General features: G+C 43.3%; 1 protein-coding gene across 3 annotated transcripts; it reads right to left on the bottom strand.

Moving 5' to 3' along the window:
- Nucleotides 1–11,393: 11,393 nt before the first annotated feature.
- LOC310780164 (NLR family CARD domain-containing protein 3-like) lies at nt 11,394–69,067 on the bottom strand. 3 transcript variants are annotated; one of them, XM_083640731.1, is made up of 9 exons: nt 69,028–69,067; nt 67,307–67,367; nt 40,120–40,179; nt 38,553–38,808; nt 36,083–37,880; nt 35,802–35,975; nt 34,286–34,459; nt 33,081–33,127; nt 11,394–13,372 (listed from the first exon to the last, which is right to left on the bottom strand). In XM_083640731.1, exons 4-9 carry the CDS (start codon nt 38,797–38,799, stop codon nt 12,762–12,764), a joined length of 3,051 nt encoding a protein of 1,016 aa, XP_083496857.1. In that variant the 5' UTR covers nt 38,800–38,808; nt 40,120–40,179; nt 67,307–67,367; nt 69,028–69,067; the 3' UTR covers nt 11,394–12,761. The 3 variants fall into 3 exon arrangements, with proteins under 3 accessions (XP_083496857.1, XP_083496858.1, XP_083496856.1); XM_083640732.1 differs by lacking the exon at nt 67,307–67,367 and having other exon boundaries at nt 69,028–69,060; XM_083640730.1 differs by lacking the exons at nt 67,307–67,367; nt 69,028–69,067 and adding an exon at nt 52,313–52,445.
- Nucleotides 69,068–72,089: the final 3,022 nt, after the last annotated feature.

Raw genomic sequence — 72,089 nt, 5'->3', positions numbered from 1 at the left:
TTTTAAAAATGTACTAGAAGTTGAAATACTATTTCAAATCCTTTACTCAAGTCAAAGAATCAAAGTATGTTAATGATCCTCCTGATATGTAAATGTATGTTTGAATGCTGGTGTCTTCTCTGCAGTGCATCCTCTCTGTGTTCTTTATGCTGGTGTCTTCTCTGCAGTGCATCCTCTCTGTGTCCTTTATGCTGGTGTCTTCTTCTCTGCAGTGCATCCTCTCTGTGTCCTTTATGCTGGTGTCTTCTCTGCAGTGCATCCTCTCTGTGTCCTTTATGCTGGTGTCTTCTTCTCTGCAGTGCATCCTCTCTGTGTCCTTTATGCTGGTGTCTTCTCTGCAGTGCATCCTCTCTGTGTTCTTTATGCTGGTGTCTTCTTCTCTGCAATGCATCCTCTCTGTGTCCTTTATGCTGGTGTCTTCTTCTCTGCAGTGCATCCTCTCTGTGTCCTTTATGCTGGTGTCTTCTCTGCAGTGCATCCTCTCTGTGTCCTTTATGCTGGTGTCTTCTCTGTAGTGCATCCTCTATGTGTCCTTTATGCTGGTGTCTTCTCTGCAGTGCATCCCCTCTGTGTCCTTTATGCTGGTGTCTTCTCTGTAGTGCATCCTCTCTGTGTCCTTTATGCTGGTGTCTTCTTTGCTGTAGTGCATCCTCTCCATGTCATTTATGCTGGTGTCTTCTCTGCAGTGCATCCTCTCTGTGTCCTTTATGCTGGTGTCTTCTTCTCTGCAGTGCATCCTCTCTGTGTCCTTTATGCTGGTGTCTTCTCTGCAGTGCATCCTCTCTGTGTCCTTTATGCTGGTGTCTTCTTCTCTGCAGTGCATCCTCTTTGTGTCCTTTATGCTGGTGTCTTCTTCTCTGCAGTGCATCCTCTCTGTGTCCTTCGTGGATGAGCAACAGATCCGGCTGGTGAAGAGATCACAGAAGAAAAGTTTACAAGATGTGGAGCCACTGTCCGTACAGCCCAGCAAGGTCAGCTGCTGGCATTACAGAGGTTTCTTACATGTGCTACATCTCGACATGGTGACAATGTCTGGTGAAAATGTTAAGACTCACTATAGAGGCTTGTTTTGCTGTTTTTAACATATTTACCTAAAGAAAAAAGTAACAAGGATTGAAGCATTTACAGTTTTGAATGTGCAATGAATTTAGGCCTGAACACACAGGTTCACAGACAGACACAGACTTATAATGTATAAAATGTTTTACGTAAAACTTGGATTAATAACCTGGGCTTTTAGTTGCTTCAATCACTGAACTCAACCGGCCTATATTTGAGACAGGCTTTGAATTCCTTTGGCATAAATCTCTTGCTCAGAAAAGATGTGAAATACTATCAAATTGTTTCTTTAAACCAGTAGTAATATTATTATTCAAATTAAAGTTAATTGAAGTTTGACGGTATTTTTATTTTAGTTTGGGAAAACTAAACGTCACAGATGAGGACTGTGTATTCTTGCTGTCGGACACAGGACACCTGGGAGCCATGGTGTGTGTGCTACAGGAGGACATGGACCAGCAAGCCCAGAGTGTCCCCGAACCTAAGACCAGCCCCAACCCCGACCCGGCCCCCAGCTCGGTCCGTCCAGCCTGGTGCCGGTGCTCCTGCTGCACCTCCTCCGCTCTCCCCCAGGAGGCGCTGTGCTGCAGGTGGCGGGCCGGCCCCTGCATCACCTCCTCTCCTCTGTTTGAGCATCTGGTGCTGTGGCGCCCCCTGCTGGAGGCTGTGCTCCTGTACCGGGACCCTCTGTCTCCCCCGGCCGGGGAGCTCCGTGGCCGGGCAGCTGCCCTGCGTCACTGCGCCTACATCCAGTACACAGCCTGGAGGTTTGGGGTCCCGCCCACCAACACCACGCCAGCCCTCCCCAGCTGCTGCATGCAGAGGATCAGGGAGGAGTACCCTGACCCAGACGGGCAGTACAGCGGCTTCAGGCCGGAGAGGACCACCGGCCAGTTTCAAGCAATTGACAAAAATTGAACGGCCCCAAGAATTTGAGAAGCAGATGTTTTTTTTCTCAGAATGTGATTGGTTTTGGCCCTGCAACCGTCATGGCCTTTTGCAAAATATTGCACTTTTTCACCTTTTTGTCAAAGCATCATGGGAATTGTTCGTGTCACCACCTATCCATCATGCTGTGCCTGCAGCGTTCCTTGCTTCTCATAGACAGTGAATGGAGGCAAACAGTTTGCTTCGTTAAATCATAATCTGCTGTTAGAGATTCAGGGTCGGGGATATTAGGCTACAGACAAAGACAGCTTGAGAAAGCTGCGGCTGAGTGGAGAGAGCAGCTTCTGGTCCAAAATAAGTACATCTCATGATGCTTTTAGAACTCAAGTTGGGTGGTCGTCTCTGTCTGAGACAAACATGTTTTTTAACTCCCTAGAGTTAGTATTACTGAGCTTAACTGCTTTTTGTTTTTATGCCCCGCCCACCTGGAACTCTATACAGAGCACCCTGAAAATCAATACTTTGGTATCCCTTGGGCATTTAAAATAAATTACTTCTAAATATTTCTATTTGCACTAATTTAATTTGACAATTTTTCAATGGATTTCCTATAATTTTTATACTTTTAAGTGACTTTTATCTTTTATTAACTGTACTTATATATTTGTTATTTGATTGTTTCTTTGATCTTGTATCTTTTACTATAATTTGTATCTTGTTTTAGTCGACATTGTAAATAAAAGGTAATGTGTTTCTTTGATTATGCACCTCATCCTATTGGTATTTTTGTAAAGATTCAAAGCCATGATGTTTGTACATGAATACTTTGCAATAATAATAATACTAATGATAATAATGATAATAATAAAGATGATGATGATGATGATGATGATGATGATGATGATGATGATGATGATAATAATAATAATTAAAGCTGCCAGGACCGCTGCTTCTCAGCGGTTGTCGGTTGTCGACTTCCTGTTTAATTTATTTTCACTAGCAAGGACGTGCGCGCCGCTGTCAAAGAGTGGGAACGTATGGCTCATTTTACCCGAAATGGCTAAAAATAGTAACGTTGTGTGGTTGCATAGCGGCAATATTTTACAAAAACGAGGTGAATGTCAATTCACTCGTACTGTATCAGCCGATCTACTATGAATCACCTCATTCAATGGAAAGGAATTGCTTCAAAATGTCCCCATTCGATGGGGTGGAGTTGTACAATCTCTACAACCCAGTTTCTCTGGGTTGTAGAGATTACTTGCAAAACCCCATTCAATGGACAGCTCTACAACCCAGTTTCTCTGGGTTGTAGAGATTACTTGCAAAACCCCATTCAATGGATAAACCTGGGGTCTCCGAGGCCTGGGTGGGCCGCAGGACCCTGTGGAGGTCCTGGGGTCGCTTCGGGGGGTCTGCGGGCCGAATGGAAGGTCTGGGGGCCGAACGGAGGGTTCGAGACCCTCGGGGGTCGTCTCTGGAGACCCCTCCAAGCCTCTCCCATGCCCCATGCCTAATCCTAACCCAGACCCTAACCTCTCCCACCCCCATGCCTAAACCTAACCTCTCCCACCCCCATGCCTAAACCTAACCTCTCCCACCCCTAACCCTGAACCTAACCTCTCCCACCCCCCATGCCTAACCCTAACCCTAACCCACCCCCCATGCCTAAACCTAACCTCTCCCACCCCATGCCTAAACCTAACCTCTCCCACCCCTAACCCTAACCCACCCCCCATGCCTAAACCTAATCTCTCCCACCCCTAACCCTAAACCTAACCTCTCCCACCCCCCATGCCTAAACCTAACCTCTCCCACCCCCATGCCTAAACCTAACCTCTCCCACCCCTAACCCTAACCTCTCCCATCCCCCATGCCTAAACCTAAGGACACAGGGGTCCAAGCAGACCCTCCCCATGCCTGCAGAGGTGGGCAGGGTGGTTGAGAGAAGAGCCAATGGAGAATCCTATCCATTAAATGAGGTTTTGCAAGTAATCTGTACAACCCCTGAATCCTACCCATTAAATGGGGTTTTGCAAGTAATCTCTACAACCCCAGGGAAACTGGGTTGTAGAGATTGTACAACTCCTCTCCATTCGATGGGGGCATTTGAATGCAATTCCTTTCCATTGAATGAGGTGATTCATAGTAGATCGGGTGACTGTATGGGCTTATTTGAGCCGAAATTGCTAAAAATAGTATGTGGTTGCATAGCGGCCGCTTTTGTTTTGAAGGCTAAACGTCCAAACCGGAACTCTTATTATTTGGTCATTGAACGTAGCTTTAGCGGTCTCTCTCCTTCAAGATTCAATATATTGTCACTTCGTTGTACAATTATGCACGTATGAAATGATTGTGCTGGGGGGCTCCATTACAAGACATACTGTAGGTAGGTACAAAGTCACAACAATTATTATGATCATTTTCAGTCTCTTTCGCTATGAACGGTCCTGGGCGGAAACAGGCAACCGGCAGCTGGAAACAGGGAGGGAGGGGTCTCATCAGGAAACTCGTGAATAAGGGAATATTGGCATGTAGATGTCTTCAAGCCATGGGTCTCATCAAACATGTGAAGTTTGGGGCAGATTTGACCATGTACAGCAGGTACGTGCAGAGAATGTTAGAAGGGCAGGGGCTGAGAGACCCCTAAAGGCACGGCATGATACTTGCCATGGAAAAAGAACTCCACAAACTGAATAATATTCATACAAAAATTTTATTTGCTGTTACAATACTGTTGTGATATCATTATTCAGTCTTAAGCATCAATATTTGCTCCTTTTCTCACTCACTTTCATGCCACCTGCTCTCCCTTTAGGTTGTTTTACACTACAACAGACATAGCAACACAGGCAGAAACACTGAACTAATTATTATTATTATTATGACTGACATGGGAGTCATGGCTTCTGTCCAGATATTAAACACATGGCAGGTTTGTGCATTCCGATCATCATAAAAGTTAGTCAGACCTTTCTAGTAGAACAATATAATGCTGAAGTAGAACCATTAGTCCTACATCATTACATGTTCATCTGAACAAAACATGACTTAACATTACAATAAGAGCACATGACTTAACATTACAATAAGAGCACAGTTAACAACACTTGAGTTTTGTGCAAAGATGCACTGTTGCATTAATATGGGTAGTACAGTATTATCATAGTATGGCTAAGTAGGCTATTTGGCCATTGTTGGTTCATATGCTTATGCTGGAAGAGGGGGTGACTTTGGCCCTCATCAATCATTGCACGTTGTTCAAAGGGTGGACATGGTTTCATGCAGTGAAGGGCTGTATGGCTGTTAAAAGTTAATGTGCGTATAGTTGCACCGCTCATGGGCAGGCAATGCAAGCAGAAGACTGTTTTGATGCCCTTTAATGTAACGTTAGTGCGGGGAGAATGGCTGAATATAGCGGGATGTGTAGTGATCGGGGGCTGGCTGGTATTGTCGGTCTTTAACACACGGTCACACAAACAGCCCTATACTCTCCAGTCCTCACTGACTCACAGTAGATGCGACTGTGCTTGTCCCATGCTTGCTTCTCAGTCACTCACAAAAGCTGCTTCGAAAAAGACTAGGGGCGTTTTCTCTCTCTCTCTCTCTCTCTCTCTCTCTCTCTCTCTCTCTCGCTCTCTCTCTCTCTCTCCCTCTCTCTCTCTCTCTCTCCAGCTCTCTCTCTCTCTCTCTCTCTCTCTCTCTCTCTCTCTCTCTCTCTCTCTCTCTCTCTCTCTCTCTCTCTCTCCACTGCCGTGTATATGTGCTGTGGGGGTGGCTTGGGCACACGCCCGACAGTGCATCTTTGAAATGCTGCCTTCAGGTGCAGCGTGGAAGGAAGTAATTTCTGGACGGAGAGCTATTCTTTCACCTAGAAATTCTGCGTTCAAGTCCAGGGTCCTTTTCTCAGAGACGACAAAAGGGCCTGATGTACAGGTGAAATACAAACCACTTTCTGTTTTGCCAGTAGGTAAAACAAAGGTAATATAAATTCAACTTCCTCATCTTCATGTGGTGTGTAGAGGCGGTCACATGCTGCCCCCTGCTGGCTGCTTACTGTCACTGCTCAGCTTTGTGGCCCCTGATAGGAAACTGGGTAGCAGCAGAACAAACTGTAAAAAGGCTTTAAAACATGAATAGAAACACAATGAAGAATAGAAATGAACAGTAAAAACACAATACAGATGAGAGTTTAGCACCTTAGAGCCACACTGCTGAGAAACTAAACTGCTGTCAAATCCAGATTCCGGCACAATCCAGAGAACCTGAAGGCCTCTTCAGTTGTTTCATGTATAGTGTGTGGTGATGCAAATGAACAGCAAATTATTTGGTACAGGGGCGTAGGCAGAAATCAGATTTTGGATGGGCCAGCACAAACAAAGCGACTTACAATATCACATTTTCTCAACAGTAGAGAAATCAACTATGCAACACAATCTATGCCAGCTACAACTTGTTAACATGGAAGAAATGATCAGTAAACTAGTGAAAGAAAGAACATTGAAACACTCTTGCCATGATGTTCAGGAATGGATTACAAACCAATTCTGATCTGAATGGCAATGATTACATCAAGAAACATTGATTCATCTCTTGTACTACTGTACACATCATCTCACCACTAGAGGGTGCTGTAAGTATAAAAAAGGACAGACAAACTGACTAAACAGTGACAATTTCAGCTTTCAACATTCTGCATTCCAAAGGCAATACAATAACAGCAAAACACTGCCAGTACAACATAGACTAACCAACATAGTCTATAAAGGTTGTATCCGGCTAAAATATAGGCAGAATCTACAGTGCACTGCACTATGTAATGAACCATTTTACACAACATGGAAACTTAACATAAACCCAGACAGCAGAGGTGTTACCATACTGCATGAAACAGCATATATCATCAGACAGAAATCGCATAATATCCATGGCATGAGTAACACACACACACACACACACACACACACACACACACACACACGCATCTTGCTTCAGTGCCATGGTCAGCTCCTGAGTAGTCTCAACACCAGACCCATGAGAGTTCTTACGCTGATACACTACGTTACTGCATGCTGCAGATCTCTCTCTGGGTCTGGGACACTTTCCCTCAGAGGGCTGGTTATGGGAGGGAACCGTTCACTTGGCCGGTCATATGCCAGTGATGGCTTCAGTTCTCTCCAATCAGTAACGACTTTGCAATCAGACAACACGAGAGGCGCAGCCCATTTTTTTTAACCGCTCTCTCATCGGTGCTACGACCTGTCACTCATTCAATTTCACCCCGCCTTCAAAACCAGCAGTGGCTGTGAACTGGCACAGACTCACTTAATATGTAGTATGCGGAGCGCAGCGATTCAACGTAATATTTGAGTGTGGGGAGAGACTATCTCCTGAGTAACAACAGCAGTGTATTCATGACACTACACTGAGTGGGGAGAGACTATCTCCTGAGTAACAACAGCAGTGTATTCATGACACTACACTGTGTGGGGAGAGACTATCTCCTGAGTAACAACAGCAGTGTATTCATGACACTACACTGTGTGGGGAGAGACTATCTCCTGAGTAACAACAGCAGTGTATTCATGACACTACACTGTGTGTGGAGAGACTATCTCCTGAGTAACAACAGCAGTGTATTCATGACACACTGTGTGGGGAGAGACTATCTCCTGAGTAACAACAGCAGTGTATTCATGACACTACACTGAGTGGGGAGAGACTATCTCCTGAGTAACAACAGCAGTGTATTCATGACACTACACTGTGTGGGGACAGATTATCTCCTGAGTAACAACAGCAGTGTATTCATGACACTACACTGAGTGGGGAGAGACTATCTCCTGAGTAACAACAGCAGTGTATTCATGACACTACACTGTGTGGGGAGAGACTATCTCCTGAGTAACAACAGCAGTGTATTCATGACACTACACTGTGTGGGGAGAGACTATCTCCTGAGTAACAACAGCAGTGTATTCATGACACTACACTGTGTGTGGAGAGACTATCTCCTGAGTAACAACAGCAGTGTATTCATGACACACTGTGTGGGGAGAGACTATCTCCTGAGTAACAACAGCAGTGTATTCATGAGACCAGAGGTGTAGTGCTATCTTGAGAAGTGAGGGAACGCACCTATTTGCGGAACACCCCCCTCCCCCAGCACACGCACAGGTCCCCCCGCACGCACACACACTACACTGACACACACACATAATTTATTGTGTCCTCTAGACACTGCAGAAGTAGCCCATGACAGAATCAGTTATCACAAACAGCTAAGCTAAACAAGTCTCAAGCATCACGCAAGTTGCACAAGGCTGCATAATTGATCATTTGGCACGGCGGCTGGCATTTTTAGCAAGTAACTTACCATTTTGTGGCGAATTCTGGCGTTGCAAATTGCAATCTGGTGATTAACGCTAACTTTTGATTAGCGTTAATTGAAAATAAATCTCGGTAATGTAACGTGCACTCCATAGTAAAATGTACACCGCTTGCGCATGTGCAGAAACTGAGAAACCGGACCGGTGTGACAGCCTAACTGGTCGCTCCACTATCCTGTCTCCATGCGCGTGCATGTGATTGTTGTTTACTTCCTGCAGCAGCTGTTGTGCACTTCTGCCCGCAGATTCACCACAACTCCACAATGAAACAATGAAGTCTCCGGCGGATGAGAACTACTCTTCTTTGCTTTTTACCATCTTTTAATCTCCACTGTGCCTGTCCACGATTATTACAGCTTTTCAGAGCAGCGATGACTGCTAAAAAGATTAATGCAAAAAAAGCGATTCCCTGCGGGTTTCGATCAGCATATACAAAAGGTTCCAACACTGTAACCCACGCACCTAACCCTCTTCGCCACCAGTCCACTCCAGTTTACCGAAGTCAACTCACCTTATAATGAATGACTACGCAACATCCGTGGCTAGTTGAACTGAAGTGTTTCACATTAACTTGTTGCTCATTAAAACGTTGAACTATTCGCTGCTACTGATAGTTGAGACTGCAGGTTTACAAGAACTGGCAAGAGCATTGATCTCGGCTCCACATACACACACACGTTGACACACACAAAACACTGCTTGGAGAAGTATGGGAACGCCGTTCCCACGCGTTCTGCCGGGACTACACCACTGCATGAGACTACACTGTGTGGGGACAGACTATCTCCTGAGTAACAACAGCAGTGTATTCATGACACTACACTGTGTGTGGAGAGACTATCTCCTGAGTAACAACACCAGTGTATTCATGACACTACACTATGTGGGGAGAGACTATCTCCTGAGTAACAACAGCAGTGTATTCATGACACACTGTGTGTGGAGAGACTATCTCCTGAGTAACAACAGCAGTGTATTCATGACACTACACTGTGTGGGGAGAGACTATCTCCTGAGTAACAACAGCAGTGTATTCATGACACTACACTGTGTGGGGAGAGACTATTTCCTGAGTAACAACAGCAGTGTATTCATGACTCTACACTGTGTGGGGAGAGACTATCTCCTGAGTAACAACAGCAGTGTATTCATGACACTACACTGTGTGGGGAGAGACGATCTCCTGAGTAACAACAGCAGTGTATTCATGACACTACACTGTGTGTGGAGAGACTATCTCCTGAGTAACAACAGCAGTGTATTCATGACACTATTGTGTGGGGATTCAAGATTCAAGATTCAAGATTTTTATTGTCACTCCATGGTACAAGTATCACATGTGAAATTCTTGTGCTGTGTACTCCGTTTACAACATAGTACAAATATAACAGGGCATATGAGTGCAAAAACAACAAGAGACACAACAAGCAATAAGGCAGTATAGTGATAAGACAGTCAGAGACAGTGGCATATTCACTGCACATAGGTGCACATGTCATGTGCATACTTTAGACGTGCTTAAACATTTTAAATTCGGCGTATTTGACATACAGGTGCAAATAGCATATTCCTTATTAACACATTGAGTGCCAAGGACGTCTGTGCACGTCCTAAAAAAAAGTAACGTTCAGTGCCAAGGACGTCTGTGCACGTCCTAAAATCATAATTCATATTATTCCATAATTCTGCTGTTTAAGGTCGTACCCAGCCAGTGAGCATGAATCCCTTCAAGGGATCACACGGCGCCACCTTAAACATCGTCACAGGAGCTGCTCCACCCACCTCAGATCCTTTACTTTGTACAGGAGACAGCGGAGAAAGCCGTGATCAAAGTGGAAACCGATGCATGCTTTCTGCCAGAGCCGTATATATTGCTCTGTCTACAGCGGACAGTGGGCTCGGCTGCATCCGCGCTCACAACTGAGCTCTTATGCTTCTATCTATCTCCACACGATTTCCTAGAAAGCCAGCATCCGAAGCCGAACGGCCAAGCCTTTTCGTTCAGTCGCGTTTGCCAGCGCGCATCATTTCCTTGATGGGCGCTGGGATCTGTCCGGGGCAAAAACGGAGTCGAGAAAACAAACTCTGTGCGTGTGTGGGGAGGAGCCCGCAGCTCAGAGGTGGAGAGAGAGGGGGGGGGGGGGGGGGGGGGGGGGGGGGGGGGGGGGGGGGGAGAGGGGTGTGTGGCACACAGGCTGCACAGAAACCACACCACACGCCACCACATCAGAAAACACCAGCCAGAGTCAGTGAATGTGCTCGAAATTAGAGTGCAAAAGGTATTCATAAAAGGGACTATATCTTGGAAAGTAAAAAAAAAACGACAGAAAACCCTTGAAAGTGCACTTTTTTGAGAGGCTGTCATTTCATAATGGAACTGTCTAGAAACAAAATTTCTTCTTTGGAAGAAGCAGGAGTGTTCAATGTTTCATTAAAGTCCAGCCCCGTTAATATAGCCATAATAGAAAAAATTCTATAGCTGTTTTCAACTGAATGGAAGTGAATCTGGCACAGGCTCCAGACAATTTTACTGAAGCGCTGTGGCACTCAATGTGTTAAACATACAATTAAACTCTGTGTTTTAAATTCGGATAAACTATCTCCTGAGTAACAACAGCAGTGTATTCATGACACGACACTGTGTGGGGAGAGACTATCTCCTGAGTAACAACAGCAGTGTATTCATGACACTACACTGTGTGGGGAGAGACTATCTCCTGAGTAACAACAGCAGTGTATTCATGACACTACACTGTGTGGGGAGAGACTATCTCCTGAGTAACAACAGCAGTGTATTCATGACACTACACTGTGTGTCAGCTGTTGCTTCACTATGCTCAGCTCATGCATAACAGCAAATCTGCAAGCAGCCGTTGACACAAATCAACACTAAAACTAATCAAAGAATGAAAACATGCAGCCGAGCATGAATTAAGAAACAACACACTCCTTCATTTCTATTAAATCAACCACAAATCTGATTGAAATGTTGCTTCTGTGTGGGGGAAATGAGCAACTCTTAAAATGAGATGATGATGATGATGAGATATACTTTATTGTCCCGAGGGAAATTTGTCTTGGGCAAAGTGCAATAGTTCACATAGCGTTTTTAAAACAGATACAGACGACACATAATAGCAGCTTTGTACATTCAAATTGAAGCAACAGTCAACTCACACTGTAGGTATAGCTGACCTAGAGTCAGCTTAACCATAGTAGGAAGCAATAAATAAATTAGAAAATAGATACAAGTAGAAGCATATTCATGAGTACAATCACAGGTCACACCAAGTAACAGTACCATAGTGCATCGTAAGACCAGAATATAAGTGCACAATCACCAGTATGGTAATAAAGTATCACAATTAAGACAATGCAGAGGTCAAAACCATCATAAAAGTCTAACTCCGCTAAGTGCTATGAACAATGTGATGATTGTTCAGTAGACCTATAGAAGTGGGAAGAAAAGAAAACTTAAACCTGTTGCTCTTGCAACGAATCGCCCTATAGCGTCTGCCTGAAGGTAGCAACTCGTACTCTGAAGTCAGAATGTGTGAAGGATCAGACAGCACCCTCTTTGCCAGGCTGAGCACTGCTTTCTCAAAAATTACCTGAAGAGAAGGTGAGTCTTTTCTACCAATTACCTTCATGGCAGTTTTTTCCATTTTTATTATTTTGGATTTGAGCTGGACAGAGAGTGTCCCGAACCAGGCGGCCATGCCATATCTGATAATGCTACCTAGCACTGCATCATAGAAAGTGGACATGACTTTCTTGCTCACACCAGCCAAATAAATAAAAACAAGTGATCAGTGATCCCTGAATCAGATTTGTGATTTGAGATGAAATGACTCACAACTTCTAAAACAACAGGACATTTTTGGTTTATTTTAGGACATTTATTACATTACATGATGTCATTTAGCAGATGCTTCTGTCCAAAGCAACGTTCAATATGTACATTTTGTCAACAATAAGTATTGTTCATCATTTAGAGAAAACTTTCATTCTGAGAAACAAACAAAAGTATAGATCAACTGCAAAATAAAACAAAGTTGCAAAATAAAGATATTTTAACCTCAACAAGACTTAAGACTAACAAGAAGACCTTGATTCTGTCTCATTAATTCATTTTCACAATAAAATCATCATGTTCTTACACCTGTGTGTTGTTAAAACTCTGTTCAGTTTCCCAACACAAACACTGACTGATGGATCATGTTTGTTGTTTACAGTAAAATGAGTAAAAACACATGAAAATACAAACATTGTTATTGTTACATTAAGGTGTGTGTGTGTGTGTGTGTGTGTGTGTGTGTGTGTGTGTGTGTGTGTGTGTGTGTGTGTGTGTGTGTGTGTGTGATCCTGTACAGAGTGCAGCATCATCTCAGCAGCTGTGTTTAGTCAGCAGTGTGTGTTTCTCTCTCACTCTATCTGACACAGAGACACTGAGCCACCAAACCCAATCCCTAACTTATGTACATTAGCTGAATACCTAAACTTGTTCAGAAACCCAAACCTAGTTTTAAGCCCAGAACCAAGCCCAAACCCAGGGTACACTGGTTCAGTGAACGTGTTGTTGAAGGTGTAGAGGTGGATCAGTGTGTCAGAGGAAACTGTATAGAAAGACAAAGAGCCAGCAGGCCAGTCCAGATAAACTGCGACTCTGTTAGACACAGAGGAGGAGGGAAGATGTAGGTCTGTTCTTATGTTATTGTGATAGACAGAGTAACCTGTAACATCAGAGCAGCCCAGCCTCCAGGACTTTTCATTACCTCCAAGCACACAGTCAGCACCCTCTCCTCTCCTGCTGATTCCTCTGTAAGTCACTCCTATAGCAACCTCTCCTTTCCTCTCCAGCTCCCAATAACAGCGACCAGTGAGACCATCTCTACACAGCAGCTGATTCCAGTAGTCAAATCTCTCTGGATGATCAGGATATGACTGATACTCTCCCATCGTCACCTTTCTGTTGTCTTCAGACAGGAGGAGGCCTCTCTGTGCTGTGTTTGGATCCAGTGTGAGTTCACATCCATCTGATGAGACAACAAGACTTCATTTTAGCTCAAGTTTGACCTGTCAACTATTGTCACAGCTGTGTGTGTGTGTGTGTGTGTGTGTGTGTGCGTGCGTGCGTGCGTGCGTGCGTGCGTGTGTCGTGTGTGTGTGTGTGTGTGTGTGTGTGTGTGTGTGTGTGTTTCTAGAGCTGCCAAGTCCCCCCCCCCTCTCTCTCGTTCCTGCAGGCATGCGCTGCATTGCCTTTCTCTCTCTCTCTCTCTCTCTCTCTCTCTCTCTTTCTCTCTCTCTTTCTCTCTCCCTCTCACGTTCCTGCAGGCGCGCGCTGCATTGCCTCTCTCTCTCTCTCTCTCTCTCTCTCTCTCTCTCTCTCTCTCACGTTCCTGCAGCACGCGCAGTATGCAAGTTACATACATAGGAATACACACTGCCAACATGAATTTGTCTTAGTGTCTGTATGCAGCGTAGCGGTTACATCAATATACAGAGATAAGAAGTAGGAAGATAACTAAAGACAATCACAAAGTTGCAAGTGCAATCTAATCAAATCAAGTAAATATATACAATATGTACATGAGTGGTGAAGTGTTCTGTGGATGATAAATATGAATTTATGTTGGATTTACGTGAGATTTGCAGACTGAGTTAAATAGATGTTAAATAGGCAGTGGATTTCCATGAATTTACAGTCAGAGTTAGATAAGAGTTTACATTGAATGTACATGAAATTTACAGGCTAAATAGGCTCTCTCTCTCTCTCGTTCCTGCAGGCCACACTGAATTGCACCTCTCTCTCTCTCTCTCTCTCTCTCTCTCTCTCTCTCTCTCTCTCTCTCTCTCTCTCTCAGATGGCAATGTATAAATACTGTGTAAGCTCTAAACAAAACCTTGCTGAGTGGGAGAACAGACAGTGTGTGGAGAGAGAGAGAGAGACTGAATGTGCAGGATGACTGTAAACATGTGGAGGGTGTTTTATAAAGCACCATTAAACCTCTTCTAAAGCCACCTATTTCTGAAGAAAATGTTGAAAACGACATACCCAAACTAAAATGCTTACTGTGGCTGAACCGCTAGGGTTACAGACAACTGCCTGACCTTTTCTGAAAGGTAAGACTTTGAAGTTTCTGTTCCACGTGTCAGAATGACTCTATGTGTTACTGACCCTGACTAGAAAAAGAAAAGGAAATCCGCACACTGTTTTTTAAGCTCCCACGGTGAGTTTTTTAATTACAAAAAAGCAACGTTTCGACCCTCACGGGTCTTCATCAGGCAGTACAGAGAACCAGCTCTCTGTGCATGGGCATATAACCTCACATGGGATGGTGGTGCCCCAATCAGGTGATGACAGACACCTGTGATCATTACAAAATACATAATTGTTGAAATAGTAGGTCTTTCAACAAGAATACAACTTTTTTAAAGATCATATAATAACAGAGGTAAACAAATTCTAAAATACCCGATACAAAAGAAATACAAGAAGTAAAACATGCAGGTGAATATTATTATCCCTATCTATACCAATAAGAAAACCAAAGAAATGTAGAAGTATAGTACGGAAGGCCAAGGTAGGTTCAGGCAAGGTTTGAACCCAGGACTCCCAGGTGAGAGTCATACGTGCTACCCACATGACCAAAGAGCCAGGCACATGTCTACAATGGCCAAGGTGTATACGTATAACAACAGAATATAATAAAGTTAAGACAGAATATAATCAAGTTAAAACATCACAGGAATGGCTTGACGTCTAGTTCTTCATTGAGGCCATACGGAGCCAACGTGTTGAGTGTATATGTGAAAAGCCTCACGTTGTAAAAGTCGTTGTTCGTGGTCACCTCCTCTAGGGGGCTTTTCAACCTTCTCTATCCCCATGTACCGGAGTGAGGAGATGCTGTGTCCTGCTTCTTTGAAGTGGACTGCAACAGGGTTACGTTCATCACCGCATCTGATGTTGCTGCGATGCTCGCTAATCCTAGTGCGGAGGGCTCTAGACGTTTTCCCCACATAAGCTAATCCACAAGGACATTTGAGAAGGTACACCACAAACGAGGTGCTACAAGTGATGGTACCATGTATTTTGATCAGTTTTCCACTATGTGGATGTGTGTAAGTTTTACACCTGTGAGTGAAACCACATTGGGCACAGTTGCCACACTTGTAGTTACCAGGGGGAATGTCACTCAAAAACGTATGTCTGTTGTCAGGAGTGTACGACCGCACCAACTGGTCCCTTAAATTAGGGGGACGTCTGAAAACCAGAAGAGGCGGTTCTTTAAAAACCTTCTGTAGTTTCAGGTCTGTTCCAACAATATGCCAATGTTTGCGAATAATGTACCTCAATTCAAAACCCAGTGGGGAGTACTTGGTAATACAAAATGTCGTATTGGCTTGTTTAATGTTTTTCCTACTCTGTTTCAGACAAGCCTCCTGTGTGACTGAACTAAAACGTGGAGCAGCAGCTTCAATCGATTCCTGTTTGTGTCCCCTTTCCAAAAACCTCTTAGTCAAATCAGCTGCCTGTTTCTCATAAGCAGCATCTGAGCTACAAACCCTTCTGGCACGGTGAAATTGACTGATAGGTAGACTCCTAATCAGATGTTGTGGGTGAAAACTATCACCACGAAGAAGGGTATTCCTATCTGTGGGTTTGCGGTAAAGGTCAGTCTCTAGGGTGCGTCCCTCCTTTTTAACCAACACATCAAGAAAGCTGATACATGTATCACTAGCCTCAAGAGTAAACTTCAGATGTGGGTGAAACTGATCAAGAGTCTCCCGTGAACCAGTCCAAATAATAAATAGATCATCTATGTAGCGTTGATACAAGAGAATGTGAGACTGGTATGGATTGACCTCTGAATTCAAAATGTAATTACTTTCAAAAAGACCCATGTACAAATTAGCATAATTAGGGGCCATGGTGCTACCCATGGCTGTACCATTAGTTTGCAAAAAAAAAAAGTTATGGTTATACAGGAAGTAATTAGTAGTCAATACCAATTCAGTCAAGTCACACATACATGGTGTGCTGGGTTTGCTAGAAGGCTCTCTTTGACCAAGGAAGAAATGGATTGCCTCCACACGTGGGATGTTGGTGTAGAGGCTGGAAACATCCAAGGTAACCAGTAGAGATTCATTTGGCAGGGACACAGATTTGAGTTTATTAATAAAATCAATCGAATCTCTGGTATAGGAAGGTAAAGAGGTGACCCAAGGTTTAAAATGATAATCTAAGAATGAGGAAATCTTGTTTGTCAGTGATCCAATGCCACTGACAATTGGACGTCCTATTAACACATTGAGTGCCAGCCACTTTTGGAGAACGGACGCTCCCAGTGCCAGAGTTTCAAAGCGTTTTCAGTGATTTCTCGAGGCCCACAGAATATTGTGTGATATTACTATGTAAACACCGAACACGCACAAAGAACGAGGAGACTCTCTTCTATCATCTGCAAAAAAAAGTTTATTGATCCCATTTTCCGTTCTTTAGTTATGAGCCGGAGAAGATAGCTTGATTTAGCCAAAAACAGCAATTTTTTTCTTGAAGCTGAGATAATGAGCCTTTTGTGAAATTAAACATTTCAAGCACATCATTGACTCTGAAGCTAATATTTTCTGATATAATGACACCTCAAAAATAATTTCCTTCAATAAAAGAGTGAAAACAAAGGAATTTTGTTTGGCCAAATAATATGTTTTAGCTGCAACCAGCAGCGCTGGCCCCTGCGTGCGCAGACCCTACACCTTCTTGCTGGTCTTGATTTACTGCTGGTGGGCATCAGATAGCCTATTCTAGCTTGTTTGCTCTCTATGCATCGAGCCTGCTGCTGCCTGGGTGTGTGTGTACTGTCAATGGTTGTATGCTGTTAGTGCCCTGCGTGCCCCACCCCCCTCCTCCTCCTCCTCCGTGGTGGGAGGAGTCGTGTCTCTGCTGCGGTTTGCTCTGAGTTTGATCTGCACTGAAAAGTCCGCTGCCTGCATCCCCCCGCTTTTTTACAGCGTTTTCAGAAAGACGCTGGTGTCGCCGTGTCGGCAACTAAATCATATGGATGGACTATCGCAGCGGACACGGATGGGGCTCAATTGTGGCAGCAGATGACTGCTGTTCACAGGCACAGCTAACGTTATGCTTCAAGCATATCGATGCGATTTCCATATTCCGTTTCCTCATGACTTCTTCTCTCTTTTCTCCTGGCCTTTGTCTAATCGGGAGGGCACTGTCGCCACCTAAGGGTTCTGTAAAATAGGTTAGACACATTCAATAGCTCCCATATTGTAAGAGGCGATGTAAGAGGCTTAGATCGACATCCCCCCGTCAAAATATGAATTTGGAGTTATTGACGCCATTTGGCGTCGCTGGCACTCAATGAGTTAAAGGAATAGTTTGTGACTTATGCACCTTCGGCAAAGTATAGAGAGCAGGAACAACTGGATGGTTGATTTTCATAAACTCAAACTCATTTTTACTTATTTCCTCATTCTCAAACCATAACTTCAACTTGTCATGTACCATATTTTTCAATGAAGAGGTAGGATCAGAAGGAAGTTTACGGTAAAACTTTTCATCATTTAATTGTCTTTTAATCTCAGCATCATAATCAGAAAGATTTTGAAGAACAATGGCTCCACCTTTATCTGCAGAACGAACAATCACAGTGCTATCATTATGCAATTCAACAACTGACCCTGACTAACACCAGCTCAAACACAGTGGTTGATTCTCGCCTATAAAAAACACTTTTAGAGTGTAAACAGTTACCTGTGGTTGTTGTATTTATGGCTAGAAACCCAATGGAGACATAGCCACAGGCCTTACCATCCGGTTTAATCTCTTTTGATCTCGCGAGGTTATCCATCTTGCAAGCAAGGTTAATAACTTCCGCTGTGTTGATCTGATCCGAAAAAGGAAGACATGGTTCGATGCGCAAGATTCAGACGATTAATTTGGTTAGCATGAACAGCATTGTTCAGAATTAACCTAATTCATCACGTTAATGACAGATGAACAGCAAAAAATCAGAAACGTAACGCCTGTGTTACGGTGCCAACAAGAGGTCAGGTGACCTGCAGTGGCGAATATTGAAGGGAGCAGTGGCAGTCAATAGTTTTGTCTCCAAGTTAAATCCAACATGTCTAACAACTGTCCTTTTTGTCAAGAACCAGTCTGTTTTTCACTGTTTTTTGGAGTGTAAAAGACTTGAAGTAGGCTACCGTTTGGAATTGTATAATAGGGGGGGGGAGGGATGGTGGTCTTTGGGGGGGGAAGGAAGGGTGGTGGGGGGACGGAGAGGGGGGGGGATGGTGAGGGGGGAGGGGTGGCAGGGGGGGGAGGGGAGGAGGGGGGGGGGGGTGAGGGGAGGGAGGGAGGTGATGGGGGGGGGGGAGTGGGAGAGGGGTGGGAGAGGGGAGGGGGGGGTGGATGGGAGGCGCTCTGGCAGAGGGGTCGAATCTAGCGTAGAACGCGTTGAGTTCATCCGGTAGGGTGGGTGACGTGCTGGGGTTCTGTCGTTTCACCTCTTTGAAGTCTGTAGCAGCATGGAGGCCTTTCCACAGGTGTCTGGGGTTGTTGGTGTCCAGTTTTGACTCCAGCTGCCTTCCGTAGTCTCTCTGTGCTTTTTTAATAGCGGTCCGGAGGGCATATTGTGCCTGCTTGTATTGATCTGGTGTGCCTGAACTGTAGGCGGTGGTCCTGGCGTGCAGGGCTGCCTTGACCTCGCTGTTGATCCAGGGTTTCTGGTTGGGCATTATTTTGACTTTCTTTGTCGGGACTATGTCGTCGGTACACTTCTTAATGAAGCATGACACAGTCTCTGCGTACGCGCCCAGGTCTCCTGCCACTCTGAACTCCTCCCATGCTACTTGGTCAAAACAGTCCCTCAGGATGTCGTCTGATTGGTCTGACCAGCAGTGGGCGGTTCGGAATGCTGGGGGCTGTTTTTTCAGTTTGTGTTGATACCTGGGCAACAGCAGAATGGAGGCGTGATCTGATTTGCCAAAGGGTGAACGGGGTACGGCCTTGTAGCTGTGGCGGATATTTGTATAACATTTATCCAGTGTGTTATTGCCTCGAGTGGGGAAGTGAACATGCTGGTGCAGCGTTGGCATTCTTCCTTTCAGGTTTGCTTTGTTAAAATCCCCGGTCACTACCAGGGCCATTTCAGGTTGTTTTGTCTCATGTGCGCTGATCGCTCGTTGCAGCTCTTTCAGCGCAGCCGTGGTGTTTGCCTGTGGGGGGATGTATACACCCATCACGGTTACTGTACTGAATTCTCGAGGACTCCAGAACGGCACGCATTGGAGCATTACATATTCTAGGTCCTCCGAGCAGTATCTTCCTATGACTGTGTTGTTCACGCACCAGTTTTCATTAATCATAAGACATACGCCCCCTCCCTTCTTCTTACCGGATTGTTCGTTTCTGTCTCCTCTGAATACACTGAATCCTGGTAGCGCGATAGAGTGGTCCGTTGTGTCAGGAGTAAGCCAGGTTTCCGTTAGGCACAGAACATTGCATCGCGCTATGTCTTTTCGGTATTGTGCACGCGCTCTTAGTTCACAAAGTTTGTTTTCCAACGATTGAACATTTGCCAGCAATATGCTGGGGAGAGGTGGTTTATCCGCGCGCTTCCTCAAGCGGGCGAGAAGCCCCCCTCTCTTCCCCCTCCTCCAGCGTTGTTTTTTGAGTTCAGGAAAATCCGTAAGATCTGGAGCTTGCCAGTTGCTGTTGGGATATATCCGTTCTTTCCTGATTTTGATCAGCGCGTCCCTGTTGTATTTTATTCCGACGCTGATTTCCGTGTTATATCCGCTGGTGTCCGTGCCTCCGTTCTCTGCCTCCATGGCGGGGGCGCGGGGCTGTTGTTTGTTGTTGTTTTTTGCGTGCGAGCGGACAAAGCGGGTCCCCGCCGTCGCAGTTTCTTGCAAAGAAAAGTGCGAAGACGCCACTATCTACACTATTCAGTTACACTGTTATATACAATAGGTATTTACAAAGCGAGTCGAAGCGAAGAAATCAAAACAAAACGCGTATACACTGGAATACAAGCCTATTTGTCTATGAAGTCACTAGAGCTCCCTAGCGAGTCGCCTTCTCCCGGCGCCATCTTCTTCTCCTCCAAAAACACGCACAAATCGCTTGAGGAACAGTTTCTTTCCGCAGGCCACGAGACTCCTTAATATGCACAAATAGTGCAGTAGTCGTACCGTACCGTACTGCAGCTGCTACTATTACGGATGCCTAACGTTTAATTGTAAATTTAAGTGTATGTTTAATAAGGTGCCTAACGTTTAATTGTAAATTTAAGTGTATGTTTAATAAGGTACATGCTATTTGCACATGTATGTATAAAACGTCGAATTTGGAATGTCTGAACACGTCTAACGTATGCACATGACATGTGCACCTATGTGCAATGAATATGCCACTGTCGTATAAGCCACCGACTTGTCTTATTGCTTATAGATGCCTATTTCGTATTGCCTTATTGCTGTCTTATTGCTTATTGATGCCTATTTCTTATTGCCTATTACTTATTGCTTGTTGCCTATTTGTACTATGTCGTAAACGGAGTCCACTGCACAAGAATTTCACACGTGGTACTTGTACCATGGAGTGACAATAAAAATCTTGAATCTTGAATCTTGAATCTTGAATATGTGTTTGTCAATATGTGTTTGTTGGAGTGAAACTGATTTTATTTTTGGTGCTGGTTATAAAAGGGCAAATGCAATCAAGTGGGAGCTGTTGAACTTAGTAGTGGGACAGGCCAAATTGTCAATTTACAAAAGCCGGAAAAATCAATTAGAAAAATGTTGGTGGGGAGTTGCTGCCATTGTTTAAGGCTTTGGTACGCGCTCGAATCACAGTGGATTTTAGGTTTTATTCACTCATGAATGATGTTGCTGTTTTTTTTGTCTCGTTGGTGCTTCACTGATGCTTTGTGTTTGTTTGTTGACGGGCAGCTCTGTTTTAACCCTGTGTTTCTGTGAGCATTTACATGCTTTCTATGTGTCAATATGTTTCATTGATTTATGATCTAGTCAGGTATGTTATGCTAAAAATGGAAGGGGTGCAGATGCCCGGCCGAATTTGACATGTTATTTTACTAAAAATAATGCATTTTACCATAATTTCAAGTAGAATGATACCACCCAAGCAAGAATATTTCAAGTGTTTCAAGTGATTTACTGAAATATTTGGACCATATAATGATAATACAATTATCTCAACCTTAAAAGGTTACATGTAGGTGCCAAAAAGCCATAAATTCACATCAAAGAACAAAGAAAAACAACAATTATAATTCAAGTTTAAACAGTAAGTGTGCAGCTGCCGCATGTATAAAAAAGAGAAAAAAAAATTACCACTCTTTTCAACTGAGCATGCAGACAATTAAAATAAGGGTGCAATGCGTGCTCTTGCACCCCCGTAGAACCGGGCCTGTAATCAGTAGGAAACAGTCATGTGATCTCTGTTATATTTGAGTTCCTCACAGAAGGAAATATGACGCGCGAGAGCAGAGCGGAGCTGTGCACGCGGCGCAGGGGAGCACGAGACGGCTTGCAGCTGCTTCATACTGAGAGGAAATGAATGAGTGTCATTAGAATAGGAACGTCGCTGTAGGACTGGAAGTCAGTCAGTGTAGAAAACCTCTTGTTTATTCATCATTATTTGGCAGTGAAGACTCAGTTTTGGCGCATTGAACCAGCTGACAGATAATAACCAACATGATAGATAACCTACTGTTTTATTTTGACATGATTTAAACAATAAACCTGTGTGTGACACTTGTAATAATACAAACTGTCACAGGTGGAAACCTCAAAGGAGGCAAACAGGCTATTAACTTATAGCCTCATTAAAAGACATCCAACATTGAAACCCTGACGTCATGGCTGTTAGATTGTGAATCATGATTCTATCTGAATAGATCTTAGTCACATATTCTTCTTGTTGGTTGTTTAAATAAATCATGTTATTGTGTAGATGGACCTCCGGGGGCGCTGGTGCATGTTTGTCCAGGGGGGCTAAACCAAAAGTAGGGCTGGTCATGTGTTTGAAATCAATGATAATCATAAGGAAGTCATAAGGAAATGAGTAAATATTGATGGTTAAGATCAATAATGAATCACAACAGTGTCCTGTTAATTTAAAATGAAATTCTTTGCTAAATCTACCTTCAAACCTCCACATTCTTTGTGGCTGGTGAAGGTCCCTTCCCCCCAAGTCTCACTCCAAACTGTTGGTGAAACTTGGCAGCTCTGGTGTGTGTGTGTGTGTGTGTGTGTGTGTGTGTGTGTGTGTGTGTGTGTGTGAGAGAGAGAGTGTGTGTGTGTGTGTGCGTGTGTGTGAGAGAGAGAGAGAGAGTGTGTGTGTGTGCGTGCATGTGCGTGCGTGTGTGTGTGTGTGTGTGTGTGTGTGTGAATAAACAGACACATCTTTGGCAGCATAAAGATTTAAAGTAATTTAAACCAGTGGTTCTCAACCTGGAGGTCTGGACCCCCCAGGGGGTCGCAAGATTATTTTCAAGCCAGGATTATTATTTGGGGGTTACGGGATGACTGTCTAAAGAGAAATAAGAAAATAAAAGAAATTATTTTCTCCCATGCATGATGATTACACAATGGTTTAATGTATTATAAAGCTAGGCTATATAGACAACACTGAGGGCCCTATCTTATCAAAAAGTGGTAATTTAGCGTTTGCGCTCGTTTAACGCTGGTGCAATGCAAATTGGGGGCGGGCACAAGCGCATGCCTGTTACAATTGTACTGGGCATAGGCGTGCTACATGCCAAAGCAGGCGTTTCAGCACGAAAATGTGGGGATAGATGGCATTATCCTATCGTCAGCAGCGCACAATCACTTTAATATAGCTATTGAAATAGGCTAGAATTAAATTCTCACACATCCCTACGCTATTAAAGAAACACATATTTTTTTACATGTGTATGTTATAGCCTATATCAGACCAGGGCAACTGGCATCAAATATTGGTCGTTAAGACTGAATAATGACATCACACTACTGTTAATTTAAAATTAGTTATTCCTCTAAACCTGGCTTCAAATTCCCCAAATTTTTCCCCCCGCCGCCGTTCGGCCCCCAGCCCTCAGCAAAATCTGGCCCTCTGGTAGCGAGGATATTTTTTTGTGGTCCTCTCTATCATCAAAGTTGTCCATCCCATGGGTTACGGCATGACAATATTTGTTCGCCCCCCCGGCAACAATCTGGGTTTCTCATGTGGCCCCCCATTAAAAATAATTGCCCACCCCTGGCCTACAGTGGTCTGCAGAACTGGGAGGGCCCAACGCTGCGGCGTTGCAGCGGCCTCCCGTGGCCTCCCGTGGCCTGCCGCGGCTTCCCGGAGTATTTTTCTTCACCAGCAGCTGCAGTGCGCAAAAGAGCCGCCAGGTGGCACGTGTGAGCAGTCTCTACAGGCGGAAGTCACCTGTGCGTTCGTTCCAAACATTTCCATCTTTGAAGCACCTCAAAGACAGAGTGACTTGTAACGTTACAATAATTCAAGGTGAGTGAGTTTCAATTCATGTTAAGGTTAATGTTCAAACACCAGCTGTTTGCATATTTCCCAGAAAGCTATAACTTTTTACACATACAGCCATGGGGTGTATATAAACCCCTCGCAAATACTGCATGATATAGTGAAGTGGGGGAAGTTTGACCATAACAACATTGCACGCGGTTTCTTTACCAAAATGCTTTGCATTGCAGATTGAATAATAAAAAAGGCAAACTGGTCAACGTGACGCGAGGGGGACGTGCGGGCGGCATTAAACGAACGCACCCAAGTATGTTAGAGAAGCAGTATAGCGGAGGGGAGGCGGACCTCTGAGCCTTCCTCATCGGACCATCGTGATTAATTACCTGTTTGAATTACAAATTTGCAGATTTAATCGTAAAAAAGGCCAATTCCACTCAACGTAACGCTCGTGGGAGGTGCAAGCGTTGTTGAACAAGCGCGCCCTAAGTAGCCTACAGTGTCAGTGCAGTTCAGACTGGGGAGGCGGACTAGCAGATTCAGCAGAAGTAATTTGTGTTGTGGAAAATGTTTTTCACATTCTTTCCTGTTTTAAACCCAATGTGAGTAATGAACAGGTCTTCAACTGTGAATTCAACTCGCCTATTTGCATGAAGTCGCTTCCATTACATCCATGCTGCTGCTGTGTTTATCTCTCTCCAATAGCGTTAGGTTCAAAGCCACACGATAACTAACGTTATCCGCCAGTAATTCTCCCTGTTTTCTGCCAGCAACACACACGTTGTTGGTCAGGATCTGTATCGTTAACGTTATTTGTTTTGGCCTATCAATATTACTGGGAGTGATATAGTGCTTAGTTCAGCCGCTTGACTGTACTTATTAGTAGCCTATCCAGTGGTGTCTCTCATGCAGAGATCAGCTGTCAGTTTGTGAACGTGCAGCGTCGCAGCCAAACAGTAGCCTATCGCAGCTACTTCATAAACCAATTAATGAATTCATAAATACCACCGCAATGGCTATTTGGTTGACATCGCACCCTCGCAACCCTAATCACATATATTATTTTGTTGTTGTTTTTCAGGACAACCCTCCCTTGCTGACGAGCCTTCAGTGAGACAAAGTGCTCCACCCTCCAAGCTACTGTACTGTAGCCTACTTGCCGTGCTGGGACCAGACGAGAGCATTTTCAAGAATAAAAGTTGAAACAAACAATACTCATTGACAGAACAGAAGGCAATCATTTGATCTGAAACACTGCAATATCATATCACTGAGCTTAAAGAAAGGCTCAACAGTGTGAATGAATGAAATATAAAACAGGTACTGCTGCTAAATTAAATTGCAGCCACTGTACATTACACATAACCTCTGTTAATATGTATGCTGTTAATTAACAGTCTATTCTTGCTGAAACGCGTACGTTGTTGCAGTGTTTGAAACAGGAATAAAACCCTCAAAGGACATTTTTTGAGTGCTAGATCCTTCTCTCTGCTGCCGATAGCTGATAGCTGCCGATAGCTGATAGCTGCTGATAGCTGCTTTGAACATTGTGAATAGCAATGCCCTTCCCCCCAGTCCTTTGTTTTGCTAATTCACCCTGCCACCCTGCAGACACTGAGAAGGTTTTTGTTTTAGAACAGGTTTTCAACGTGACGCGTTTTCTATACACAAACTGGATTTCCCCTGTTTCCCATATAAGTAAAATAGCCTAACAATAAGATATATAGGCCGCTACAGTAGGACAATTTGAACAAACGGTGACTAATCTGCATGGCATTCCATCAGTGAAACATGATTTTATTGAACAGAAGAGGCTGGTTGGCCACAACAGGGTGTAATATTGACACTGGAAATAATGTAGCCCATGTGTTTTTTTGTAACTTTATTTTTAAGGTTTTTGTTTTAGAACAGAGTGCATCATTTTCCAACATTTCTCCACATGAGTGACAGTTTTACAAATGCAAACTCACAAAAAAAAACAAAAAAACATTCAGGTCATCATGATGGGTGTTACAGATCAATTCTTAGTTTTTTAATAGTTAGCTTTGTGTTAAGTTATGTTGTTCGGTTACTTGTTCCAATCAGCTTCAGAGAGAGAGAGAAGAATAGAGCGAAAAATAGAGAGAAAAAATGGAATGAGACATGCATGTATAATATATAATACATTCAATGTGAAAATACACATGGGCCTTCCTCAGCGTTGGTCTTTGACTGAAACGTTCGTTGCTGCTGCCCAGGTACATGAGGAAATAAATCAACAAAAAGACATTTGGAGTGCTGGCTTTTCTCTTGTTCATATCTCGTGCTTGCCCTGCACCCAGTGAGTTTTTAAATATTTTCGAGTGTGCTTGCAACCTGACTTTCTACTTAATATTTCTAGTGTGGACATAGGAGGTTGTTGTACAGAATTGTTAAGTCGTGTCAAAATAAAACTTCTAAGTTGAAAATACTTGAAAAGGTGCCTTTCTGGCTTCACTTTCAGCTATTCAAAACCCAGTATTAATTTGATCTCTGAGATTATTTTTAACCAGTAATCTTGGATTGCTGGGCATTTCCAAAATATGTGATAGTGATCAGCCATTGAATTATTGCATTTTCTCCAGCAATTACCGGATTCTGGTCTATCGTTCTGTAAATATTTTCTTATTGGAGTAATAAAAAAATCTGATAAGGTTCTTCCATGAAAATTCTCTCCATTGAGCCCATGTGGTTTTAAGGAATGGATTGAGCTGATGACAAGAATGGCAACTTGAATTTGAGGTCTTCATACTTTTCCTCCGTCATGTTCATGAAGTAGGTTCTTGATGGATGTCTGTAGCAATCATGTCATGCTGTCTGACTCAGCTGCTTCTGCTCAGTTGAACATGGAGCTGTACGATGCTGTGATTTACTGAAAAAGAAATTAAATTATTATTATTATTACTACCTACAAAATAATAACAAGCCCATACATCATCTTCTTTCTGTTAGCAACCGAAGCAGTTTGTTTACAAACAACCTGATCTTTATGGAACCTATGTTAAGTCCCACTATAAACCATTATCTGTCGTCGTTTCACGTTTTACTGAAAAATGCTGCCACCAGATTAAAGAAAAGACCCTGTGTGATGTTGACTGATGTGTTTTTTTAATGTAATGTGCGCGTTAGTTTTCTTAATTCCCTGATTGAAAAACAGCATGGCTCAGACGACAAGCTAGCTCCATATGCAGCTCCAGTCCAAAACAGAGCTATCTACTGTAGATTGATTAGCGTTACTGTAGCTACACCATGATGCATGACCGCGCATCAGTCAATATCACATAGGCCTAAATGTTTTCTTTAATCTGGTGGGAAAAAAATGCAATCAAAGTTAAAACGACACAGATATTATGGTTTACACGGGACTTAGATTTAGCTCCCATTAGCCATGTTCAGCCACTTCACTTTATGGCTACTACCCTCCATAAGCAGACTACAGGCATCAGATAGGCTACCAAATAGCCTACCAACAGCACAGAACCATGTTCCTTGAGGAAACGATTAGCGGTACCATGGGGTTAATCACTGTTAACGTTACACATTCAGTTGCAGTTATCTAACGGTGGCATGGCAAGCCTTAGCAAACTCCCTAATGTTAGCGTATGATGCTAACGTTAGCTAACACAGGCCTGCTGTAGGCGACAATCTCATAATCTCCTGGCGGAGATAATAATAACAAGCCCATACATCATCTTATTTCTGTTAGGCTACTACCATAAGCAGAAATGATGTCTTACCTTCACTGTTGTGTTACAAATTTGATGGATGAGTACACACTGTAGCCTATTTCCACAGCGCTGCGTGGCATAACATACTATTATTTATTTATTTATTTATTTATTTACCGGTATTAACGTTAGACAGCCTTCTTCTTCTTTGGTTCACTCCAGGCACTTCCTGTTGAGTCAATGAACAGAAATAGTGGACAGCGCCACTCTGCCATTTTAACCGTGTTGTGGTCACACAGTGTGTCGTTTCTCAGGTGATTCAGCAGATTCAGGTGATATGCTGCCACCTAGCGTCTAATAAATATTACTGCAGCCTAATTGTTTTCATCAAAGCGGCACACCGCGGGAAAAGGCAACGCCACCTCCCCCCAACTCTGCAGACCTCTGTATATGAACAAAACTACTTTGGGAGATATTCACTGCGTAACTGTGGGGCAGCCCTTTGATGTGTTTCAAATGGAATATCGTTCCATCAGCACCAATTTTTGTTATCACCATTTTGTATTAGTTTATAATGGTTTATATAATGTATATTGAATCTGAACTTGTTCATCCTCCAATTCTCTCCCTCTCTCTCTCTTCCCATCTCTCGCTCTCCCCATCTCTCTTTTCTCTCTCGCCCTCTTTCTTTCTCTCACTCCCTCCCTCTGCTTGCTCAGCGAGAAGGAAGCTGCTGTCACAGACGTGACGCTGTGGCTTTTAACGGGGGTGGACATGATCACACTTGGGTTTAAACACGCCCAATCTGGACGTTTGTGCCGAGTTGATGCAGAGCGCAGCGGGGCAACACGCCCCAAAACAGTGCTGCACACAGCGCTATTCTGGCACAAAACGGGCCTTAATGCAAAATTACCGCCTTTGCGATGATAGAGCGCCATATGTCTTGTATCTTTTCATTGCTACTGAGAAACAGCTGATTGAAGTTGTGCAAATAGACCAATCACAGCTGATTATCATCTACTGTAAGTTGGAGACGTACCCAGATGTTGCAGTGTGCGTTAAAGGCCCATTCCGTCGGTTCTGGCGAGAAATAAATGTGCACAAAGTGTTTTTTATTGGCAATGAGTGAATGCGCCTTGACATAACTTAAAAATGGCGACCAGGGGCGTTTCTCTCCGACCAGTCGTTCAGAAGATACATGGAAATACCTCAGTTTCGAAGGGGTTAGCATTTCCCGCCACAGCTAGAGGATGTGACGTCTGCGCGCGTTCATGAGCTTGCCTCTTGTCCTAGACGGCTAACAGGAAATGGCTAAAGTAGCTTTTAACGTTACGTTCGTCGCTAGCTGCTAGCAAAAGGAAACAACAACACAGACTCCAGAAAAAGTCCACACTAAATAAATAAATATTTATCTAATGAAGCCCGTCTGGCCAGACAGCAGCAATGTGACCGACATCGGGGGGAAACTAGAGTCAGGACTGTGTTTTCGGTTCATGAAGGGAACTTGCTGCTTGTAACTACTGTAATGTGGTTTTGACCAGATAACGTTAGCTGCTTGCTAATGGGTTTTCAAGATTCAAGATTTTTATTGTCACTCCGTAGTACAAGTATCTGACCACCTGGTCAGAAACTCTGCTAACATTACCGTCTTGTGTGAATTAATGCAACCCTAACGTTACTACCGTTATGCTTATGGTCATGGAACATTATTGTTTGACTGCAGTTAGCTGCGGTGGTGAGTGCCTATTATAACCATAACGTTAGCTTGATGCTATACGCGGCTAACTAATAGATTTAGCTATATTTATAGAAATTACCACCAGCCCCACTGTCTTGTGTTGATAATGAATCTCACAGTCGGAAATATGCCTAACGTTAGCCTACTGTCTGTTATGCTTACGGTACATTGATTGACTGTTCAGTTTGGTCAACTCCAGGCATTACACGGTACCGTACATACAGGGGGAGCAGGCTATTTCCTGGCTTGTGCTAACGTGAGTATCCACTTCCCCGCAGCCAACGCAAGCCAAAACACGGCCAAACATGCCACAATAATGTCCCCTAATTCATCCAGAATCCTTCCTGGGCATCTCGAGGCTGATCTGACCGATAAATTGTCCAGGTTGCCGTTTTCAAGTGACTTTTATGAGTTAACGTTACAAAGCAACCAACAGCTCTGCTGTTGCCAGGCAACTGCTTGTGCACGTGTGAGTATGGTGCCCGCGCGTCAGCTCGTTCACACGCTGCCTGCAGTTACTCTAACGGCCACCGGCGTCAGTAAGAGTGAGTATTGACGGAATGGACCTTTAAGGTGTTTTTGATCTGTGTCTTTTTCGGTTTATAAAGTTTATTTTGATACAACTTAATGAGCAGCTATCGTGTAGATTGTTGTTGATCTCTTGCAGTAATTTCTTATTGAAAATACTGTACTATAAAACATTTAATGCAGCAATTCTGTGACATACTATTACTTTTTCAAATACTATCACACTCATACTGTTCTCACATTTTTTCATGTCAAGGAACCCTAAACTGAAACAAATTAGACCAGTGGTTCTCAACCTTTTTACACCATGTACCCCCTGAGAAATTAGTTGGCTCTCCAAGTACCCCCATATAACCGACGTTAAAATACAGTCTATTCAGCTGCACAGTTTACGCAGGAGGCACGCTTATTCCTAATAACATAATTTATTGTTAACTTTTGTCAGCCACAGCCACAATGTACAAAGGGGCAGCACTAGAACTAGCAAACTCAAACAAAATAACATTAAGAACTGTATTTCAGCAAATGTAGGCCTACTTCAAACACACACACTCTCTCTCTCTCTCTCTCTCTCTCTCTCTCTCTCTCTCTCTCACACACACACACACACACACACACACACACACACCACACACACACACACACACACACACATAAGTGAGATAATTAAGAACACAATGAATGACAACAATAATAATGACTGCTTCATTCTCAAAAAGGCAAGTGAAAAAAATAAGATTAACAGCAGCATTTCAATTAATTCAAACACACACACGTGTGTCATGTGTGTCCCGAACAGAGAGAGAGAAATAAGCCATGTGTGCTGTGTCCGTCCGTGTACAGCGAGTGGACAGCTCCCGAACAGACAGAGTCAAATAGAGAGACAGACAGAGAGAGGCTGCAGGACGGCCACGCGGCGACGCAGCACACGGAACAGAGAGGGAGAGAGATGTGTCATTATATCGTAATATTGGCTTCGGGCCTCGCAACGGGCTCGGGCCAATTAATTTCATAACTCATCCGGGCCGGATCGGGCACGGGTCTGCATGTCACGGGCCGAGATTTCATGCCCACGCAGCTCTCTAGCTCAGTGCCAGGCTTCGGCTTGTAGCTCTAAGGACAAGCCCACCGTCCTCGGTGCCCAGGGCCCGGGTTCAGTTGGGAGCTCTCCTTGGGTCCCATTCCCTTCATTGGGCCGCCCCCTGCAAGTGCAAGGAACCTGGCAGGGGACCCAGCGCACCTTGGTCCATGGCCACGGCCTGGCCTCTGTTTGCAGCACCCAGGTCAAGCCCACCGGTCAGCTCGCCAAGGTCTGGGCTCTGTGCCAGCCTTCGGCTTGTAGCTCTAGGGACACGCCCACCGTCCTAGGTGTCCAGGGCCCGAGTTCAGTTAGGAGCTCTCCTTGGGTCCCATTCCCTCGGTAAATGGTAAATTTTGCCCCCTTCGTTGGGGCGCCCCTGCCAGCGCAAGACGCCCAGCTCACCTTGGCCCATGGCCACGGCCGGGCCTCGGTTTGTAGCGCCCAGGACAAGCCCACCATGGACGGCACCGTGCTCCTGTCATCGGTCGGGAGCTCTCCTGTAGACCACACCTCCGGACACCGGCTCACCATCGTTGGGGCCCAGGGCCCGACTTTGGCTGGGAGCCTTCATGGGATCTATGTGCGGCCTCCAGGGTGTTCCACAGCGGTTCAGGCCGCCGAGTGGCATTGCGAGCCCGCAGTCAATGGCGTACGACACCCGTCTTCGCTCTCTGGCTCAAAAGAGGACCAGCCCGACCTGGCGCGTCCCCTGGACGCGTCTATAGTCGGAGTTTGCATGAAGGACTTTCCTCTGGCATGCCTAGCATTTGCGGAGCTAGCCGTGTGACAGGTGGGCGCAGCCTCTCACACCCTGCTCCCCCCGAATTCTCCCCCCAACCACGCTGCTCGCTAAGGGGGCGATGCGCTCGGTCCCCAAGGCGGAGGAGCACTTGGGGTTTCTATCACAGGTACCTTGCCGTACCCAAGAAGGACGGTTCCTTGCGTCCGATTCTGGAGCTTGGCGCTGAGGGAGGTTCCCATTCCTAATGCTTTCCCTTCCCCGCCTTTCAATTCGTTGAAGCCGCAGGATTTCTTACTTCCATGGATCTGAAAGATGCGTTCTTCCATGTCCCCGTGGTTCGGAGGCACAGGAAATGCCTGAGGATCTCCTTCCTGGGAAAAGCTTACGAGTTCTGCATCCTGCCGTTTGGCATGTCCTTGAGCCCACGGACCTTCAATGTGTGCGTGGAGACAGCCCTGGCTCCCCTCCGCTTGAGTGGGATTTGCGTCTTCCTCGATCTCGACGATGCTCTCAGTGGCGGACTCGAGGGTCCGCGCTGTGGAGCATACCAGGGCGGTGACAGATCACCTGCAGACCCTGGGGTTTTTAGTGAACTGGCAGGAGTTGCCTCGTCCCAGCGCAGGTTGCATCCTTCCTGGGGCTCGACCTGGACTCTCGGGCCATGCTGGCGCGCCTCTCGCCAGACTGACAGGCGTGCACCATGCACCAAGGGCGTTAAGTCTGGGTCCCTCCGTGTCAGTGCATCAGTGCCCTTTGGGGCTGGAAACCCTATTGTTATGTTCATTATTCTTATTCTTATTCTTCCGAGTGCTTTTCTTCTTTCTTAAGCATTTGTTCAAGGCTTGAACCCTTGGTATTACCGCTTGCGGCTATAACTTCATATTTTATTTCATGGCCAGATGTGGTCTTTCTTATCTCATAGTGCAAGTCGAGTTGTTTATGTGCTCTACCTAATTTTGAGTGAACATTGTTTTCATCATCATATTTTTCCAATCACTTGAGGATTGTCAAAGAAAAATATATTTTGATCAGAGAATGGTCACAGCTTTTTATTTCAGAGCACTCCAAATCACTCCAGTGACCCCCCCCCCCCCCCCATCCCCACCCCCCTTCTAAATAGCATCCCCAAGAACTGAGTATTATGTTCTGAATTGTGAAGACCTATATGCCACTGGTCCATTTTGTGAATGTACTCTACTGCACCACCACTATTTGTGTCCTTGTACCATTTTCTTACATGTGGACATAAATAAATAGTTAAAATGTGTGTGGCCAGGGTCTGTTGTGTTTATTATTTGTTAATTTAACAGATCTTCAGTTCTTCAGTTTCATGAAGAAACATTTTTTAGCCATCTTTGTTCACAGTAGGATTTTAATAAATATATGACACATACTTGACCTTTCTATTTAAATAGGAATTTCATGTTTTCATTTTGGGGGAATTAAACACACACTTACACTTCCTCAGACCTGGTTTCAACATCTGCACTCCACCATGGTCCACACTGTGGGAACATTTACATAAAGTCTGATCAATATAATATATTTGATAAACAAACAATAATCATCATTCCTGAGCTTATAGTATGACAGAAAATGTGTCTTACTCAGCCTTCTAGCAGACGCTGTCTCTCCATACCTGAGAGATTCCATGCTTTTTTCATTTTTTTAACCTTTTATTTAACCAGGTAAGTCATTAAGAACAAATTCGTATTTACAATGGTGACCTGGCAAAAGGCACGGCCTCTTGAGGGAGAGGGGTAAGGACTAAAATACATTTAAAAAATTAATAAAATGACAACGGCCCATATCCAAATTGTTGCCACTGGCTGCAGTCTCCAGTGTGACACAGAAAATGTGTGTAACTCTCAGCCTTAACAGACGTTGGGCTCTATTTCCCCCCTGGCCTTAAATTTGCATTTATGGCTGGACGCAGAGCTATTAGTGGGCGTGGTCACGCGCATTCCCTAATTTTTCCTTGATGCTAAAAGCCAGAATGCCAAGAAGTGTTGGATTGGTGATCTCCAGTAAACCAATCACATTCTTCCCTTCCAACCTCCGATCCGCGGAGCGACTCCAGTCCGGTCAGAAAAGCCCTAGAAGCAAAGATCATGTAAGTCAGGAGGGGAAGAGAAGATGACTGGCAAAGATGTGAAAGAGAGAGTGAGAGAGGGGGAGAGCGAGTGAGAGACAGAGAGAGAGAGGGAGAGAGGGAGTGAGAGAGAGAGGGGAGAGAGAGAGTGAGATAGCAGCAGAGAGAATGATTGAGAGTGAGAGGGAGAGAGTGAGTGAGATAGAGAGTGCAAGTGAGTGAAAGAGAGAGAGAGGGAGAAGTCTGTATCAGACGAGCATGTAGACACAACTGAGAGTTGAGTTTGGAAAGACATGTCCGCAAAAGAGGATAACGCCGTGGGTGCATCCCCGGTGTTAATAAGGCCTGGTTTTGAAAAGCGTTAACCGCAAAATTAACGCCCGTTGGGAAGATCGCTTTAGGCTGGTATTTAAGGCCGAAACACCCATTCTGGCCTATTCCTAAGGCCACTTTAAGGCCAGGGGGAGAATAGAGCCCATTGTCTCTCCATTGCTGAGAGATTCCAGTCTCCACTGTGTCAGAGAAAATGTCTGTGACTCTCAGCCTTCTAGCAGATGTTGCCTCTCCATACCTGAGAGAGTCCAGTCTCCAGTGTGGATCCTCCATTCCAGCAGAGAGCAGCTTCACTCCTGAGGCTCCTGGATGATTGTAGCTCAGGTCCAGCTCTCGCAGATAGGAGGGGTTGGAGCTCAGAGCTGAGGCCAGAGAGGCACAGCCTTCCTCTGTGAGCAGACAGCCTGACAGCCTACACAGACACACACACACACACACACACACACACACACATGTGCGCGCACGAACGCACACACACACACACACACACACACACACACGCATACACACATACACACACATGCACGCACGCGCACACACACACACACACACACACACACACACACACACACACACACACACACACACACACAGCAAGCACAATTGTACTGTCTCAAATGAAAATAGTTGAGCAAGTCATCAGCTCTGTGGCTTAATTTGGTTCAGTTTGACTTTTCCACTTTTCTGACAGAATCTTTGAAATCATTTCTGCTATTTCTGGTTTCAGCAACTGATGCTGCAAGTAGAGGAAATAGTGAAGTATCTTCATGGAAAGTAATTCACATAAGCTACAAAACAATGCTAAATGTTGAGATTTCTTTCAGAGAATTTAGAGAAAGTTGTACTCACACAAGTACAATCTTTTTTAGATTCTCATGGCATTCTTGAGGTATTCCAGTCTGGTTTTAAAGCCCTTCACAGCACCGAAACTGCACTTTTATAAGTTTTTAATTATCTTTTTTTAGCAACTGAATCTGGGGACTCTGCCATTCTTATGCTTTTAGACCTCAGAGCTGCATTCGACACAGGGTCCCGCCTGGAGCACTGTGTCGGCATCAAAGGCACTGCCCTGGAGTGGTTCAGGTCCTACTTGTCTTCTGTCAGCCTTGGTGACTCTGAGTCCTCCTCAGCACCCCTCCCCTGTGGGGTGCCCCAGGGTTCAATTCTTGGGCCAATCCTCTTCGCTCTCTATTTACTTCCCCTCCGGTCCATTCATACAGGAAGTACGGCATCTTGTTCCACTGCTACGCGGACGACACACAAATTTACCTGCCCCTGGAATGCATGGATGCAACTCCATGAACCCTTTGTTGAACTGTCTAAACGACATCAAAGCATTGATGGCCTTAAACCTTTTCAATTTCAATGACAGTAAAACTGAAGTGCTGATGTTTGGTCCCAGTGGTTCCCTTCACATGGACTTGGGCCCATTAGGACCATTTGTCCTCACTGTAACCAACCTGGGTGTGAAAATGGACAGTGATTTTAAACTTGACAAACTGATTAACTCTGTCCTGAAATCTAGCTTCTTCCAGTTGAGGCTTTTATCTAAGGTCAAGCCCTTTTTAATCTTTCTGGGACCTTGAAAAGCTCATTCATGCTTTTATTTCAAGCAGACTTGATTACTGTAATGCTCTTGATGTTGGAGTTAGCCAGGCCTCCCTCTCTCGCTTACAACTCATGTTCAGGTCAGAACAGACCTTACTTTGGAGACATCAATTAAATTGAAAAAAAAGAAAGTAAATGGATCTGACCTCAGAACCTCCAGTCTACAGTGTGGACTCTGCAGTCCAGCAGAGAGCAGCTTCATTCCTGAATCTTGCAGGTCATTGTTACTCAGGTCCAGCTCTCTCAGACTAGAGGACTGCGAGCTGAGAACTGAGGCCAGAGCTTCACAGCTTCTCTCTGACAGATTACAGCCACTCAGCCTGAAGGAGCATTAGAAGACAAACAAGAACTTTGAAAACATGTTTTATTCTGCATGAATAAGGTGCAATATATCTGAATGAATCTATTTGGTTTTCTAGGCACTTACACAGATTTATTGGAGGCTTTGACCACTGGCAGCAGCCTAAGAAGAGCCTCCTCGGAAGCAGAGTATTTCTTCAGGTCAAACACATCCAGGTCTTCTTCAGATGACAGTAAGATAAAGACCAGAGCCGACCAATGAGCAGGGGAGAGTTTTCCTGTGGAGAGACTTCCTGATCTCAGGTACTGTTGGATCTCCTCCACTAGAGAATGGTCATTGAGCTCATTCAGACAGTGGAACAGATTGATGCTTCTCTCTGGAGACAGATTCTTCTTTATCTTCTCCTTGATGTACTGGACTGTTTTCTGATTGGTCTGTGAGCTACTTCCTGTCTTTTTCAGCAGGCCTCGTAGGAGATTCTGATTGGTCTGCAGTGAAAGACCCAGGAGGAAGCGCAGGAACAAGTCTAGGTGTCCATTTGGACTCTGTAAGGCCTTGTCCACAGCACTCTGGTAGAGGACATTTAGTTTAGATGTGACTCCTACCTTCAGAGACCACGAGGATTTTGATTGTGGTTCTGACAGCAGATTGACACCAGAGTTGATGAATGAGACGAGGACATGAACAGCAGCCAGAAACTCCTGAAGGCTCAGATGGACAAAGCAGAACACTCTGTCCCCATACCCACCACGCTCCTCTTTAAAGATCTGGGTGAACACTCCTGAGTACTGTGAAGCTGCTGTGATATCAAAGCCACACTCTTTCAGGTCTTCTTCATAGAAGATCAGGTTGCCTTTCTCCAGCTGCTCAAAAGCCAGTTTTCCCAGATAGAGAATCATCTCCTTATTCTCTGGCGTCCACTGTGAATCTGTTTCAGTTCTCCCATGAAACTTGACGTTCTGCCGTTTGGTCTGAATCACCAGGAAGTGGATGTACATCTCAGTCAGGGTCTTGGGCAGGTCTTCTCTGTTACTGGTTTTCAACACAGACTCCAGAACATTAGCAATCATGTAGCAGAAGACGGGGATGTGGCACATGATGTGGAGGGTTCGTGAAGTCTTGATGTGGAAGATGATGATGTTGGCCTGCTCCTCATCTCTGAATCTCTTCCTGAAGTACTCCTCCTTTTGTAGGTCATTGAAGCCTCTCACCTCTGTCACCACGTCAATGTACTCAGAAGGGATCTGATAGGCTGCTGCAGGTCGGGTGGTCATCCATATGCGAGCTTTGGGAAGCAGTTTCCCCCTGATGAGGTTTGTCAGCAGCACGTCCAGTGACGCTGACTCCGTAACATCAGTCAGGATCTCATTGTTCTGGAAGTCTAGAGGAAGTCGACACTCATCCAGACCATCAAAGATTAACGCAACGTTAAACTTGTCAAACCTGCAGATTCCTGCTTCTTTGGTGTCAGGAAAGAAGCGATGAATAAGTTCCACCAAGCTGCACACTCTATCTTTCTGCAGGTTCAGCTCTCGGAAAGTGAATGGAAATGTGAACTCTATATCCTGGTTGGCTTTGTCTTCAGCCCAGTCCAGAGTAAACTTCTTTGTTAAGACTGTTTTCCCAATGCCAGCCACTCCCTGTGTCATCACTGTCTTGGTTGGTTTATCTCTTCCAGGTAAGGGTTTAAATATGTCTTGACATTTGATTAGTGTTTCTGGTCTCTGGCTTCTGGATGCTGCTTCAATCTGTGTGATCTCATGTTCATCATTGACACCTCCACTCTCTCCCACTGTCATGTCAAGCTCTGTGTAATTCTGATTCACAAGTGTTGGGTTTCCTGCTTTAGCAATCCCATCAAACACATACTGAAAGTTCTCCTTCATATTCCATTTGTGTTGACGTTGACACTCTGCAGACGTTTCTAAATGAATAAACAACAGAGTAAATCAATGAGTAAAGAGTAATGCAATCATTTACTGATAAGTTACACATTTGCAACTCAATGGACTCTATTCAGCTCATTACTGCTGGGTTGGCAACAGGTCTTGACTGGTGTAAGGTATAAGGTAGCTGTTGTTGAGTCGGTTATTATTACTCAACCAGGACTTGCATGCAACCAATCGGATTCCACACTGTGCTGATCCCCATAAAGCTCTGGTTGCACCAAAAACGTATATGTTAACCAAGCAGCTAGCTGCACTTCTCATTTGCTGTTTGTTATGTGCATGTATGTAAACTACTTTGGGGAAAACCTTTCAGACAATACACACATTGGTAGTGATTGTATGAAAGCCCTGATACCCCTGAGGTTCTTTACTGGGCTTATGGATAAAGTGATGATGCACCATGTACAAGGTGACTAAAGTGAGAATTTACCAACTGTCTATTAAATCCATATAAATTACATCAACACAAATACAATACAATGAACACATACTATCACAAGGCTGCCTGTCTCTCTTCACATATATTGTCTGGATGTAGGTCAACAAAAGTGGATACAATGATAGCATGCACTTTATATAAGACATACGTTTAGATGAGTTCTATCTTTTTTCAAATGTCCCCTTTTTTTATCTTCCCATGACTTAACTCTGCATTAGATCCTTCCTGTTGATCTTCATTAAAACCTTCTCGGTCACCACCAGCATGTTTTCGCTGTAGGTCCGCTCCATCTCATCCACTGTGTCCAGCCTGTTTGCCTTCTCCAGTCGGCTTATTGGGATTTTTGGGAAGCCTCCCAGGCTGTCAGCCTGCTGCAGGAACCACTTGAACTTCTCAAACTCTGCCTCTTTCAAATCCTCCAGCGTTTGCAAGAGCTTCTCTTTATCCGTCGCCATCGTTGCTCCCTGGTAAAATCACAGGAAATATACAACTGTAAGAACCAACATTATCCACTATAAAATGGCAGAAAGCTGTAAGAAATGTCAAAAATAAAAAACACAGAATCTTCAGCAAATTAAATTGTGAACGTTTTGAAAGGCTGATTGATGATACCTCATGTTGTGTATAACCAACCAGATCCAGATTTATCCTATCAAATTTTCTTATCTCTATTCAACTCTGCTTTCAACACTTGTTTTCCACTTGTCCGATATTATTTGACAAATAATATGGTGAAAATAAAATGTTACAAATAATATTTGTAACCTTTACTAACTATAATTTACTGCACTCCCTCCACTACCAGCAGTATTAGGAGGTGCGTGCTACACTTATATAAAGAGTTTTAAGCCTGGAACCAAGCAAACCGGTCATCTAGAGAATCGTGAGTGACCATGAAACATTTCACTTGGAGCAAAGAATATAAATAAAAAATAAAAATTATTGCAAATTTGTATTTTTTTTATTTTTGCTGCAAGTGTAATCTTTCATGGTCACTCACAATTATCTGGAAGACTGGTTGGCTTGGTTCCAGGCTTAAAACTCTTTATATAAGGATTTTTCAAATTGTCTAAACAAATTGAGAAAATGAAATGGGGAAATTTCTTGTGGAACAAGAAGTGGGCTGTCGAGCTATATTGTAGCCCAGGTCGTGTTTGTTTATTTATTTTGAAATTTGACAAGCAACCCCATCAAATTATATAGGCAAATACTAAGCTACCCCAGTGAAAAATAACCTTTATTTATGACATCACTGATGATGTCATCAGTGGGATTTATGACATCACTGATTATGTCATCAGTGGGACAAATAGCTCTCTCCCCCAGTCTCTCTCCCCCCCTCTTTCTCTCTCCCCTCTCTCTCCCTCCCTCTCCTCCTCTACCTCTCCTCTCTCTCCCTCAGTCTCTCTCCCTCTCCTCTCTCTCCCTGTCCCTCAGTCTCTCTCGTGACTTTGTGCGTGTGTGAGTGAATTTATGGATTTATGACATCACTGATGATGTCATCAGTGGGACATACAGACAGATAGCTCCCATTTATATACGGATCATGTGTTTTGCACTGCAAAACACATGATCCAGACACGCAGACACACAACTTCAACTTTATTTTATAGATTCTGATTCTGAAAATGTCAAGTATACAATGCACTGAACTTTCTGACCTGGCTTTAAAATCTCTTGAAACGTTTAAAATGTTACTCTTTATTTTTTACAGACATATATATCCTGTTTATGGTTTGCACTTTTGCTTCATCAGAAATAAAAATATGTTTTACCTCGGAAGATGTTTGCCTGGCGAATTCACAGCATCTAGATCAGATACTTTCTGCCTTCAGCTGTAGACAGAGACAGACATAGAGAAGATGCTGCTTATTCTCCTTTGTGAATTCTTGGTGTCTGTAACCATTTGATATGTATGACGGAGTATTAGGGCCATGCATGATGAAAAATAAAAATTACATGAGGATTTTTTAGTTTTGTTTCCAATGACAGGAAGGGGGGGAATTAGTTTCCATTTTGAGAAAAAAAGTGCAAGTTTTGTGAAAAAAGTAATTCTGTGAAATTTTGAAATTTCAGTATTAAAGGTCCTATCCGTAAGTTCTAACTATTACTGACACCAGTGGCCGTTGGAGTAACTGCAGGCAGAGTGTGAACGAGCTGACGCGCGGGCACCATACTCGCACGTGCACAAGCAGCTCCCTGGCAACAGCACACTGTTGGTTGCTTTGTAACATTAACTCATAAACGTCACTTGAAAACAGCAACCTAGACAATTTATCGGTCAGATCAGCCTCGACATGCCCAGGAAGGATTCTGGATGAATTATTAGACGTTATTGTGGCCTGTTTGGTCGTGTTTTGGCTTGCATTTGCTGCGGGGAAATGGATAAGGATATTCACGTTACCATGAGCCAGGAACTACCCTGCTTCCCCTGTAGTAATAGTAGGAGAAAGAGAGCCAGCACACAAAAACTTCTTCAACGCTGAAGAAGGCCGTTAGGCTGAAATGTCCGTGTGCTGTACTGTACCTGGTGTTGCTGGAATAAACCCAACGAAAGGACATTTTTGTGTGCTGGCTCTCTTTCTCCTACTAGTACCTCCTGTGCCGTGCACTGAAACTTTGAAAACACCGGTGAGTGTGCTCGCTGCTGGCTTATGCCAGTTTGTTTGAACATCCCCTGTAGTAATGCCTGGAGTTGACCAAACTGAACAATCAAACAATGTTTCATAAGCATAACAGTAACGTTAGGCATATTTACGACTGTTATATTCATTATCCACACAAGACGGTCACGTTATTAGTGGAGCTCGGTGGTAATTTCTATGAATATAAATCAATATTAGTTAGCCGCAATTAGCATCAAGCTAACATTATACTAATGTGCAGTCCCACTGCAGCTAACTGCAGTCAGAGCCTTCTCCCCCGGTACCGTCTAGTTGACCAAACTGAACAAACAGTGTACCAGAGGAGGTTTTTCCAGTGAGGCATAGGAGGATGGTCCTCCTCTATTAGATTGGGGATTTTATAAAAAAAAATATATATATTAAAAAAATATATTTTTTATTTTTATTTTTATATTTTTATATTTTTCATTTTTCATATTTTTTTTTATAATAAAATATCAATCAAATGTGTTTTTTCTTATGTGCAGACGCTCATTTTTTCATTCATTATATAGCTCCATGCAGACGAGTCACTCTGGCCCTGGTCCCAGCATGGGGGAGGGGATTAAAAAAACACCCGCCCTGTGGGCTTGATTCATTTGGTAATTTATCTAATGAAAAAATAAGATTGGTTGAAAAAGACTTGCAATTCACAGAAAACAGTGAGAGTGATGTGTTTTCCAACGAATCAGATTGAGCTAGGAGGGAGCTCTCCCTTAGCCCGTGAAACCAGGTGAAACCCTAATTGGTTGTTGTTTGATAGATAGATTGCTTGACATTGATTGACATTCTGTATTGTCCAATGCTGATGAATACGTCTGAAAATCGGCAACGTTGTTCCACTGCCTGGTCTGTGGTCTCTCACGCTGAATCAAGGAGGTGAAATCCACTGCTTGACCTGACAGGAAGGATTTACTGAGACAGTAGCAGCATATCATATTTCCCTCTTATTTTTATTTACTTTTTTATCAATCAGTAAGTGTTCACAAGCCAGACAGTCGTTGATATTGGATTACCACCAAAACGAGTTTCGAGTTGCGGGGAGACGAGCTGCGCGATACGGGCTTTTTGCAATGTCAGAAAACTGGAATATTTGCAACGTCTCGACTGCAGCGTTTCCCCTACAGACAGCACGGATATTCAAGTAAGTCAATTGATTTCAAGTTATCCGAACCTTCTATTAAATTCGGCGTGGAAATGGTTCACCGAGCAGCGCTATTTTTGTCGTATTGAAGTTTCATCCTGTAATTTCTTATACTAAAACCCGCGAACTTTAAATTCACACATTTTTTAACTGAATTTGGCCTGTAAATCGATAGCTGACAGCGGGCTCAATTTTAAAGCTTGAGTGGTGATCTTTATATCATATGAAAGTAGAAGAAATAAGGAATCGATTGGGATGAAGCATGTCAACCTAGGATGTCGGGAAGGGGGGGTAAATAACGCTCCAAAGTTGATAACTAAATGAGTAGTGCAGCACTGTGCACAGGAAGGAAGACACACTCTCGTTCCAGATGCAATTAAGTGTAATTTTTTTTTCCAACATTGTATTTATTGTTTTTCATTTATCACATTTATACAAATTACAATACAAACATCCCATACATATCCCACCTCCCTCCCCTCCCCCCAATAGCACAACAGAAAGATAAACAAACATACAAAACAAAAACAAAAACACACCGACATACAGACCATGATTCTTCTGGGGGCTGACTAATTTAGCTTACATTTTTCAGTTACATCTTGACTCATGTACAGGTATTTAGAATGGAATACAGAGAGCCAATGGAATAAAGGAGCAAAAAACAAAATTCAAATAAAAACAGAAACAGTCAGTCAAACAGTCCCAGGCGCTTCCATCATGCCGGCCACATCTGTCCTCTCTAGATAACAAATAAAAGGGCCCCAAATGTTGTCAAACAGTTCCTGTTTACCCCTGATGATATAAGTGATTTTTTCTAAGGGCAGCGTTGTTGTTAATTCAGAAATCCATCTCCCGATCCCCGGCCTACCAACCTGTTTCCAAGTTACGGCAATAACTCTTTTGGCCAAAAGTAAACCTATATCCAGAAACCTTTTCTCTCTCCTTCTGATGTTAAAATTAAGTGGGTATAATCCTAAAATAAAAAGCTTTGGATCTAAAGGTATTTGTATGGACAAAATATCTTGAATACATTTTCTTACTGCATCCCAAAATGTTTTGATTTGGTTGCACTGCCATAGACAGTGGAAAAGTGTACCTTTTTCTTTTTGGCACTTGAAGCATAAATCAGGAATGGCACCATTGTATTTATTGATCTTTTCTGGCGTTACATAGACTCTCATCAACCAGTTATACTGCAGCAATTTAAGACGTGAGTTAAACGTTTGGGATTGTGCTTTATCACATGCCTCCTCCCAGTCCCCTTCAGTAATGTCTTCATCATCTAAGTCCTCTCTCCATGCCTCCAGTCTCTCCATGGAAGACTCTCCAGACTGTCCTACCAGATGATTATATATCCTAGAAATGATGCCTCTTCCTATACAGTTCATCAACATTACCTCTTCTATTGCAGACATAGTGGGAATAGTTAAAGATTGATTTTGCTGTTTTCTGATGAAATCTCTCACTTGTAAATAGCCAAAGAATTGTTTGCGATTTATGTTGTATTTATCTACTATTTCCTCAAATGACATCATCTGATCCCCATCTGGTTCATATAAATCTCCTATTTTTTGTAAGCCTTTTTCAGCCCAGTCTTTAAACCACCCAGACCTCCCTATGGGGAAAAGATCGTTCCTCCATATTGGACTGAAAAGTGAAAGAGACTCTGTTTCTCCCAAAAATTGTTTGACTTGCCGCAACACCTCAATCATGTTTTTAACTATAGGATTTTCAGTGCTTTTCTTGAGTTTTTTAACTTTAGCCGAGTATAGGTAGCTTGGAAGAGGTAGACTCAACCGATGGCCCTCCATCTCCCTCCATAAGGGAGCCTCTGTTTCTGTAAAATAAAACATAATCGTTCTCAGCTGAGCTGCCCAGTAATACCAGAGTGGATTGGGACACTTAAGCCCTCCTCTATCATAGGGTAAATACAGTAACGACAGTCGCAACCTGGAGCGTCTATTATTCCATAAAAATCTGATAAACAGTTTCTTTAGCTGAGAGAACAAATTGCTCGGAGGTGGCAATGGTAAATTTTGAAACAAATACAACAGCTTGGGAAGTACATTCATCTTGAGGACATTTATTCTCCCTATTAATGACATTGGAATCGAAGACCACCTATCTACTGATTTTGAAATATCCGACAGCAATGGTCCGTAGTTCACATCTACAATTTTCCCCAGAGATGGAACTATTTGAATGCCTAAATAAGTGAAACATTCCACCACTTTGAACTGAGCGGCTTCTTCTGGCGGATTTCTCATTTCCGCCTGGTTTAGTAGCATAATTGCAGTTTTAGTTGTGTTTATCTTATAGCCTGAGATCTTTCCAAATGCTTTAATTAAATCCATCAAGGCCGGGATAGATTTTCTTATATCCTTGAGGAAAATAATGACATCGTCTGCATATAAGGCCAGACGATGCTCCTGTTGTCCCATAGTTATTCCTGAGATGTTCCTATGAATGCTTACTGCCAGCGCTAGTGGTTCAATTGCCAAAATAAATAATAATGGAGACACCGGATCCCCTTGCCTACAGCCACGTTTTATCTTGATAGTATTTGAGATGGTTCCATTGGTCAATATTTCAGCATATGGCTCCGTATAAAGTAATTTTATCCATTTGCAAAATTTATCCCCTAGGCCAAAACGGTTCAGAATTTCAAAAAGATATGGCCATTCTACCCTGTCAAAGGCCTTTTCGGCGTCCAATGACAATAAAGCAGTGTCTGGCTCCCCCTTGTGGTAATGGAGAATATTCAGAATTCTTCTGACATTATGAAAGCCTTGCCTGCCACGAATAAAACCGTTCTGATCTTTTCCTATTATTTTTGGTATTATCCCTTCAATCCTTCTAGCTAAAATTTTACATAACACTTTCAGATCCGCATTTAAAAGACTAATTGGCCTCAGGTTCTCACATTTGTTGTTTGGTTTACCCGGTTTTGGCAATAACGTGATCAATGCTCCTCTTAAGGAGCGTGGCAGGATTCCATTTTCAAAGGATTCAATAAACATTTCTAAAAGGGGTGTCTGTAATCTAATTTTGAACTTCTTATAAATTTCAATTGGTAATCCGTCGGGCCCCGGTGTTTTTCCTGATTGTATACTATCAATTGCTATAGCTATTTCCTCTAACGTTATGTCTTTATCTATATCTGCTCTAAACTCTTCTGGTACTGAGTGTATATCGGTTCCCTCTAAGAAGGTGTTCAATTCCGATTCGTCGTAGCTTATTTCTGAGCTATAAAGCTCTTCATAATATTTTCTGAAAGCTTCATTTATTCCAATTGGATCTACAATAGTCTCTCCTAGGTTATTTTGTAAAGAAATGATGGCCCTCTCGTTCTCTAACTGTTTGATGCGCCACGCCAGCACCTTCCCAGACGCCTCTCCCTGCTCATAAAATGTTTGTCTAAGTCTTAAAAGACTGGCCATTGCTTTTGATGCCGATTGTTCATTATATTGTGACCGTATCAGGAGCAATCTTTGGTGAACTCCAGGGGAACCTGATTGAAAGTATTCTTTTTCCAATGTCTTAATTTCTATTTCCAATGCCTTTGTCTTCTGATACGTCTGCTTAGCTTTAGAACTAGTTATGTTGATTATTTGGCCCCTAATAAAAGCTTTAAAAGCCTCCCATCTATAACTTGCCGATGTTTCTGTTGTATTTGTTTCAAAATAAAATTGTATTTGTTCCTCCAAAAATGTGACAAAGCCAGGATCCGCCAACCATTTTTGCTTAAAGCGCCACCTAGGGACATCTCTCACTAAATTGGGGTCTTGATACACTAATGAATTTGGTGCATGATCCGATATTAGTATGGCGTCATATAAGCAATCTTTGATTCTATGTTTTAAACCTGCAGATATCAGGAAAAAATCAATACGTGAGTAAGACTGATGTGTACCAGAGTAACACGAAAAAGTTTTGTCATTTGGATTATTTTCCCTCCAAATATCTATCAGGTTCATTTCTTTCATGAAGTGGTGTATTACCTCCCTAGATCGAGTATGAGATTGATCAACTCCCGAGCTCCTGTCCATCTCTGGCTTCAAGGTGCAATTGAAGTCACCTGCAATCACACAACTACCAGGAATAGTAGATAGAGTAAGAAACAGGTTTTGGAAAAACATCGGGTCATCATTGTTTGGCCCATAAATATTTGCCAAAATCAATTGCTCATTCAGAATCATCCCCTTTATAATAAGATATCGTCCCCTCTTATCCTTAATTATCTTATTCACCTGTAGTGGAATTGACTCATGAATCAAAATCATTACACCTCTTGCCTGTGAAGTAAACGGAGCTGAGAAGACTTTGCCTCTCCACCTTCTCTTCACCTTCAACTCATCTTTATGCATCAAATGCGTTTCTTGAAGAAACACGATACTAGATTGCATTGCCTTAATCCTATTCATAACCTGTTTAACCTTCTTGATTTTTTGTAGCCCTCTACAATTCCACGATGTAATTTTAGTTTTTAGTGTACTAGACATTTTTTAGAAAACCGATGATAAACTTCCCCAGCCTGTCATAGCCATTACAATCAAGACAAACACAAATAAAACTGACATGGACCCATTGTGAACTCTTAACCCCTGACCCCATACAAATCTACCTTTAAAGGTAACCCCCCCTCCTCCTGTTGAGACTTCCCTTTACAGCAACAGACCACTCCGAGTGAGTCAGCCCGACTATGCTTCTCTCTAACTAACTGACTTTTACTCTCCGCCAATGTTATAGGAAAAGAAAAAAAAAAAAAACCCCACATTTTACGTATACATATGTATACTAAGCCCTGGAAAAGCCAACATATTTTACGTAGACCCAGGCTATCATCCATAACAACAATAGTATATATAAATAAACATCCACCTGTCTAAAGGCTGTAAACAAAAATAAATCAGGTGTCCTCCTCTTTGCCTTGCTTACCACTCCAGTGTCTATGCATAGGCTACTAGTTTACGAAAGTGTAAAAGTGCAAGTGTAAATCCGTAACTCACTTCCCATACGGTTTCAAAATAAAAGTACGCCATCAGAATACCAGCCGAACCCAGTGTCATTGTTCAGGAAATGGAGGCAAACATTTCGGGCAGCTTGACTCCAAAACGTTTCTCCAAGTCGAATCCTCAAAAAGTGTAGCCAAGTCCGTAAAAAATCAAATAATAATATTCCAAGTCACAGCTAGTTATGACCAGTCCGACCAACCACACTCTGTGTTCTCAGCTTACAATAAAATCGCCACTTCTGGGTTTAGCCAAGTTTACCTTGTCACTTTCAAATGTTATGCTGGTGTTGCGTTTTCAAAGAGCAAAAACAAAAAACAGACCCAACTATTAAATAATCATCAGGTCCAATTACTTGAAGAAAATAAGAACAGCCTTCAGTCACTGAGTGTATTTAGTTTCGAACGTGATAAGACCCCAAAAATAAACATGGCTCCTGTGCCGCCATTTAACGTTACCACCAGTAGCTTCCCTCAGCCTGCCGCATTCTCTCTTTCCACCTGCTCGATGAATGCTTCCACGTCGGATGGGCTCTCGAATATGCGTGTCACCTCCTTGTATGTCACCCGTAGACGAGCCGGTACCATCATGCCATATCTGATTCCCATGCCCCGTAGCTTCTGCCTGACCGCGTCGAACATCTTCTGCTGTTTGTGCACTCCCGTAGCCAAGTCTTGGTAGAATCGCACCTGTTGGTTCTTGTACAGGATTCGCCTCTTTGCTCTGGCTGCCGTCACCACATTCATCTTGTCCTTGTAGTTCAGAAACTTCATGATAAGAGTTCTCGGGGGTGCATTGGCGTCCCTCTTTGGTCCGATTCTGTGAGCCCTCTCCAGCACCATCCCATTCCGTAGCGGCGCCAATTCCAATACTTCAGGCATCCAAGCCTCCAGAAACGCACAAGCATCCCCTCCCTCCGCGTCCTCGGGCAGATTTACCAGCCTCAGATTAGATTGCCTGGATCTCGTCTCCAGATCTCCAAGCTGATTTTCCAGGCTCTTGTTTTTAGCTTCTAGGGCTAGCACTTTAGCTTGCATGACGTTCACGTTATCCTCAGTAGATGAGATTCTTGTTTCTGCCTGTGTTACCCGTTCTGAGCATTCGCGCACATCCTTCCTCACTCCCTCTATTGCGGCTAAAATGCCGTCAAATCTCGTGGTGAAGTCCGTCTTCAGCGTGCCTATGGCAGCCAGGATTTTCTCCGAGCTATCGTTAGCCCCCTCGTGTTGGGTCTCACTGCTAGGCGGAGGAGCCATTTTTCCAGCTAGGCTACCAGATTCTTTAGCCTTTCCCGCAGCGAAGTCCAATTTGGATTGCAACGTCTTCGTCCGTGTTTGCGGTGTATTCTCGTTTGTAATTGGCATTTCAATGTCTTAATTCAAAAACGGCACTGCCTCCTGTTTCAGAAAAGTGGGTTTTGTCAGGAATAAAGCCAGAAAGTGGCGGAGCGTTAAAGGCTGCGTCTTCCTAGCAAGCCGCCATAACCGGAAGTCAATTAAGTGTAATTTAACGCTATTTGACAACAGTTTCGGCCATAGACTTTGTCAAGTATCATACAAACAGTGCAAGACAGCCATTATAAAGACAGGTTAGCTGATTGAATGGACAACACCTGTCTTGTGAAAGCACACCTGAGTGTGAGACATCATAGGATGAATCAAAACATTGATGTCACAGGTAGGCTGTATACCATAATATATCATGAATCTATGTGAATAAATAGATTTATATAAATAGTAATCACAGCCTAATGCATAGAGATAAATCCTGAAACCTTCTCGCAACAGTTCTAGCCTAAGCCAGTGGTTTTCAAAGTGGGGTCCCCAGCAAAAAGGGGGGATAATCTATTTTCACTATAATTCCATGCCATCCATAAGTAACACAATCTAAGATAGTGTAGAAGTGAGTAACTAGGCTAATTATAACCATGGTGCGGTGCCAGGTGCTGTTCCGTCCTGTAGTCCTCTCACTGGGTGCTAATGCAATGCTCCTCACTGGGTGGAAAGCTAAGAGGCTTGACAGCATGGGAAACATGGCAAATACACACACACACATGCGCGCGCGCGCGCGCACACGTGAAAAAAAAAAGCCCAAATTTTTTCCGCCGCGCACTAGCTTCCTCCCCTGTTTCCAAGCTCACCAGCCACCACTGCAGTGTACCATAATAAGCATAAGAGACAGTAACCTTAGGCATATTTACAACTGTTACATTCATTATCAACAAAAGACGGTAACATTATAGAATAGAATAGAATAGAATAGAACTTTATTTGCCATTTCAACACATGGTTGATTGGAAATTGTCTTGGTGCAGAAGTGCTCACATAGACACAGAGACATAGATGCAGAGAGTTCCATACATACAAAACAAAGAAGTAATAAAAAGGATAATAACGACATTTTAAAAAACAATTCATGGAACCTGTTAAAGTTTTTCAAATAATTTAAAAGGCACAATCGTATTAAACGCGGAACTAAAATCAATAAAAATAATTCTGGCGTAAGTGGCAGAGGCCTCTAGATGTAGCAGGATGGTGTGGAGGCACATGGACACAGCATCCTCTACAGACCTGTTGGGCTGGTAGGCGAACTGATATTTGTCTAGTTTTACAATGCTAGACAGGTGGTCGCATATAAGCCGTTCAAAAACCTTCATTATCACAGGGGTCAGCGCGATGGGCCTGTAATCATTTAGGCAAGAAGGGTTGGGTTTTTTGGGCACAGGAATGACAGTGGCAGATTTATACAATGCCGGGATTTTAAGTGTGCACAAAAAACAGTTAAAAAGATCAGTAAGAACGGGGGCAAGTTGGTCAGCACAGTTTTTCAAAGTAAAGGTAAAAACATTATCTGGCCCTGCAGCTTTCCTGACATGTTGCTTACATAGTAGGGCTATAACCTGGTGCTCCTCAACTATGAAAGGAGCGGTTACAGGGCCCATGCTGTCAGCTATTCTGGGGCGCTCACCTGACTGAACATCAAAGCGGAAATAAAATGCATTTAATTTGATTTTTATTAGTGGGGCTGGTGGTAATCTATCTATCTATCTATCTATCTATCTATCTATCTATCTATCTATCTATAATATAATGACGGGATCGTCTGTCTCTCTCTCTCTCTCTCTCTCTCTCTCTCTCTCTCTCTCTGTCCATTGCGTATCTCGAGAACCGTTGGTCAGATCGACTTCAAACTTGTGGAATGTGCTGAGGGGGACCTGACGGAGTGCAGTGCCCTGTTTTCGTGCAATTCGGACGTGAAACACGTTCAATATTTGAATTTAGCATCCCTCCTCAGGTTCCAATTAAAAAATGTCTTGCAAAGAGGGCACCATGAAATGAGCAGAGGATGTATTTGTAAGCTGAATAAGCAGCATTAATATTCATGTGTCATCAAGTCTATCATGAATAAAATCAAGGGGAAATAATCAGTAGAGCTCAGTGATATTAGTTAAGTGACATTTCTAAGAGATTTTTACGTGGCTATTGGTAGGCTATAATGAGTCACGCATTCATAAATAATATCCTCTAGGGCCAGGCCACTTCCGGGAACCCCCATCCTGTGTAAGTAGGGTTCCCAGAGTAAAACCTGGCCATTTCCACCACTGCTTATGGATGAGCATCATCTGCTGCATGCCATCGAGAACCGTTGGTCGGATCGACTTCAAACTTTGGGAGTGTGCCCTATTGTGCAGTGCAGTGCCCTCCATTGTGAGCACAATGGTCCCCACAGGCTGCTGATACCGATACAGTTACCTCTTACATCAACTTCTCTGAGAATGTTTGTATTCCATCTAAGACTGTGACTGTTTTCAGCAATAACAAACCATGGTTCAGTAAAGAGGTTGAAATCCTCTGCTTGAAGAAAAATGAAGCCTTTAAGAGCGGTAATAAAGAGACTTTTAAAGTAGCCAGATATGACTTTGAACGTGCCGTGGAAAAAGCTAAAGCTAAATATGAAGACAGTCTGCAGACCAAGCTCAAAGCTAATGACACCAGGGGCGTTTGGCAGGGGCTGCAGACCATCACAAGGTATAAAAGCAGCCGCCGAGCCCCAGATGATGACCCCCTCCTCCCCGATAGACTGAACTAATTTGATTGTAGATTCGATATGCCCATGGATGTTCATCCCAGTGCAGCAGTAGTTAGTCTAGAACAACCTTCACCCCCTCCTTTTGTGGTTAGTGAGCTTAAGGTTAGAACCCTGCTCCTTAAACAAAACAGCAGGAAGGCATCAGGCCCAGACCAGGTCTCTGCCTTCACGTTAAAGCACTGTGCTCACCAACTGTCTTCTGTTTTTGTTGATATTTTTAACTGGTCCCTTTCACTCTGCAGAGTCCCTGCTTGTTTCAAATCTGCTGTGGTTATCCCTCTTCCTAAGAAGTCTAATGCTGTCAGCTTGAATGATTATAGGCCTGTAGCCTTGACTTCTGTTGTCATGAAAGTATTTGAGCGTATTGTCTGTAATCACCTGTCCAATGTTGAGATGGACAGCTTTCAGTTTGTCTATCGTGCCAACAGGTCTGTTGAGGATGCTGTGTCTCTGTGCCTCCACAGTATCCTACAGCACCTGCCACATATGTCAGAGTTTTATTTATTGATTTTAGTTCTGCGTTCAACACGATTGTGCCTATCAAACTATTTGATAAACTTTGGCTTTAGGTATCAATCACCCTCTCTGTCTTTGGATCTTAGACTTCCTGTCAAACAGGAAGCAAGTGGTAAAGATAGGCAACATGCTTTTTCGAACTATGACTCTCAACACCGGGGCCCCCCAGGGTTGTGTTCTTTCAGCCCTCCTCTATGCACTTTACACTAATGATTTTATTTCCCATTCTCAATTTGTTTCATTTTTTAAGTACGCGGATGACACAACAGTGGTCGGTTACATTAAAAACGGTGATGAATCAGCCTACAGGGCAGAGGTGGCAGCCCTAGTAGAATGGTGCACTTTGAATAGCCTTGTCTTAAACTTAGCTAAGACCAAAGAAATGATATTTGACTTCCGGAAAAGTGGAACAGTGCCCCCCTCCCTGGTCATTAGTGACCAGCCTGTTGACAGGGTTGACAGCTTCAAATTCCTTGGCACCACTATTTGCCGCTCCCTGAAGTGGGAAGTTAACACCAGTGACATTGTGAGTAAAACCCACCAGAGGCTTCACTTTCTGCGTCAGCTGAAGAAGTTTGGTGTGACTGGGGAGGCGATGGTTCACTTCTACAGAGCCACTGTGGAAAGTGTCCTCGTCTTCTCAGTCACAGTGTGGTACGGCAACACAACCGCCTTGGAGAAGAAACAGTTGGAAAGGGTGGTATGCATAGCGTCTAAAATCCAGAAGTTGATGACATTATTGAGCTCACACCAGCCCTTTCTGACCTCCATCACTCAGCTCACACAATCATTATTCACGTGGGTAGCAATGACATTGTCAAAAAACAAGCAGTCATTCTGCGTGAAAAGCTTGAGCTACTCTCAATCACTATCCAGAGCCTAGGTAAAACCTGTGTCCTTTCAGGCCCCATTCCCACTCTCTCTCCTAACTCTGAGCAGTTCAGCCGCCTTTTTGGGCTCCATGAATGGGTCAAAACCTTTTGCATCGCAACTGGGTGCGGCTTTATCAGCCACTTTGATTATTTCTGGTCAAGACCGGACCTTTTTAAATTGGATGGCCTGCACCCAAATAGCAAGGGTGTAAAAATAATCACAAATAACCTCATTCAGCACATCGCTTTTAATTCTGATTGATACAGATCCCAGCATGACCCCACCATAGAAATAACTTCCATCCACCTACATGAGCATCCCTCCCAGGGTCCTGCTGAACACTCCTCTGATTTAAATCACTTCAATGGTGACAACTCAGAGTCCCTACCCAACATTCCAGTTTTAATTAATAATAATTTTTCAACAGTGCGACTACCACGTCATGCTTCTAGGCCAAGCGGGGTCATAGTAGGCAACCTAGTGGATGTCTCCTCTGGGCCCATTCCTTCTGTTTTATCTGTTAATTACTCAAACTGTGTTGATTTAAAGTCCCCACAGGAGTTTAGGGCTCTTGAAGGTTTAAAATTCTTACATTTAAATGTCAGGAGCCTTCTGCCTAAACTTGATTATATTAATGTATTGATAAATGAGTCCTCCCCTGATGTACTTATCATCTCAGAGTCATGGCTATCTGAGAGAACCCCTGACTCAGATATCATAATTGGTGGGTATAATCTTTTTAGAATAGACAGAAAATCCAAAGGAGGTGGAGTCGTTGTTTTTGTTAGAGATCATCTGGCTACACATGTTCTCGCAAGTTCATCTGTGCCAAAACTATATGAGTGTATTGTCTTAGATATCTGTTTAGGGGGTGATATTCATGTCACAGTTATTGGCGTCTATCGCCCTCCCTCTGCACCAAATTTGGCCTTAGAGGAATTTGTGAAACTGTTGGCCAAATATGTCTCGTCCGAATTAGTTATTTTGGGGGACCTGAATCTAGATTGGTCGTCTGAAAATTCGTCTAGGCTGAAGCAGCTTTGCCTGGAATTGGACCTGTACCAGCTCATTCAGCATTCTACAAGGCCAAATTTAAGGAATCCATCTAAATCAACTTTGATTGACCTTGTATTGACCAATAGGCCACTTAAATACCCTCATAGTGGGGTCTTTGCTCTAGGCATAAGTGATCACTGCCCCACAGCTTGTGTCAGGGTGGCGAAAAACAACAAATCAAAGGGGCGTGTCATTAGAAAACGTAATTTCAAAGATTTTATAGAGCAGGGTTTTCTATATGATTTATTTTACTCTGATTTGGACAGGATTCATTTAATTCCAGACCCTGAAGTAGCATTCTCTCAGTTTTCTTATATCTTTAACTCTATTACTGACAAACATGCTCCTTACAAGAATTTCAGAGTAAAGAATCGCTCTAGTCCCTGGTTTTCAGCAGATCTCACAGAAGCCCTTCGACTTAGAGATGTGGCATGGTCAAAGGCGCGTCGTACTAGTGAACCGGGAGACTGGTTGCAATTTAGAAAACTGCGGAATAAATGTATCGGAATGATTCGAAAAGCCAAGTCCACCTATTATTTGTCTTCTCTTGCTGAGACACAAGGAAATACAGCTAACTTCTGGAAGACTGTGAAGTCACTAAGAACCAGGCCTGCTTCCTCTCTCCCGCCGCAGATTAATAGTGAAAATGGTGTTATTTTAAATAAATCTGAAATGTGTGATGTTTTTAACCAACATTTCATATCCTCGGGTCATCTATTTGACAGGCAGTCTGCAAATACGGCTCCTGCAGTTCATGTTGATGTCCCGCTATCTGATAACTCGCACAATCTTCCACATTTTTCGTTTAGACAGGTAAGCACTATTGACGTTTTTAATGCACTTACACAACTTTGCATTAAGAAGTCCAAAGGTGAGGATGACCTTGACCCATATCTCCTGCGTCTTAGTGCAGAGATAATTGCTCCTCCACTTGCTCATATTTTTAACCTAACTTTTACCTCTGGTGTAATCCCTGCTGTGTGGAAAGCTGCACAGGTTATTCCCCTACATAAAGGCGGTGACCCAAGTGGTCTGAATAACTATAGACCAATATCCAAACTGTGCTGTTTAGCCAAGATTCTGGAAAGCCTAGTCAGTACACAGTTACGTGCTTTCCTGGAGGCACACAACATTCTTCAACCTCAGCAGTCAGGTTTCAGACCAGGTCATAGTACTGTCACAGCTACAACACTTGTCGTTAATAATATATTGAATGGTCTGGATGACCATCAACACTGTGCAGCTCTTTTTGTAGACCTCTCTAAGGCATTTGATACTGTGGACCATGTTATTTTGTTAGACAAATTGTCAGCTATGGGCCTAGATCATCTTTCTATCAGATGGTTCTCTAATTACCTTTCTGAGAGAACACAGGCAGTTGTTGCCGATGGCTTTAGATCGAGCTCTCTTGTTATTGGTAAAGGTGTCCCACAAGGGTCAATTTTGGGCCCTCTATTATTCCCTCTTTATGTTAATAATATTGTACTCCCCTCACAGCATTGTGATGTCCATTATTATGCTGATGACACAATTTTGTATAGTGTTGGTGCCAGTCTTGCAGCAGCCACTGCAAGCCTGCAGACTGCTTTTGACGCATTTCAGTTGGCTCTAATTAGTCACAAGCTGGTTCTGAACTCTGACAAGACCAAAAGCATGTTATTCTCAAGATCACATGGGTCTGATCCAAATGTAGGTATTCATACTCTTAAAGGTGAACAAATTGAAATTGTCAACTCTTATAAATACTTGGGCATTTGGCTAGATTCTAAGCTCTCATTTCAAATCCATGTAGGACATCTAACCAAAAAGCTAAGGGGAAAGATTGGTTTCCTTTACAGAAACAGGTCTTGTTTCTCTTTATCTAGCAGAAAAACCATTGTGCAATATCTTGTAATGTCTGTCTTTGATTATGGTGATGTACTATACATGCACGCTTCACCTTCCACACTGAAGCCTCTTGATGCAGTATTTCATAGTGCTTTGAGATTCATCACTGGTGATGGGTTTCTCACTCATCATTGTACTCTCTATGAAAAAGTAGGTTGGCCTTCTCTGACCGTCCGTAGAGATCAGCATTGTCTTTTGTTCATTTATAAGGCCCTGTGCGGTAAGCTCCCACTTTATCTGTCCTCGCTTTTAAATTTTAGTACTTTAAGTTATCAGACTCGTTCACAGACACACATTAGACTGGTTATTCCACGTATGAATAGTGAAGCAGGTAAAAATGCTTTTATCTTTTACGCACCTCATAGATGGAATAAACTTCAGGACTCTCTCAAACTGGACCAACTGGTCTCTATAGAGTCATTCAAAACGCTACTTGAGGATGGATCGCACAGGACTTGCACCTGTTTTACATTGCCCTCTTAACTGTCTGTACCTGTGATTTTATATGTCTGTATTGTTTTCATCTGTTTGAGTGTGATTGTGTTATTTTATAATGCCACAGTCTATTCTTATTCCTGATTTGTATTGTTGAACTTGTGATATTTGTTGTAAACAGGGCGTCCTTGAAAAAGAGAGCATGCTCTCAATGGTCCTCCCTGGATAAATAAAGGTTAAATAAAATAAAATAAAATAAAAATAAAATCACCGGCCACGACCTTCCAACTGTTTCCTCCATTTATACCACACGCACCAAACGCAAGATGCAGAAGGTGATCGCCGACCCCTCCCACCCTGCTAGCTCTTTTTTCAGACCCCTGCCCTCAGGTAAGATACTTCAGTCTCTCAGGTGCATGACCTCCCACCTCAGGAATAGCACTTATCCTGAGGCTGTCCGCCTCCTGAATTCTGATCCTCTTTTCACTCGCACTTTAAACCCTGAGGCTGCCCGCCACTGAACTTTGACCCTTCTCACTCGCACTTTACAAGCAGCTTGAAGCTGCCTTTTATAAACAATTGTGGACTTTATCCAGTCCCTCTCATTCTATGTTGAATGTATTTTTGTAGTGCTTTTATCCTTTTTATTCTCTTAGTTTTCTAATCTTCTTGTGTTTGACTATGTGATCTCTGTTATGTTTGTTTTATGTTTGTTTTTAAGAGCTGCACTGAAACAAATTACAATCAACTATGTTGACATGGCAATAAAGTATTGAATCTTGAATCTTTTTTCGTGCAATTCGGCATAGCGCCACCTACTGGCAACATAAAAAATGCTGTGTATCTCAAGAACCGTTCGTCCGATCGACGAACCGGGATGGACTGTTGGTGTAGATGTGGAGCATGCCAAATGATGCAGACAGAAATAGAGTGTTTTGGATTGATATTTAATCACCACACGATTAAATATCAATCCAAAACACTCTATTTCTGTCGGCATCGGCTGGCATGCTCCACATCTACACCACCAGTCCATCCCGGTTCGTTCTCTCCCCTCGGCCGCCGGCTGTTCGGCGGCCTCAGCCTCTCGTCTTGCCCGCTCTGCTTCTAAAGCATGTAGTTCTTCCTCAGTATATTCTGGTTCAAATAGATAAGGTTCGCGGTCTTGGTTTGTCCAGTAGTAATCGTCATCATCCTCTCTCATGAAGTCCGTCATGATTAGTAGTTATCGCAGCTGTCCTTTGTTTTGATTGCATTCGTTTCCACGGTGCTTTGAGGCGCTGTGTGAGATCAGTGCGCCCGGCGGCCATGTGTGGAAAGTAGTGCCGGCTGTCTATTTTCCTTCCAAAAACACCGCTATGTGCATTTTGGATTGATATTTCATTGTGAGGTGACTCCCCGAAGCACAACATGTATTTCAGCGCCGTGAGATGTGTGTTTTAGCGGATTTTTAACAGCGATACCATTGGCCTCCATTCTATGGTGATAATTACTAACTCCACGACTGTATCTCACTGTATACTGCTTGGACAATGCCGGTAAAGACAGGGGTTATCTTGGCTATGTGGGGGGATGTGGCAAATGAGCTAAACTTAAAAAAAAGTGGTGTATCCCTTTAAAACTCAGGGAGTGCACTTAGGGGGATTCAACGGAGTGCCATAGTGCCATCTACTGCCAACACAAAAAGTGGTTTGTGATTCATCTGATCGACTTCAAACTTGGAGAGTGTGCTGCTGGGAACCTGACAAAGTGCAGTGTGCAATTCGGCACAGCACCACCTAGTGGCAACACAAAAAGTGGTTTATCTTGAGAACCGTTCATCCAATTGACTTAAAACTCTGGGAGTGTGCTACTGGGAACTCGTAGTAGTGCGCCACTGAATTTCTTGCAAATCTTGCAATTTCCCACGCCACGTACTGGCAACACAAAATGCAGTTTATCTCGAGACACATTTGTCGGATTCACTTCAAACTTGGGGAGTGCGCTGTTCGGACCCCGATGGAGTGCGGTGCCGCATTTCATGCAATTTGGACTTATTCCAGGACTGTCTGTATGTCTGTCCTTCGCGTATCTCGAGAACGGTTTGTCGGATCGACTTCAAACTTGGGGAGTACGCTTAGGGGGACCTGACAGAGTGCAGTGTGTGTGCGGGGGGGAGAGCGCCCACGGGGTGGTGCATGGGGGAACGGGCACTGCACTAGTTTCTATAAATATAGCTAAATCTATTAGTTAGCCGCGTATAGCATCGAGCTAACGTTATAATAATGTGCAGTCTCACTGCAGCTAACTGCAGTCATAGCCTTCTTCCCCGGTACCGTATAATAGGTGACCAAACTGAACAGTCAAACAAAATTCCATAAGCATAACAGTAACGTTAGGCATATTTACGACTGTTACATTCATTATCAACACAAGACGGTAACGTTATTAGTGGGGCTGGGTGGTAATTTCTAAAAATATAGCTAAATCTATTAGTTAGCCGCGTATAGCATCAAGCTAACCTTATAATAGGCAGCTAACTGCAGTCAAACAATAATGTTCCATGACCATAAGCAAAACGGTATAATGTTAGGCATATTTGCGACTGTTGCATTACTTCACACAAGACGGTAATGTTTCTGAGTTTCTGACCAGGTGGTAAATCCATTAGCAAGCAGCTAATCTGGTCAAAAACACATTACAGCAGCTACAAGCAGCAAGTTCCCTCCATGAACCGAAAACACAGCCCCGACTCTAGTTTCCCCCCCGATGTCGGTCACATTGCTGCTGTCTGGCGAGACCTATGGGCCAGACGGGCATCACTAGATAAATATTTATTTATTTTTGTGTGTGTGGACTTTTTGCTGGAGTCTGTGTTGTCATTTGCTTTTGCTGGCAGCTAGCGACGAACGTAACGTTAGACACTTCCTGTTAGCCATGTTCTTCGTTGGTATTTCCGCTGGAGCCATGAGGACAAGAGGCAGGCTCGTGAATGCGCAGAACGTCACATCCGCCAAATTTGCCGGGAAAGTATAACCTGTGGCCAGCATGAAAATCCTGCAATATCTTTGCAATGGGTGAACGCAGAGAGATGGGGCTGGGCTTGTTTTTTAAGTTACGGAACGCCCCATTCACTCATTGGTAACAGTGTTGGGCAAGTTACTTTCAAAATGTAATATACTACATATTACTAGTTACTTTTATTTAAAAGTAATATGTTACTTTACAATATTACTTACTGTGTAGAATAACTTGTTACTTGTTACACAACTTTTGCATTACTTTTACTAAAACAACAGCAGCAGAATGAACCATCTCGAAAAATAATTTCAACCGCCTTGAAGTCAGTGTAAACAATCCAAAATTCTAAATGCTATTATTTTCCTTTGTTATTGCCATCTATAGTGGTTATTTCCATAAACACACAGTTTGATTAGGGAATGATTGTATCTTTTTTAAATATGTGCTTTGATTTAATAAAATGGAACTCAATTTGTCACTTGAGTTACTTGACAAAGTAACTGGTATAATATAACTGAAATCCTATAAGTAATAAGTTATATTACTGAGTTACTGCTAAAAGTAATATATTAAATATGTTACTTTTGTAATGAGTTACCCCCAACACTGATTGGTAATAGAAAACACGTTGTGAACATTTATTTTCCGGCCAAACTTACGGATAGCACCAGGCAGAAGAAAAAATAAATCAGATGAGGAAGTTGTTTTTTCCCCTTTCATTTCAAGAATAAAGTCGAAATGGTGAGATTAAAGTCCTAATTTCATTAATAAAGTTGAAATACTGTAACGAGAATAAAGTCGAAATGTAAAAGAAAAGGAAGAAAATCCGCTCTCTTTTAGCGCATAAACACTGCGTGTTAAAAATCACAAAGTACAGTAAGAGAGAGGCTATGTTGTATCACAAGTAGGGCTGTCAAACGATTAATTTTCTTAATCAGGATTAATCTTGCGATTAACTATAGTTAAAGCAGCTACGAGCAAGATTTTCGATTGTTATTAAACAGTATAATTAGAATATTGATGCATCTTACCTATAATAGTAGCTGAGATCAAAGCCCTCGATTCACACGGGAGATCGAGATTGCTCTCTTGATGATTATAGAGTCTGTCTGTCTAACCTCATGTCACCAGGGGGCTCTCTCTCTCTCAATCTGTCTACCGGCGGACCGGATAAACCCGGAAGTGAAACGCAGCTGCCTGCCTTCTGCCGTTTCGCTCTGCCTAGCAACAGAACATAAACAAGGAGAACGCCATGCAGGGGCTTGCTATTCTCGCGAACATCTCTAGTTATAACAGGTTTTTTGGAAGTTATTTTGTGGTTATGGCCGAAGTGGCTGCTGCAAACCGTTTCATTTCACTTCCTGATCTGCCCTGGCCACAGACAGACTAACACTGGCCGATTCACTCAGGGTTCAAGCGAGACTACTCTGCGTTGGTATCGTCTATTATTACAGGTAAGATGTGATGCATCGATATTAAATTTAGACTGTTTAATAACAATCGAAAATCTTGCTCGTAGCTGCTTTAATCGCGATTAATCACATCTTTGTATCGCATGTTTAAAATGCCATTATTTTTGCATTTCAAATAATTTTTAATTAGATATTAATAATTCTTACCAGTGTGTCGTGATTGGGAATCAAATTAATGCAAATAAATGCACTTTGTGATCTTGAATTTTAGATTTATTTTCAATTCAATAGAAGTGCAATGTAGACAGGAGGTAACAATGTCTACAAAATATATCTTGAATAGAAAATAAATGCACAATTGTAAACAGTGCAGTACACGCTCCAGAACCGATACTTCCGGCGGCGGCGCTGCAGTCAAACCCAAAATGACACAGCCGAAGAAGGCTGTGTTTGAGCTAAAAACTTTGGCACTTCCATGTGAATAATGGCTCGGTATTGGAAACTGTGTATATTGATAACGTGTATATCGCGTGAAGCCATTGGAGCCGACCTCCCAGAGGTTAGAGCAGTGGTTCTCAAACTCTTTTATGTCAAGGACCCCTAAACTGACAAATTAGACCACGGACGGACCCCCATTTGATACAATTTTGTCCCAGGGTCCCCCATGTGATACAATTGTAGCTTTTAGATGTTTTATTACAGATACTGTATGAAACCCATGACCAAAATAGGCATATAGTCTGTCATTGTGTTACTTATGGATGGAATTATAGTGAAAATAAATGATCCCCCTTTTTGCTAGGGACCCCCTGGATTCTGCTCAAGGACCCCCGGGGGTCCCTGGACCCCACTTTGAGAACCACTGGGTTAGAGGACCCGCGCATCTGAGACTCTCCCATAAATGGGAGCTTGGGCTCTGTCTGTCCCACTGTGATTGTCCCACTGTGACATCATCTGTGATGTCATAAATTCCACTGTGACATCACCCATGATGTCTATCATCAATGATGTCATAAATCCCACTGTGACATCATCAGTTATGTCATATCTCCTACTGTGACATCATCCATGATGTCATAACTCCTACTGTGACATCATCCGTGATGTCATAAATCCCACTGTGACATCATCAGTGATGTATGATCCCACTGTGACATCATCAGTGATGTCTTTAAATCCCTGATCCCACTGTGACATCATCAGTGATGTCATAAATCGGACATTTATGACATCATCAGTGATGCTGGTCTCATTGGCCACACAGCAGCCGAGTTGCAGCCAAGACCGTGCACGCACTTTTCCTAATAGGAGGCCAGAAAATCTGAAGGTCCGAGTTGTCTGGAAGGCAGCATAAATCCCACTGTGACATCATGAATGATGTCATAAATCCCACTGTGACATCTTCAGTGATGTCATAAATCCTACTGTGACATCATCCGTGATGGCATAAATCCCACTGTGACATCATCAGTGATGTCATAAATCCCTGATCCCACTGTGACATCATCAGTGATGTCATAAATCCCACTGATAACCTCATCAGTGATGTCATGAATCTGACATTAAAGACATCATCAGTGATGCTGGTCTCATTGGCCACACAGCAGCCGAGTTGCCGCCAAGACCGCACAGTGGGCGAGCTGCGAATGTGAGCTGCAGGGGCAGCTCGGCGAGCTGCAGGACGGGCGAGGCCGTGAAGCAGCCGAGCCTACGAATCCTAGTATATATTTAAGCAATATAGCATGAGAGCCAGTGTGTTGTGGCAAATATATCCCGCTGATCAGCTGTTATCCCACGAGGCCGAGTGGGATAACTGCTGAGCAGCGGGATATATGCCACAACACACGCAGCTCGAGTGCTATATTGCTTTTATAAAACGGTTTCCAAGTATGATAATATAATAATAATAATAATACTATAAGTCCGACTGGCATGGCATTCTGATAGAGTCAGTTGAAACACTACTGTAAGGCGGGACCTCTAGCAAGAAGATAGACGTGCGGGTGATTTGATTGGATCGTTCTGGAGACTGAAGTTGACATTGGCCAATCCTGGCGCTTGCTGAGAAGCTGAGAGCTTTCTGCAAAGCCCGACACCAGAGCCGTATGCCGACACCAACTAACGTTACGTCTTATTTAGAAATGCAGGGTTAAGAGTGAGGGCGCGCGCGACAGACATTAGCCCGCGTCTATTCTTGTACAAAACATAATTTTCTGCGAAGTATTAGTAAAGTTATAAGCGAAGATCGATTCACAAGGATCTGACAGCTGTCTCCGCCATTTTGTTTTTTCTACATTGTCATTTGAGGTAACCAAAGCCTTTTAGTAAGAGAGTTGCCATGGCAACTCAATAACCCATGGCCATGGGTTAGACATCACCCATGGCCATGGGTTATTGGAGTGGGTTACGGGATTTATACAATGGCTGTGAACCAATCAGATTGCTTGATTTGAGAGAGCCGTTTTATAAATATATATATATATATATATATATATATATATATATATATATATATATATATATATATATATGGGAGCTCGGGCTCTGTCTGTCCCACTGTGATTGTCCCACTGTGACATTATCCGTGATGTCATAAATCACATCATCCGTGATGTCATAAATCCCACTGTGACTCCCCAGCATAAATGGGAGCTCGGACTCTGTCTGTCCCAGGGAGCTCGGGCTCTGTCTGTCCCACTGTGACATCAACAGTGATGTCATGAATCCCACTGTGACAACATCAGTGATGTCATAAATCTCTGGGTATATTTTCTCTCACACAGGGCAGTTTGAGAGGAGCAGGCAGACAGGTGAACTCTGGTATATTTTTTCTCACACAGGGCAGTTTGAGAGAACTTGAACTTCCTCATCTATAGCTTTAGTCTAGTTTTATTCTCTCTTTCTTTATGGGGAGCGGTGCTTGTATTATCTGCTTTGATGTGTTCTGCTTTATAACTGATAAGATCAACTCTGCAGCCAATCACAGACCAGCTGCTGACGTCATCATATCCATCTGTGGCAGCTTATTGGCTGCTTGCTGTCCACCATGCAGTGACGATGGTGAAGCCTGCACACATGCTGTAGCCACTACAATCCACCAGAGGGTGGCCTCACTCCACAAAAACCTCCTCCTGAACACATGACCTGTGGTAATGAGGGAAGGGCAAGTGCTGCCTTTTCACTTTCAACAGCCAGATTTATCCTGCCATTCCTGGGGATTGAACCGACGGCCTTCCGGTCACAAGCTCGCTTCTCTAACCGTTGGGCCACCACTGACCCCAAGTGTTTTAATATACAAACCAATGTCTCCCAAAGTCTCAGTCTCTCTCCCTCTCCTCTCTCCCTCGGTCTCTCTTCCGCTCTCTCTCTCCCTCTCCTCCCTCTCCCTCAGACTCTCGTGAGCCTCAGACTGATGACATCAGTGATGACATCAGCACTGATGTCATCAGTGAGGCTCCGTCAGGTCACCCGCACGGGTGCGCTTTACACCCCCTGAAAGTTTCAGCCCGATCATTTCTTGAAACAGAGTCCACATTGACATATATATAGGGCAGTGGTTCTCAAATGGGGGTCTGTTGACCCCCAGGGGTCTGTTGCACTTTGTCAGGGGGTCCGCAAAAAGTTTTCAGGAAAATAAAAATAAAAACTTTTTCTTTTGCAAAACGAAAATATTTTATGCTTTAAATCTAAAATGGTTCATGGATTACATTCTAATCTAACAAAGTTATCAATTTAAAAGTCAAGCACATTACCGTGGAAACAATTAAGCTTAGCCCAAAATCACAAATCAGAATGAGGAGGTCCCCGGTATGATTGATTGATTGATTGATTTTTATTTAGTACAAGAATATTTCATACAGAATGAAACAGAAAGTAGTACAAGGATAAAAACACAGACAGTTGTTCAACTGATTTCCACTGTGGTCCCAAGAAGGATACAAAGAACATTTAAGACATCTGTACAATATAAAAAGTACATATGAAGAGTCAGATGCACAAAGAGACAAAAGTACCTGTTCTTCAGGAAAGACGCAAAGCCTCCAAGGACACAATTCCTTGCAAATGACGCTTCACGGCCTTCCTGAAGCCTGCAACAGTGGGAGAGCTTTGAATTGTCCTGGGCAAGGCGTTCCACAGCCGGCAGGCCGTATACATAAAGCCACTCTGTGAATAGGAGCCTTTTTTGGGCTCATAATTTTTTGGGCTCATATTATATTTTCTATCTTGTAAGGGGTCCTTGGCTGAAGAACATTTGAGAACCTCTGTACTAGAGGCTCGCCCGGCACGCGGCCTCGCCTGTCCTGCAGCTCGCCAAGCTGGCCCTGCAGCTCGCATTTGCAGCTCGGCTGCAGTGTGGCCAATGAGACCAGCATCACTGATGATGTCAGATTTATGACATCACTTATGATGTCACAGTGGGATTTATGACATCACTGATGATGTGGGATTTACAATCACAGTGGGACAGAGAAACAGACAGACAGACAGACAGAGCACTAGCTCCCATTTATATATATATATATAAACATGATTAAACACGATTTCAGACGGAAGCCCGTCTTTATTGTCACACGAACACTACAACACATGCATGCGGCCACAACACACACTCATGCTGACGGTGGCCGGTGAAATATGTCCTCTGCATTTGACCCATCCAGGCTTGTCCTTTCCTCCAGGGGGCAGGCCAGGAGCAGTGGTCGCTTTTTCTTTCCAGCGCCCGGGGACCATCATTGGACCATCATTGGACCAACTTCAGATGTTGTCGTCACTGGTCGGATGACGATCTTCTGCATGTTTTTAGTGGGGGGTTATGTACGGAGGAACCCCCTATGTGCCGAGCGCAAAGAGAGGTTTGGGAGTTGCCCATTCCAAAATAGGCATTCCAGCGCAAAAGTAAAAGTCACATTGAAGCACTAAGTCAGATATGGGCCAGATGTCTGTTCACCGGAGTCACATTCCAAAACATCAGATTCAAATCTGATGTTTTTCCACATTTGAAAGTAGCTCAGGTCGTCTTTAAAAAGGCAACTTTCAATGTGACTTGTACTGTTCACACAGTCATGAAAAAGACTGACCTGAGTCACTTAGGGGGACAAAGATTAGATTCAAGCATAAGGATGGCTGTGTGAACATAGAATTGCCCGGGCTCAGTGTTGGGTCTAGGCTAGGTTGGCTACTATGATTTTGTGTGTGTGTGTGTGTGTGTGTGTGTGTGTGTGTGTGTGTGTGTGTGTGTGTGTGTGTGTGTGTGTGTGTGTGTGTGTGTGTGTGTGTGTCTGTGTGTGTGTGTGTGTGTGTGTGTGTGTGTGTGTGTGTCTGTGTGTGTGTGTGTGTGTGTGTGTGTGTGTGTGTGTGTGTGTTTCCTTGTTCACAACATTCTTTGGAGCTATTTGCTGAGGTTCCTCGAGCAGCTCAGGCACTCCCCTGTCATTTTTCCCTTTACAGGCAACCTGCCCAGCCTAGCTGGTTGTTCTTGTTTTATGTTCCCCAGTCTGTCTGTCTGTCTGTCTGTCTGTCTGTCTGTCTGTCTGTCTGTCTGTCTGTCTGTCTGTCTATCTGTCTGTCTGTCTGTCTGTCTGTCTGTCTGTCTGTCTGTTTGTCTGTCTGTCTGTCTGTCTGTCTGTCTGTCTCTCGCTTTCTCTCTCTCTCTCAGTCTCTGTCTCTCTCTCCTCTGCTCACATCTGCAGAGCGGAAGACAGTTTGTGTCACTATAGTTTCAATGCCAGACCCCTGAGAGTTCTTCAGCTGATACTCTATGTTACTGCATGCTGCAGATCTCTCTCTGGGTCTCATACACTATGAGAGGGGGAGAGAGAAGCCACTTTCAGACATGAAGTCTGGGTCAGGTCAGGGTTGCTTGCCCTGAGCCTGACCCGAGCAATACGTGAAGTGTTCCCTTTCAGACATGAGGCATGTTGCTTTCATACATGTGGAGCACGTACAGGTGTAAAGTGGAGAGGGGGCAGAGGTGGGTGTAATTGGGCCATGACGACACAATGGGGCGTTGTAAAACTGAGCACACAGCTGCACTTCATGCATGGAAGACAACTGTCTGATCATGTTTTTCCACAGTTTTAACCTGTCTCAATGTTAAAAATGTGTCAATTTGAGAATAAAATGACATAAAAAAGTATTTTATGAATTTAATATACACAAAATACAAGGTCTGGACTATTTTGATACAAATGTCATCTTATTTTTCTGGGTCCAGCCAAATACAAATTACAAAATACACAAATGTATTTGAAATACGTATTTTAAATACATGTATTTAAAAATACTGCCCATCTCTGCCGTCAGGTCACCCGCACGGGTGCTCTTTACACCTTCTGAAAGTTTCAGCCTGATCGCACGTAAAATAACATAGCCGTGGCCAGACAAAATACTGTTCACTCACTCACAGACGGACACTTCTCATTTTGAATAGTAGACATATGAAAGGGTCTGGAGTCAAATTGTATGGGGTGTGTTCATTTGCTGATAACCAGGGGAACCTTAAACTGCAACATTTTTAAATTAATTTGGCATCATCACTTTTCCCTCCATGCAATCAATGCAATGACAGTGGAAGTAGATGTTCTTTATGGCCGCAAAGAGAACAAGTGTTGGATATTATGCCACTATGGACACCATCTGCAAATAGCAGGTTCCTGATTTGAAAGACTTTAGCAGTTTGTCTTGCAAAAGGCGACATTACAGTAATAACATACAATATGATCATGTATTTATCTAACAATATTGTTTTCCTTTATTTAAGCAGGAATCCTTTTTCAAGAGAGACCTAACAGTACAGATAAAGACAGAAGTTTGTTCACATGTTGCCAGACAACAAACAATCAGTAAACAAAGACAAATGCAGTCAGCATTACCTTGGAAGATGTTCCCCCGGTGAATTTACAGCATTAAGTCACAGAGACTTCCTTTCTTCATCTGTAGAGAAAGAGAGAGAGAGATAGACACTGCTTACTCTCCTTTGTCAGTCCTGGGTATCTGTGTTCATTTGATATGAGGGTTCGACCTCATAACTTCAGGGTAAACAAGTCTCGTCTAGTCTGACACAAAAACGGTCTATCCTGAGGCCAGAAACCAAGGCAGAGACACCACAGATCAGTTCTATTGTGTATCCTCTAGATGGAGACATTAACCACATCATCTACAGTCAACTAAACAGCAGACAGGCACAGAGATGTGTAATGCATGGAGGAATAATTTATATTGGTTTACAATTCAATAACAGAGTGCGATCTGTCTGACAGCTGAACAGCTGCAATATCAAAACTCTTACTGAGGTGGATCTAAAATCTGTCTGACGTCACAAACAGCTGAATATCAAAACTCTTACTGAGGTGGATCTAAAATATGTCTGATGACACAAACAGCTGAATATCAAAACTCTCATGACGTCAGTCACATTGACACTGAAACACATTTTGACTTGTATACACTGTTGGGAAGTTGTAAATGTCATCTTTCAGGTGATATCAAAATGTCATTCAAGAACACTCTCATCATCGATTTAACCATTTATTGCATAAATGGAAATACAGTTATGTTTGGCGTTGAAGGCTCCGCTCTTTACAGAAGATGCTCCTCCCTGAACCGGCCCAGCAGCATGCTACGCCGAACAGGGAGGGCCGCAATAATCCCCCATGGGGATACAAGATTCCAGAAAAATATAAAGCCATAGTGAGTAAGAGAGGGAGCCTAAGCAAGACATGGAAACATGTTCACATTTTGAGCCATGCAGACTCTAGCACTAGAATACATGATTAGCCTTTGAGCCAAGCAGACTGAGCTATAAAGGTGGAGGCTTTGGGTGGTGGAGGCAAAGCATTGCCAGCAGCAGCAGTGTGAGGCAGCATGGGTGGAGCAGATCAGCGTGAGAGAGGAGGCCGTATTTAAGCGGACCGCCTTATTGTGAGAATGGCTGTGGTTTGTGAATGAATGATTCAGCTGGATACAGCTCGGGCATAGCGTATGACTTCTGTGTCTCGAATAAACTAATGCGATGCTTCATTATCATGGTACAGTACTCTTTTGACAAAGTAAGCTAGTTTGTCACCCTACCTTTATGAGCTTCAAAACTATATTTAACATTGGACTTTCACAATAATCTTTACACAGAACGAAACCCATGGCTTTATTTTGCTCAAATCTGGTGAAACCCCAAAACAGCCAAAATATATACCCCCCCCCCCCCTAAAATCACATGTCTACACAAACGGGTCAGTGCTACATGTGAGTGATTTTGTCAGAGCAGCTCACATATGTTTATTGTTACCTTTAACATTCATAATGTCAATACCATCGATCATCAAAATGGTTAGCAGCAGCATGAGAATACATGGAACGTCAAATACGACATCACCATATCATCGTCATAGAAAAGGTTTGTTGTGGCCCCAAAGTCACAGATTGGGGAAATCATAGCACACTTAACCATAATTATTCACCAAGCATCAAATGCACAATTGGAAAGACTTCATATAAAATCTTATTATAAGAATATATTATACAGTCACAAAGACACAATACAATTCCACATGGTTCATGTATCAATCATGTGTAATGTTTCCTGTAGGATTCTTACCTGTTCAACTCACATCGATGAAGCCAAACAGACTCTCAGCCTTCGTCTGTAGAAGAGACACGGAGACTTCAGTCTGTGATCATTTGATCTGTGACTACTGGCACGCCCTATCCTCCTAACTTCACTGCCAAAGGCTACAAACCAGTGTTGCCAGGTTGGGCAGGCTCCTGCCAAATTGGGTGGTTCATAATTTGATTGAGCATGTCAAAATTGGTTTGGGCAGGTGAACAAAATTTGGGCTGGTTTGAGATCAGTTTGGTGGTTTTCAATTGCGTACTCTATCCAATCATGCAGTCACCATAACAGCCACATGCGGTCAGTCAGGGGGACTGCGTAAACCCTGTTGTGGGAGGAGATGATGTTTGTGTGCAATCAATCTGATCGTCTGTGAACCTCTGAGACTCTGGGGTTAAATGCTGGAGAAAATGTGGTCCTGTTTATAGCAAAGCTGAGATTATAGTCTATTTAAAATAAAAGAAGGAAAGTCAGGGTTTACATAATGTAATTGGTACAGGGGGATGGGGGGGGGGGGGTGTTTTGGGCATGTTTCTTCTTAAAAAACTGTGGGCTGTTTTTGAACAGTTTTTGGGCTGGAAGCCATCCGTATTTAACTGGCAACACTGCTAGAAGCCTCGGTATGCACTAAACCAGTCTGACAGAAACCACAGATCACATCAGGAGGCGTGTCTTTAATATGTCAACAACAGTGAAAAAAAGAGTATAACACAGAAATAGAATGCATGGAGCTGGGCCAATATCACCACATTTCACTATCAAATGGACTTTTTATCAGATTAAATGTGTAAATAGTTATTTTAGGCGCCTGTGCGGTCAAACACAGTAAAAAGCTTATATTCACACAGGTCATTCTTCTAGAGCTGGTTCCCAACCTGTGGTACAAGACCCTCTTGGGAGGACTGACCACTTGCCTCTGACCCTTTGCTCAGTGGTCCCGGTGTGGATCCTCTTGGACTTGGACTGCTCATGGACTGCCCATGCTCTCTTCCATTCCTAAGCTTTGGGTGCTGCTAGGCTGTGAGAGGCTGTCTTGCTGTCTTGTTTGAACTTGAGTTTGTCTGTGTGTGTTTCTTTGTTTACAACAAATATCTTGTTCAGAAAGATAAAAACAGATTTTGATTTTCTTCATAATGATGATGCACATAATTTGAGTTGGTTGTTTATGTATGAAACTTTTGGACTGGCTTGTTAGTTGGAAAAAGCTTGGGACATGAGAAAAAAAGCTCTTTATCAGGAAAAGGCAATGTAAAGAAAAAAAATGTTTTTTTGGTATGTATGTACTGGATGTATGTATGTATGTATGTATGTATGTATGTATGTATGTATGTATGTATGTATGTATGTATGTATGTGTGTGTGTATATGTGTATATGTATGTAAGTATGTGTGTATATGTGTATGTACAGTATGTACATACGTATGTGTATATATTATATACTTTGTTTATTTTTGTTTGTATATTGAGGTACAGCCGGATGTTTATACAGTATATATTTTGGTGTGATAGTGTCTTGTAATCCCATGTGGGATGGGCCAGAAATGGCATGACACGGAAATAAAAAAAAACTACCTAACCAACTAACTAACAACATTCTTTAGAGCTATCTTGGCTGAGGTTCAGGATCAGAGCACACCTCAGTCACGTGTGTGCAGTATACCTGTAGTGCGCAAACTCATGGAGAGTGAAAAAGGTGAGATACCAGGGAGGGGTGGGCACACACAAAAACACAGAACTCATTCACTTCAGTGGAATATCTTGGGATCAAAAAGGTGACTCACCTACTGTATTTTCACACATGAACTCCGGATCAGGTGAGGGTTGCTCCCCACTGAGCCTGCCCCGGATGATACGTGAAGTGTACCCTTTCACACATGAGGCATGTTGCTTTCACACATGAGTAGCACCTCCGCAGAGTTTGTAAAGTAGAGAGGGGGCGGGCGGCGGTGGTGGGGGAATTTGGACATGACCACACAATGGGGAATTGTGAAAACTAAAAATACATAATGGGCGATAACTGCCTAACGTTCACGGCATATAATCGTTTGCGCATAACGTTAGTAATTAATTAAACAACCCTACAACTCACGCCCAGATGCATCGATTTCCTCGAGTCGCAAGCACTACAAAGAATACAGGTCTTTGCTATGTTCAGTCCTAAAATGCATCAAACCTACTAGAATTATACAGAATACAGGAAGCTAGACGTTTTTACCTTCAAAATAAAATAAATGTTGTATTACTTAGTAACACAAAAACAGAACGGTCGACTCACTACGGGTTAAAATTGACTTTTCGAAGGGAGCAGATATTCTTCCAGTTTATCTCTGTTCTGTATCTTTCGAAACACACACAAAAAAACATTACACGTGCATTTACTTTATTTAATTGCCATTATTGCGAAGGTTATACCCGGAAGTTTTCGTTTTATACTGCCTGACTTGACGCTACTTGGAATTTGCGGTTCTGCCATTGAATCTTCACAAACGCTGTGTAAACGTTAAATCAAAGGCATGAACGCAACCAGATCCAGATACCCTACCTAGCGATGTCCAATACTGGGAAGCGGGACGACCCTCGCGTCCAAAAATGCTCATTAAATGTGTGTGCTGTGCGAAGCAGACATGAAATCAGATCAGAGCCATGAGTCTTTCAATCCAGCAACATGGCACAGTCGCACACGGAGCAGGTTTGAGGCGCTTCATTCAAAAAACTTTGCATGATGTTTTTTTGCTCGCTCATTCACATCGACTATTTATATAATAATAATAATCTGTCAGGCTGGCTTTCTGTCTCTCTCCCCCGCCTCATGCGTTTTGATGCCCCGAAATGCGCTTTACGCTGAAGAGGCGTGGCACAGTGCCAGAATAGGCCAGAATGGGCGTTTCGGCCTTAAATACCAGCCTAAAGCGATCTTCCCAACTGGCGTTCATTTTGCGGTTAGCGCTTTTAAAAACCAGGCCTTATTCAGTGCGTCTGAGATATAGCCAGTAACCTAGGCCTAGCTACTGCAAAAGTTAACTGTTGAAAATTTGATGTCTGGTTT

This window comes from Poromitra crassiceps (genome assembly GCF_964638095.1).
Source record: "Poromitra crassiceps genome assembly, chromosome: 7".
In the NCBI taxonomy this organism is placed as follows: domain Eukaryota; kingdom Metazoa; phylum Chordata; class Actinopteri; order Beryciformes; family Melamphaidae; genus Poromitra; species Poromitra crassiceps.
Note: the sequence above shows the minus strand (reverse complement) of the source record. Positions and strands in the feature narration are given on the sequence as shown.

Excerpts from the sequence above, each read along its gene's own strand:
- LOC310780164 (XM_083640731.1), bottom strand. The coding sequence starts at position 38,799 with ATGGCGACGGATAAAGAGAAGCTCTTGCAAACGCTGGAGGATTTGAAA. Across the intron at positions 37,881-38,552 it reads CAGGAAGGATCTAATGCAGA|AAACGTCTGCAGAGTGTCAA; the intron begins GTTAAGTCATGG and ends TTATTCATTTAG. Across the intron at positions 33,128-34,285 it reads TGGAGACTGGACTCTCTCAG|TGTGGACCATGGTGGAGTGC; the intron begins GTATGGAGAGGC and ends ATGTTCCCACAG.